Source organism: Somniosus microcephalus, chromosome 15 (assembly GCF_052327205.1).
Source record: "Somniosus microcephalus isolate GS21.2 chromosome 15, FLI_Smic_1.0, whole genome shotgun sequence".
In the NCBI taxonomy this organism is placed as follows: Eukaryota; Metazoa; Chordata; class Chondrichthyes; order Squaliformes; family Somniosidae; genus Somniosus; species Somniosus microcephalus.
Genome location: NC_141001.1, coordinates 927,683 through 999,503, shown reverse-complemented (window position 1 = coordinate 999,503; position 71,821 = coordinate 927,683). Strand labels below are relative to the sequence as shown.

The 71,821-nt window shown below is 51.2% G+C and overlaps 1 protein-coding gene across 1 annotated transcript; it reads left to right on the top strand.

The window, feature by feature from the left end:
* The first annotated feature begins 32,275 nt into the window (after window positions 1-32,275).
* On the top strand, window positions 32,276-67,370 carry LOC147106495 (F-box only protein 3-like). Its single transcript, XM_086007448.1, has 6 exons — window positions 32,276-32,331; window positions 32,852-32,936; window positions 36,369-36,491; window positions 45,851-45,966; window positions 48,150-48,340; window positions 63,796-67,370. Exons 1-6 carry the CDS (start codon window positions 32,292-32,294, stop codon window positions 63,916-63,918), a joined length of 678 nt encoding a protein of 225 aa, XP_085863574.1. The 5' UTR covers window positions 32,276-32,291; the 3' UTR covers window positions 63,919-67,370.
* The last annotated feature ends 4,451 nt before the right edge of the window (window positions 67,371-71,821 follow it).

The following is a 71,821-nucleotide window of genomic DNA, read 5'->3' as shown; positions in this document are numbered from 1 at the left end:
CCACTCTCTGAGTGAAGAAATTCCCCCTCATCTCTGTCCTAAATGGTTTAGCCCTTATCCTTAAATTATGTCCTCTAGTTCTGTTCTCACCCGCCAATGGAAACATTCCTTCTGCATCCAGTCTGTCTAGACCTGTCAGAGTTGTCGAGGTCAGAGCAACAAATGATTAGCCAAGCAGGCAACTGATTAACTGAAAACTTGTCATACACATTTGGGACGGAATTCTGGATGGGAATGTATTCGGCCACCTTACCGGGGCTTGGGGTGCTCCATTCCCGCTTGGGGATCCGAGTTGGTGTCGTCAAATGGCCTTTGTGCAGTTTCTGAAACACTGGTTAATGAGTTGTCGAGGTCAGAGCGACAAATGATTAACCAAGCAGGCAACTGAGTAACTGAATACTTGTCATTCACATTGGGGACGGAATTCTGGATGGGAATGTATTCGGCCGCTTTACCGGGGCTTGGGGTGCTCCATTCCCGCTTGGGGAACCGAGTTGTGGTCGTCAAATGGCCTTTGTGCAGTTTCTGAAACACTGGTTTGTGAGTTGTCGAGGTCAGAGCGACAAATGATAAACCAAGCAGGCAACTGATCAACTGAATACTTGTCATACACATTTGGGACGGAATTCTGGATGGGAATGTATTCGGCCGCCTGACCGGGGCTTTGGGTGCGCCATTCCCGCTTGGGGATCCGAGTTGGGGTCGTCAAATGGACTTTGTGCAGTTTCTGAAACACTGGTTAATGAGTTGTCGAGGTCAGAGCGACAAATGATGAACCAAGCAGGCAACTGATTAACTGAATACTTGTCATTCACATTGGGGACGGAATTCTGGATGGGAATGTATTCGGCCGCCTTACCGGGGCTTGGGGTGCTCCATTCCCGCTTGGGGAATCGACTTGGGGTCGTCAAATGGTCTTTGTGCAGTTTCTGAAACACTGGTTAATGAGTTGTCGAGGTCAGAGCGACAAATGATTAACCAAGCAGGCAACTGATTAACTGAATACTTGTCATTCACATTGGGGACGGAATTCTGGATGGGAATGTAATCGGCCGCCTTACCGGGGCTTGGGGTGCTGCATTCCCGCTTGGGGAACCGAGTTGTGGTCGTCAAATGGCCTTTGTGCAGTTTCTGAAACACTCGTTTGTGAGTTGTCAAGGTCAGAGCGACAAATGATAAACCAAGAAGGCAACTGATCAACTGAATACTTGTCATACACATTTGGGACGGAATTCTGGATGGGAATGTATTCGGCCGCCTTACCGGGGCTTGGGGTGCTCCATTCCCGCTTGGGGAACCGAGTTGTGGTCGTCAAATGGCATTTGTGCAGTTTCTGAAACACTGGTATGTGAGTTGTCGAGGTCAGAGCGACAAATGATAAACCAAGCAGGCAACTGATCAACTGAATACTTGTCATTCACATTGGGGATGGTATATTGGATGGGAATGTATTCGGCCGCCTTACCGGGGCTTGGGGTGCTCCATTCCCGCTTGGGGAATCGACTTGGGGTCGTCAAATGGCCTTTGTGCAGTTTCTGAAACACTGGTTAATGAGTTGTCGAGGTCAGAGCGACAAATGAGTAACCAAGCAGGCAACTGATTAACTGAAAACTTGTCATTCACATTTGGGACGGAATTCTGGATGGGAATGTATTCGGCCGCCTTACCGGGGCTTGGGGTGCTCCATTCCCGCTTGGGGAACCGAGTTGGGGTCGTCAAATGGCCTTTGTGCAGTTTCTGAAACACTGGTAAATGAGTTGTCGAGGTCAGAGCGACAAATGATTAACCAAGCAGGCAACTGTTTAACTGAAAACTTGTCATTCACATTGGGGACGGAATTCTGGATGGGAATGTATTCGGCCGCCTTACCAGGGCTTGGGGTGCTCCATTCCCGCTTGGGGAACCGAGTTGGGGTCGTCAAATGGCCTTTGTGCAGTTTCTGAAACACTGGTTAATGAGTTGTCGAGGTCAGAGCGACAAATGACTCACCAAGCAGGCAACTGAGTAACTGAATACTTGTCATTCACATTGGGGACGGAATTCTTGATGGGAATGTATTCGGCCTCTTTACCGGGGCTTGGGGTGCTCCATTCCCGCTTGGGGAACCGAGTTGTGGTCGTCAAATGGCCTTTGTGCAGTTTCTGAAACACTGGTTAATGAGTTGTCGAGGTCAGAGCGACAAATGATTAACCAAGCAGGCAACTGATTAACTGAAAACTTGTCATTCACATTTGGGACGGAATTCTGGATGGGAATGTATTCGGCCGCCTGACCGGGGCTTTGGGTGCGCCATTCCCGCTTGGGGATCCGAGTTGGGGTCGTCAAATGGCCTTTGTGCAGTTTCTGAAACACTGGTTAATGAGTTGTCGAGGTCAGAGCGACAAATGATGAACCAAGCAGGCAACTGATTAACTGAATACTTGTCATTCACATTGGGGACGGAATTCTGGATGGGAATGTATTCGGCCGCCTTACCGGGGCTTGGGGTGCTCCATTCCCGCTTGGGGAATCGACTTGGGGTCGTCAAATGGCCTTTGTGCAGTTTCTGAAACACTGGTTAATGAGTTGTCGAGGTCAGAGCGACAAATGATTAACCAAGCAGGCAACTGATTAACTGAATACTTGTCATTCACATTGGGGACGGAATTCTGGATGGGAATGTAATCGGCCGCCTTACCGGGGCTTGGGGTGCTGCATTCCCGCTTGGGGAACCGAGTTGTGGTCGTCAAATGGCCTTTGTGCAGTTTCTGAAACACTCGTTTGTGAGTTGTCAAAGTCAGAGCGACAAATGATAAACCAAGCAGGCAACTGATCAACTGAATACTTGTCCTACACATTTGGGACGGAATTCTGGATGGGAATGTATTCGGCCGCCTTACCGGGGCTTGGGGTGCTCCATTCCCGCTTGGGAAACCGAGTTGTGGTCGTCAAATGGCCTTTGTGCAGTTTCTGAAACACTGGTATGTGAGTTGTCGAGGTCAGAGCGACAAATGATAAACCAAGCAGGCAACTGATCAACTGAATACTTGTCATTCACATTGGGGACGGTATATTGGATGGGAATGTATTCGGCCGCCTTACCGGGGCTTGGGGTGCTCCATTCCCGCTTGGGGAATCGACTTGGGGTCGTCAAATGGCCTTTGTGCAGTTTCTGAAACACTGGTTAATGAGTTGTCGAGGTCAGAGCGACAAATGAGTAACCAAGCAGGCAACTGATTAACTGAAAACTTGTCATTCACATTTGGGACGGATTTCTGGATGGGAATGTATTCGGCCACCTTACCGGGGCTTGGGGTGCTCCATTCCCGCTTGGGGAACCGAGTTGGGGTCGTCAAATGGCCTTTGTGCAGTTTCTGAAACACTGGTAAATGAGTTGTCGAGGTCAGAGCGACAAATGATTAACCAAGCAGGCAACTGTTTAACTGAAAACTTGTCATTCACATTGGGGACGGAATTCTGGATGGGAATGTATTCGGCCGCCTTACCAGGGCTTGGGGTGCTCCATTCCCGCTTGGGGAACCGAGTTGGGGTCGTCAAATGGCCTTTGTGCAGTTTCTGAAACACTGGTTAATGAGTTGTCGAGGTCAGAGCGACAAATGACTCACCAAGCAGGCAACTGAGTAACTGAATACTTGTCATTCACATTGGGGACGGAATTCTTGATGGGAATGTATTCGGCCTCTTTACCGGGGCTTGGGGTGCTCCATTCCCGCTTGGGGAACCGAGTTGTGGTCGTCAAATGGCCTTTGTGCAGTTTCTGAAACACTGGTTAATGAGTTGTCGAGGTCAGAGCGACAAATGATTAACCAAGCAGGCAACTGATTAACTGAAAACTTGTCATTCACATTTGGGACGGAATTCTGGATGGGAATGTATTCGGCCGCCTTACCGGGGCTTGGGGTGCTCCATTCCCACTTGGGGAACCGAGTTGGGGTCGTCAAATGGCCTTTGTGCAGTTTCTGAAACACTGGTTAATGAGTTGTCGAGGTCAGAGCGACAAATGATGAACCAAGCAGGCAACTGACTAACTGAATACTTGTCATTCACATTGGGGACGGAATTCTGGATGGGAATGTATTCGGCCGCCTTACCGGGGCTTGGGGTGCTCCATTCCCGATTGGGGAACCGAGTTGTGGTCTTCAAATGGCCTTTGTGCAGTTTCTGAAACAGTGGTTAGTGAGTTGTCGAGGTCAGAGCGACAAATGATTAACCAAGGAGGCAACTGATTGACTGAATACTTGTCATTCACATTGGGACGGAATTCTGGATGGGAATGTATTCGGCCACCTTACCGGGGCTTGGGGTGCTCCATTACCGCTTGGGGAACCGAGTTGTGGTCGTCAAATGGCCTTTGTGCTGTTTCTGAAACACTGGTTATTGAGTTGTCGAGGTCAGAGTGACAAATGACTAACCAAGGAGGCAACTGATCAACTGAATATTTGTCATTCACGTTGGGGACGGAATTCTGGGTGGGAAAGTATTCGGACGCCTTACCGGGGCTTGGGGAGCTCCATTCCCGCTTGGGGAACCGAGTTGGGGTCGTCAAATGGCCTTTGTGCAGTTTCTCAAACACTGGTTAATGAGTTGTCGAGGTCAGAGCAACAAATGATTAGCCAAGCAGGCAACTGATTAACTGAAAACTTGTCATACACATTTGGGACGGAATTCTGGATGGGAATGTATTCGGCCGCCTTACCGGGGCTTGGGGTGCTCAATTACCGCTTGGGGATCCGAGTTGGTGTCGTCAAATGGCCTTTGTGCAGTTTCTGAAACACTGGTTAATGAGTTGTCGAGGTCAGAGCGACAAATGATTAACCAAGCATGCAACTGAGTAACTGAATACTTGTCATTCACATTGGGGACGGAATTCTGGATGGGAATGTATTCGGCCGCCTTACCGGGGCTTGGGGTGCTCCATTCCCGCTTGGGGAACCGAGTTGTGGTCGTCAAATGGCCTTTGTGCAGTTTCTGAAACATTGGTTTGTGAGTTGTGGAGGTCAGAGCGACAAATGATAAACCAAGCAGGCAACTGATCAACTGAATACTTGTCATACACATTTGGGACGGAATTCTGGATGGGAATGTATTCGGCCGCCTGACCGGGGCTTTGGGTGCTCCATTCCCGCGTGGGGATCCGAGTTGGGGTCGTCAAGTGGCCTTTGTGCAGTTTCTGAAACACTGGTTAATGAGTTGTCGAGGTCAGAGCGACAAATGATTAACAAAGCAGGCAACTGAATAACTGAATACTTGTCATTCACATTGGGGACGGAATTCTGGATGGGAATGTATTCGGCCGCCTTACCGGGGCTTGGGGTGCTGCATCCCCGCTTGGGGAACCGAGTTGTGGTCGTCAAATGGCCTTTGTGCAGTTTCTGAAACACTCGTTTGTGAGTTGTCGAGGTCAGAGCGACAAATGATAAACCAAGCAGGCAACTGATCAACTGAATAATTGTCATAAACATTTGGGACGGAATTCTGGATGGGAATGTATTCGGCCGCCTTACTGGGGCTTGGGGTGCTCCATTCCCGCTTGGGGAAACGAGTTGTGGTCGTCAAATGGCCTTTGTGCAGTTTCTGAAACACTGGTATGTGAGTTGTCGAGGTCAGAGCGACAAATGATAAACCAAGCAGGCAACTGATCAACTGAATACTTGTCATTCACATTGGGGACGGTATATTGGATGGGAATGTATTCGGCCGCCTTACCGGGGCTTGGGGTGCTCCATTCCCGCTTGGGGAATCGACTTGGGGTCGTCAAATGGCCTTTGTGCAGTTTCTGAAACACTGGTTAATGAGTTGTCGAGGTCAGAGCGACAAATGATGAACCAAGCAGGCAACTGATTAATTGAATACTTGTCATTCACATTGGGGACGGAATTCTGGATGGGAATGTATTCGGCCGCCTTACCGGGGCTTGGGGTGCTCCATTCCCGCTTGGGCAATCGAGTTGGGGTCGTCAAATGGCCTTTGTGCCTTTTCTGAAACACTGGTTTGTGAGTTGTCGAGGTCAGAGCGACAAATGATAAACCAAGCAGGCAACTGATCAACTGAATACTTGTCATTCACATTGGGGACGGTATACTGGATGGGAATGTATTCGGCCGCCTTACCGGGGCTTGGGGTGCTCCATTCCCGCTTAGGGAATCGACTTGGGGTCGTCAAATGGCCTTTGTGCAGTTTCTGAAACACTGGTTAATGAGTTGTCGAGGTCAGAGCGACAAATGAGTAACCAAGCAGGCAACTGAATAACTGAAAACTTGTCATTCACATTTGGGACGGTATTCTGGATGGGAATGTATTCGGCCGCCTTAACGGGGCTTGGGGTGCTCCATTCCCGCTTGGGGAACCGAGTTGGGGTCGTCAAATGGCCTTTGTGCAGTTTCTGAAACACTGGTTAATGAGTTGTCGAGGTCAGAACGACAAATGACTAACCAAGCAGGCAACTGAGTAACTGAATACTTGTCATTCACATTGGGGACGGAATTCTGGATGGGAATGTATTCGGCTGCCTTACCGGGGCTTGGGGTGCTCCATTCCCGCTTGGGGATCCGAGTTGGGGTCGTCAAATGGCCTTTGTGCAGTTTCTAAAACAGTGGTTAATGAGTTGTCGAGGTCAGAGCGACAAATGATTAACCAAGCAGGCAACTGAATAACTGAATACTTGTCATTCACATTGGGGACGGAATTCTGGATGGGAATGTATTCGGCCGCCTTACCGGGGCTTGGGGTGCTCCATTCCCGCTTGGGGATCCGAGTTGGGGTCGTCAAATGGCCTTTGTGCAGTTTCTAAAACAGTGGTTAATGAGTTGTCGAAGTCAGAGCGACAAATGATTAACCAAGCAGGCAACTGAATAACTGAATACTTGTCATTCACATTGGGGACGGAATTCTGGATGGGAATGTATTCGGCCGCCTTACCGGGGCTTGGGGTGCTCCATTCCCACTTGGGGAACCCAGTTGTGGTCGTCAAATGGCCTTTGTGCAGTTTCTGAAACACTCGTTTGTGATTTGTTGAGGTCAGAGCGACAAATGATAAACCAAGCAGGCAACTGATCAACTGAATACTTGTCATACACATTTGGGACGGAATTCTGGATGGGAATGTATTCGGCCGCCTTACCGGGGCTTGGGGTGCTCCATTCCCGCTTGGGGATCCGAGTTGGGGTCGTCAAATGGCCTTTGTGCAGTTTCTGAAACATTGGTTTATGAGTTGTCGAGGTCAGAGCGACAAATGAATAACCAAGCAGGCAACTGATCAACTGAATACTTGTCATTTACATTGGGGACGGTATTCTGGATGGGAATGTATTCGGCCGCCTTACCGGGGCTTGTGGTGCTCCATTGCCGCTTGGGGCACCGAGTTGGGGTCGTCAAATGGCCTTTGTGCAGTTTCTGAAACACTGGTAAATGAGTTGTCGAGGTCAGCGCGACAAATGACTAACCAAGCAGGCAACTGAGTAACTGAATACTTGTCAATCACATTGGGGACGGAATTCTGGATGGGAATGTATTCGGCCGCTTTACCGGGGCTTGGGGTGCTCCATTCCCGCTTGGGGAACCGAGTTCTGGTCGTCAAATGGCCTTTGTGCAGTTTCTGAAACAGTGGTTAATGAGTTGTCGAGGTCAGAGCGACAAATGATTAAACAAGCAGGCAACTGAGTAACTGAAAACTTGTCATTCACATTTGGGACGGAATTCTGGATGGGAATGTATTCGGCCGCCTTACCGGGGCTTGGGATGCTCCATTCCCGCTTGGGGAACCGAGTTGGGGTCGTTAAAAGGCCTTTGTGCAGTTTCTGAAACACTGGTTACTGAGTTGTCGAGGTCAGAGCCACAAATGATTAACCAAGCAGGCAACTGATTAACTGAATACTTGTCATTCACATTGGGGACGGAATTCTGGATGGGAATGTATTCGGCCACCTTACCGGGGCTTGGGGTGCTCCATTCCCGCTTGGGGAACCGAGTTGGGGTCGTCAAATGCCTTTGTGCAGTTTCTGAAACACTGGTTTGTGAGTTGTCGCGGTCAGAGCGACAAATGATAAACCAAGCAGGCAACTGATCAACTGAATACTTGTCATTCACATTGGGGACGGTATATTGGATGGGAATGTATTCGGCCACCTTACCGGGGCTTGGGGTGCTCCATTCCCGCTTGGGGAATCGACTTGGGGTCGTCAAATGGCCTTTGTGCAGTTTCTGAAACACTGGTTACTGAGTTGCCGAGGTCAGAGCCACAAATGATTAACCAAGCAGGCAACTGAATAACTGAATACTTGTCATTCACATTGGGGACGGAATTCTGGATGGGAATGTATTCGGCCACCTTACCGGGGCTTGGGGTGCTCCATTCCCGGTTGGGGAACCGAGTTGGTGTCGTCAAATGGCCTTTGTGCAGTTTCTGAATCACTGGTTAATGAGTTGTCGAGGTCAGAGCGACAAATGATGAACCAAGCAGGCAACTGACTAACTGAATACTTGTCATTCACATTGGGGACGGAATTCTGGATGGGAATGTATTCGGCCGCCTTACCGGGGCTTGGGGTGCTCCATTCCCGATTGGGGAACCGAGTTGTGGTCTTCAAATGGCCTTTGTGCAGTTTCTGAAACAGTGGTTAGTGAGTTGTCGAGGTCAGAGCGACAAATGATTAACCAAGGAGGCAACTGATTGACTGAATACTTGTCATTCACATTGGGACGGAATTCTGGATGGGAATGTATTCGGCCACCTTACCGGGGCTTGGGGTGCTCCATTACCGCTTGGGGAACCGAGTTGTGGTCGTCAAATGGCCTTTGTGCAGTTTCTGAAACACTGGTTATTGAGTTGTCGAGGTCAGAGTGACAAATGATTAACCAAGGAGGCAACTGATCAACTGAATATTTGTCATTCACTTTGGGGACGGAATTCTGGGTGGGAAAGTATTCGGACGCCTTACCGGGGCTTGGGGTGCTCCATTCCCGCTTGGGGAACCGAGTTGGGGTCGTCAAATGGCCTTTGTGCAGTTTCTGAAACACTGGTTAATGAGTTACATAGATACATAGATACATAGAAGATAGGAGCAGGAGTAGGCCATTCGGCCCTTCGTGCCTGCTCCGCCATTTAATGAGATCATGGCTGATCCTTTAATTCAGTATCCCGTCCCCGCCTTCTCTCCGTAACCCTTAACCCCTTTTGCCCGTAGAAATATATCTAATTCCCTCTTAAATATATTTAATGAGCTGGCGTACACTGCCCTCTGTGGCAATGAGTTCCACAGGTTCACCACTCTCTGAGTGAAGAAATTCCCCCTCATCTCTGTCCTAAATGGTTTAGCCCTTATCCTTAAATTATGTCCTCTAGTTCTGTTCTCACCCGCCAATGGAAACATTCCTTCTGCATCCAGTCTGTCTAGACCTGTCAGAGTTGTCGTGGTCAGAGCAACAAATGATTAGCCAAGCAGGCAACTGATTAACTGAAAACTTGTCATACACATTTGGGACGGAATTCTGGATGGGAATGTATTCGGCCACCTTACCGGGGCTTGGGGTGCTCCATTCCCGCTTGGGGATCCGAGTTGGTGTCGTCAAATGGCCTTTGTGCAGTTTCTGAAACACTGGTTAATGAGTTGTCGAGGTCAGAGCGACAAATGATTAACCAAGCAGGCAACTGAGTAACTGAATACTTGTCATTCACATTGGGGACGGAATTCTGGATGGGAATGTATTCGGCCGCTTTACCGGGGCTTGGGGTGCTCCATTCCCGCTTGGGGAACCGAGTTGTGGTCGTCAAATGGCCTTTGTGCAGTTTCTGAAACACTGGTTTGTGAGTTGTCGAGGTCAGAGCGACAAATGATAAACCAAGCAGGCAACTGATCAACTGAATACTTGTCATACACATTTGGGACGGAATTCTGGATGGGAATGTATTCGGCCGCCTGACCGGGGCTTTGGGTGCGCCATTCCCGCTTGGGGATCCGAGTTGGGGTCGTCAAATGGACTTTGTGCAGTTTCTGAAACACTGGTTAATGAGTTGTCGAGGTCAGAGCGACAAATGATGAACCAAGCAGGCAACTGATTAACTGAATACTTGTCATTCACATTGGGGACGGAATTCTGGATGGGAATGTATTCGGCCGCCTTACCGGGGCTTGGGGTGCTCCATTCCCGCTTGGGGAATCGACTTGGGGTCGTCAAATGGTCTTTGTGCAGTTTCTGAAACACTGGTTAATGAGTTGTCGAGGTCAGAGCGACAAATGATTAACCAAGCAGGCAACTGATTAACTGAATACTTGTCATTCACATTGGGGACGGAATTCTGGATGGGAATGTAATCGGCCGCCTTACCGGGGCTTGGGGTGCTGCATTCCCGCTTGGGGAACCGAGTTGTGGTCGTCAAATGGCCTTTGTGCAGTTTCTGAAACACTCGTTTGTGAGTTGTCAAGGTCAGAGCGACAAATGATAAACCAAGAAGGCAACTGATCAACTGAATACTTGTCATACACATTTGGGACGGAATTCTGGATGGGAATGTATTCGGCCGCCTTACCGGGGCTTGGGGTGCTCCATTCCCGCTTGGGGAACCGAGTTGTGGTCGTCAAATGGCATTTGTGCAGTTTCTGAAACACTGGTATGTGAGTTGTCGAGGTCAGAGCGACAAATGATAAACCAAGCAGGCAACTGATCAACTGAATACTTGTCATTCACATTGGGGATGGTATATTGGATGGGAATGTATTCGGCCGCCTTACCGGGGCTTGGGGTGCTCCATTCCCGCTTGGGGAATCGACTTGGGGTCGTCAAATGGCCTTTGTGCAGTTTCTGAAACACTGGTTAATGAGTTGTCGAGGTCAGAGCGACAAATGAGTAACCAAGCAGGCAACTGATTAACTGAAAACTTGTCATTCACATTTGGGACGGAATTCTGGATGGGAATGTATTCGGCCGCCTTACCGGGGCTTGGGGTGCTCCATTCCCGCTTGGGGAACCGAGTTGGGGTCGTCAAATGGCCTTTGTGCAGTTTCTGAAACACTGGTAAATGAGTTGTCGAGGTCAGAGCGACAAATGATTAACCAAGCAGGCAACTGTTTAACTGAAAACTTGTCATTCACATTGGGGACGGAATTCTGGATGGGAATGTATTCGGCCGCCTTACCAGGGCTTGGGGTGCTCCATTCCCGCTTGGGGAACCGAGTTGGGGTCGTCAAATGGCCTTTGTGCAGTTTCTGAAACACTGGTTAATGAGTTGTCGAGGTCAGAGCGACAAATGACTCACCAAGCAGGCAACTGAGTAACTGAATACTTGTCATTCACATTGGGGACGGAATTCTTGATGGGAATGTATTCGGCCTCTTTACCGGGGCTTGGGGTGCTCCATTCCCGCTTGGGGAACCGAGTTGTGGTCGTCAAATGGCCTTTGTGCAGTTTCTGAAACACTGGTTAATGAGTTGTCGAGGTCAGAGCGACAAATGATTAACCAAGCAGGCAACTGATTAACTGAAAACTTGTCATTCACATTTGGGACGGAATTCTGGATGGGAATGTATTCGGCCGCCTGACCGGGGCTTTGGGTGCGCCATTCCCGCTTGGGGATCCGAGTTGGGGTCGTCAAATGGCCTTTGTGCAGTTTCTGAAACACTGGTTAATGAGTTGTCGAGGTCAGAGCGACAAATGATGAACCAAGCAGGCAACTGATTAACTGAATACTTGTCATTCACATTGGGGACGGAATTCTGGATGGGAATGTATTCGGCCGCCTTACCGGGGCTTGGGGTGCTCCATTCCCGCTTGGGGAATCGACTTGGGGTCGTCAAATGGCCTTTGTGCAGTTTCTGAAACACTGGTTAATGAGTTGTCGAGGTCAGAGCGACAAATGATTAACCAAGCAGGCAACTGATTAACTGAATACTTGTCATTCACATTGGGGACGGAATTCTGGATGGGAATGTAATCGGCCGCCTTACCGGGGCTTGGGGTGCTGCATTCCCGCTTGGGGAACCGAGTTGTGGTCGTCAAATGGCCTTTGTGCAGTTTCTGAAACACTCGTTTGTGAGTTGTCAAAGTCAGAGCGACAAATGATAAACCAAGCAGGCAACTGATCAACTGAATACTTGTCCTACACATTTGGGACGGAATTCTGGATGGGAATGTATTCGGCCGCCTTACCGGGGCTTGGGGTGCTCCATTCCCGCTTGGGAAACCGAGTTGTGGTCGTCAAATGGCCTTTGTGCAGTTTCTGAAACACTGGTATGTGAGTTGTCGAGGTCAGAGCGACAAATGATAAACCAAGCAGGCAACTGATCAACTGAATACTTGTCATTCACATTGGGGACGGTATATTGGATGGGAATGTATTCGGCCGCCTTACCGGGGCTTGGGGTGCTCCATTCCCGCTTGGGGAATCGACTTGGGGTCGTCAAATGGCCTTTGTGCAGTTTCTGAAACACTGGTTAATGAGTTGTCGAGGTCAGAGCGACAAATGAGTAACCAAGCAGGCAACTGATTAACTGAAAACTTGTCATTCACATTTGGGACGGATTTCTGGATGGGAATGTATTCGGCCACCTTACCGGGGCTTGGGGTGCTCCATTCCCGCTTGGGGAACCGAGTTGGGGTCGTCAAATGGCCTTTGTGCAGTTTCTGAAACACTGGTAAATGAGTTGTCGAGGTCAGAGCGACAAATGATTAACCAAGCAGGCAACTGTTTAACTGAAAACTTGTCATTCACATTGGGGACGGAATTCTGGATGGGAATGTATTCGGCCGCCTTACCAGGGCTTGGGGTGCTCCATTCCCGCTTGGGGAACCGAGTTGGGGTCGTCAAATGGCCTTTGTGCAGTTTCTGAAACACTGGTTAATGAGTTGTCGAGGTCAGAGCGACAAATGACTCACCAAGCAGGCAACTGAGTAACTGAATACTTGTCATTCACATTGGGGACGGAATTCTTGATGGGAATGTATTCGGCCTCTTTACCGGGGCTTGGGGTGCTCCATTCCCGCTTGGGGAACCGAGTTGTGGTCGTCAAATGGCCTTTGTGCAGTTTCTGAAACACTGGTTAGTGAGTTGTCGAGGTCAGAGCGACAAATGATTAACCAAGCAGGCAACTGATTAACTGAAAACTTGTCATTCACATTTGGGACGGAATTCTGGATGGGAATGTATTCGGCCGCCTTACCGGGGCTTGGGGTGCTCCATTCCCACTTGGGGAACCGAGTTGGGGTCGTCAAATGGCCTTTGTGCAGTTTCTGAAACACTGGTTAATGAGTTGTCGAGGTCAGAGCGACAAATGATGAACCAAGCAGGCAACTGACTAACTGAATACTTGTCATTCACATTGGGGACGGAATTCTGGATGGGAATGTATTCGGCCGCCTTACCGGGGCTTGGGGTGCTCCATTCCCGATTGGGGAACCGAGTTGTGGTCTTCAAATGGCCTTTGTGCAGTTTCTGAAACAGTGGTTAGTGAGTTGTCGAGGTCAGAGCGACAAATGATTAACCAAGGAGGCAACTGATTGACTGAATACTTGTCATTCACATTGGGACGGAATTCTGGATGGGAATGTATTCGGCCACCTTACCGGGGCTTGGGGTGCTCCATTACCGCTTGGGGAACCGAGTTGTGGTCGTCAAATGGCCTTTGTGCTGTTTCTGAAACACTGGTTATTGAGTTGTCGAGGTCAGAGTGACAAATGACTAACCAAGGAGGCAACTGATCAACTGAATATTTGTCATTCACGTTGGGGACGGAATTCTGGGTGGGAAAGTATTCGGACGCCTTACCGGGGCTTGGGGAGCTCCATTCCCGCTTGGGGAACCGAGTTGGGGTCGTCAAATGGCCTTTGTGCAGTTTCTCAAACACTGGTTAATGAGTTGTCGAGGTCAGAGCAACAAATGATTAGCCAAGCAGGCAACTGATTAACTGAAAACTTGTCATACACATTTGGGACGGAATTCTGGATGGGAATGTATTCGGCCGCCTTACCGGGGCTTGGGGTGCTCAATTACCGCTTGGGGATCCGAGTTGGTGTCGTCAAATGGCCTTTGTGCAGTTTCTGAAACACTGGTTAATGAGTTGTCGAGGTCAGAGCGACAAATGATTAACCAAGCATGCAACTGAGTAACTGAATACTTGTCATTCACATTGGGGACGGAATTCTGGATGGGAATGTATTCGGCCGCCTTACCGGGGCTTGGGGTGCTCCATTCCCGCTTGGGGAACCGAGTTGTGGTCGTCAAATGGCCTTTGTGCAGTTTCTGAAACATTGGTTTGTGAGTTGTGGAGGTCAGAGCGACAAATGATAAACCAAGCAGGCAACTGATCAACTGAATACTTGTCATACACATTTGGGACGGAATTCTGGATGGGAATGTATTCGGCCGCCTGACCGGGGCTTTGGGTGCTCCATTCCCGCGTGGGGATCCGAGTTGGGGTCGTCAAGTGGCCTTTGTGCAGTTTCTGAAACACTGGTTAATGAGTTGTCGAGGTCAGAGCGACAAATGATTAACAAAGCAGGCAACTGAATAACTGAATACTTGTCATTCACATTGGGGACGGAATTCTGGATGGGAATGTATTCGGCCGCCTTACCGGGGCTTGGGGTGCTGCATCCCCGCTTGGGGAACCGAGTTGTGGTCGTCAAATGGCCTTTGTGCAGTTTCTGAAACACTCGTTTGTGAGTTGTCGAGGTCAGAGCGACAAATGATAAACCAAGCAGGCAACTGATCAACTGAATAATTGTCATAAACATTTGGGACGGAATTCTGGATGGGAATGTATTCGGCCGCCTTACTGGGGCTTGGGGTGCTCCATTCCCGCTTGGGGAAACGAGTTGTGGTCGTCAAATGGCCTTTGTGCAGTTTCTGAAACACTGGTATGTGAGTTGTCGAGGTCAGAGCGACAAATGATAAACCAAGCAGGCAACTGATCAACTGAATACTTGTCATTCACATTGGGGACGGTATATTGGATGGGAATGTATTCGGCCGCCTTACCGGGGCTTGGGGTGCTCCATTCCCGCTTGGGGAATCGACTTGGGGTCGTCAAATGGCCTTTGTGCAGTTTCTGAAACACTGGTTAATGAGTTGTCGAGGTCAGAGCGACAAATGAGTAACCAAGCAGGCAACTGATTAACTGAAAACTTGTCATTCACATTTGGGACGGAATTCTGGATGGGAATGTATTCGGCCACCTTACCGGGGCTTGGGGTGCTCCATTCCTGCTTGGGGAACCGAGTTGGGGTCGTCAAATGGCCTTTGTGCATTTTCTGAAACACTGGTTAATGAGTTGTCGAGGTCAGAGCGACAAATGATTAACCAAGCAGGCAACTGAGCAACTGAAAACTTGTCATTCACGTTTGGGACGGAATTCTGGATGGGAATGTATTCGGCCACCTTACCGGGGCTTGGGGTGCTCCATTCCCGCTTGGGGAACCGAGTTGGGGTCGTTAAAAGGCCTTTGTGCAGTTTCTGAAACAGTGGTTACTGAGTTGTCGAGGTCAGAGCCACAAATGATTAGCCAAGCAGGCAACTGATAAACTGAATACTTGTCATTCACATTGGGGACGGAATTCTGGATGGGAATGTATTCGGCCACCTTACCGGGGCTTGGGGTGCTCCATTCCCGCTTGGGGAACCGAGTTGGGGTCGTCAAATGCCTTTGTGCAGTTTCTGAAACACTGGTTTGTGAGTTGTCGAGGTCAGAGCAACAAATGATAAACCAAGCAGGCAACTGATCAACTGAATACTTGTCATTCACATTGGGGACGGTATACTGGATGGGAATGTATTCGGCCACCTTACCGGGGCTTGGGGTGCTCCATTCCCGCTTGGGCAATCGACTTGGGGTCGTCAAATGGCCTTTGTGCCGTTTCTGAAACACTGGTTAATGAGTTGTCGAGGTCAGAGCGACAAATGAGTAACCAAGCAGGCAACTGATTAACTGAAAACTTCTCATTCACATTTGGGACGGAATTCTGAATGGGAATGTATTCGGCCGCCTTACCGGGGCTTGGGGTGCTCCATTCCCGCTTGGGGAACCGAGTTGTGGTCGTCAAATGGCCTTTGTGCAGTTTCTGAAACACTGGTTTGTGAGTTGTCGAGGTCAGAACGACAAATGACTAACCAAGCAGGCAACTGAGTAACTGAATACTTGTCATTCACATTGGGGACGGAATTCTGGATGGGAATGTATTCGGCCGCTTTACCGGGGCTTGGGGTGCTCCATTCCCGCTGGGGGATCCGAGTTGGGGTCGTCAAATGGCTTTTGTGCAGTTTCTGAAACACTGGTTAATGAGTTGTCGAGGTCAGAGCGACAAATGATTAACCAAGCAGGCAACTGAATAACTGAATACTTGTCATTCACATTGGGGACGGAATTCTGGATGGGAATGTATTCGGCCGCCTTACCGGGGCTTGGGGTGCTCCATTCCCACTTGGGGAACCCAGTTGTGGTCGTCAAATGGCCTTTGTGCAGTTTCTGAAACACTCGTTTGTGATTTGTCGAGGTCAGAGCGACAAATGATAAACCAAGCAGGCAACTGATCAACTGAATACTTGTCATACACATTTGGGACGGAATTCTGGATGGGAATGTATTCGGCCGCCTTACCGGGGCTTGGGGTGCTCCATTCCCGCTTGGGGATCCGAGTTGGGGTCGTCAAATGGCCTTTTTGCAGTTTCTGAAACACTGGTTTATGAGTTGAGGTCAGAGCGACAAATGAATAACCAAGCAGGCAACTGATCAACTGAATACTTGTCATTTACATTGGGGACGGTATTCTGGATGGGAATGTATTCGGCCGCCTTACCGGGGCTTGTGGTGCTCCATTGCCGCTTGGGGCACCGAGTTGGGGTCGTCAAATGGCCTTTGTGCAGTTTCTGAAACACTGGTTAATGAGTTGTCGAGGTCAGAGCGACAAATGACTAACCAAGCAGGCAACTGAGTAACTGAATACTTGTCATTCACATTGGGGACGGAATTCTGGATGGGAATGTATTCGGCCGCTTTACCGGGGCTTGGGGTGCTCCATTCCCGCTTGGGGACCCGAGTTCTGGTCGTCAAATGGCCTTTGTGCAGTTTCTGAAACACTGGTTAATGAGTTGTCGAGGTCAGAGCGACAAATGATGAACCAAGCAGGCAACTGAGTAACTGAAAACTTGTCATTCACATTTGGGACGGAATTCTGGATGGGGATGTATTCGGCCGCCTTACCGGGGCTTGGGGTGCTCCATTCCCGCTTGGGGAACCGAGTTGGGGTCGTTAAAAGGCCTTTGTGCAGTTTCTGAAACACTGGTTACTGAGTTGTCGAGGTCAGAGCCACAAATGATTAACCAAGCAGGCAACTGATTAACTGAATACTTGTCATTCACATTGGGGACGGAATTCTGGATGGGAATGTATTCGGCCACCTTACCGGGGCTTGGGGTGCTCCATTCCCGCTTGGGGAACCGAGTTGGGGTCGTCAAATGCCTTTGTGCAGTTTCTGAAACACTGGTTTGTGAGTTGTCGAGGTCAGAGCGACAAATGATAAACCAAGCAGGCAACTGATCAACTGAATACTTGTCATTCACATTGGGGACGGTATACTGGATGGGAATGTATTCGGCCACCTTACCGGGGCTTGGGGTGCTCCATTCCCGCTTGGGGAATCGACTTGGGGTCGTCAAATGGCCTTTGTGCCGTTTCTGAAACACTGGTTAATGAGTTGTCGAGGTCAGAGCGACAAATGAGTAACCAAGCAGGCAGCTGATTAACTGAAAACTTCTCATTCACATTTGGGACAGAATTCTGGATGGGAATGTATTCGGCCGCCTTACCGGGGCTTGGGGTGCTCCATTCCCGCTTGGGGAACCGAGTTGTGGTCGTCAAATGGCCTTTGTGCAGTTTCTGAAACACTCGTTTGTGAGTTGTCGAGGTCAGAGCGACAAATGATAAACCAAGCAGGCAACTGATCAACTGAATACTTGTCATACACATTTGGGACGGAATTCTGGATGGGAATGTATTTGGCCGCCTTACCGGGGCTTGGGGTGCTCCATTCCCGCTTGGGGAACCGAGTTGTGGTCGTCAAATGGCCTTTGTGCAGTTTCTGAAACACTGGTATGTGAGTTGTCGAGGTCAGAGCGACAAATGATAAACCAAGCAGGCAACTGATCAACTGAATACTTGTCATTCACATTGGGGACGGTATATTGGATGGGAATGTATTCGGCCGCCTTACCGGGGCTTGGGCTGCTCCATTCCCGCTTGGGGAATCGACTTGGGGTCGTCAAATGGCCTTTGTGCAGTTTCTGAAACACTGGTTAATGAGTTGTCGAGGTCAGAGCGACAAATGAGTAACCAAGCAGGCAACTGATTAACTGAAAACTTGTCATTCACATTTGGGACGGAATTCTGGATGGGAATGTATTCGGCCGCCTTACCGGGGCTTGGGGTGCTCCATTCCCGCTTGGGGAACCGAGTTGGGGTCGTCAAATGGCCTTTGTGCAGTTTCTGAAACACTGGTAAATGACTTGTCGAGGTCAGAGCGACAAATGATTAACCAAGCAGGCAGCTGTTTAACTGAAAACTTGTCATTCACATTGGGGACGGAATTCTGGATGGGAATGTATTCGGCCGCCTTACCAGGGCTTGGGGTGCTCCATTCCCGCTTGGGGAACCGAGTTGGGGTCGTCAAATGGCCTTTGTGCAGTTTCTGAAACACTGGTTAATGAGTTGTCGAGGTCAGAGCGACAAATGACTCACCAAGCAGGCAACTGAGTAACTGAATACTTGTCATTCACATTGGGGACGGAGTTCTTGATGGGAATGTATTCGGCCTCTGTACCGGGGCTTGGGGTGCTCCACTCGCGCTTGGGGAACCGAGTTGTGGTCGTCAAATGGCCTTTTTGCAGTTTCTGAAACACTGGTTAATGAGTTGTCGAGGTCAGAGCGACAAATGATTAACCAAGCAGGCAACTGATTAACTGAAAACTTGTCATTCACATTTGGGACGGAATTCTGGATGGGAATGTATTCGGCCGCCTTACCGGGGCTTGGGGTGCTCCATTCCCGCTTGGGGAACCGAGTTGGGGTCGTCAAATGGCCTTTGTGCAGTTTCTGAAACACTGGTTACTGAGTTGCCGAGGTCAGAGCCACAAATGATTAACCAAGCAGGCAACTGAATAACTGAATACTTGTCATTCACATTGGGGATGGAATTCTGGATGGGAATGTATTCGGCCACCTTACCGGGGCTTGGGGTGCTCCATTCCCGCTTGGGGAACCGAGTTGGTGTCGTCAAATGGCCTTTGTACAGTTGCTGAATCACTGGTTAATGAGTTGTCGAGGTCAGAGCGACAAATGATGAACCAAGCAGGCAACTGACTAACTGAATACTTGTCATTCACATTGGGGACGGAATTCTGGATGGGAATGTATTCGGCCGCCTTACCGGGGCTTGGGGTGCTCCATTCCCGATTGGGGAACCGAGTTGTGGTCTTCAAATGGCCTTTGTGCAGTTTCTGAAACAGTGGTTAGTGAGTTGTCGAGGTCAGAGCGACAAATGATTAACCAAGGAGGCAACTGATTTACTGAATACTTGTCATTCACATTGGGACGGAATTCTGGATGGGAATGTATTCGGCCATCTTACCGGGGCTTGGGGTGCTCCATTACCGCTTGGGGAACCGAGTTGTGGTCGTCAAATGGCCTTTGTGCTGTTTCTGAAACACTGGTTATTGAGTTGTCGAGGTCAGAGTGACAAATGATTAACCAAGGAGGCAACTGATCAACTGAATATTTGTCATTCACGTTGGGGACGGAATTCTGGGTGGGAAAGTATTCGGACGCCTTAACGGGGCTTGGGGTGCTCCATTCCCGCTTGGGGAACCGAGTTGGGGTCGTCAAATGGCCTTTGTGCAGTTTCTGAAACACTGGTTAATGAGTTGTCGAGGTCAGAGCAACAAATGATTAGCCAAGCAGGCAACTGATTAACTGAAAACTTGTCATACACATTTGGGACGGAATTCTGGATGGGAATGTATTCGGCCGCCTTACCGAGGCTTGGGGTGCTCCATTCCCGCTTGGGGATCCGAGTTGGTGTCGTCAAATGGCCTTTGTGCAGTTTCTGAAACACTGGTTAATGAGTTGTCGAGGTCAGAGCGACAAATGATTAACCAAGCAGGCAACTGAGTAACTGAATACTTGTCATTCACATTGGGGACGGAATTCTGGATGGGAATGTATTCGGCCGCCTTACCGGGGCTTGGGGTGCTCCATTCCCGCTTGGGGAACCGAGTTCTGGTCGTCAAATGGCCTTTGTGCAGTTTCTGAAACAGTGGTTTGTGAGTTGTCGAGGTCAGAGCGACAAATGATAAACCAAGCAGGCAACTGATCAACTGAATACTTGTCATACACATTTGGGACGGAATTCTGGATGGGAATGTATTCAGCCGCCTGACCGGGGCTTTGGGTGCTCCATCCCGCTTGGGGATCCGAGTTGGGGTCGTCAAATGGCCTTTGTGCAGTTTCTGAAACACTGGTTAATGAGTTGTCGAGGTCAGAGCGACAAATGATTAACCAAGCAGGCAACTGAGTAACTGAATACTTGTCATTCACATTGGGGACGGAATTCTGGATGGGAATGTATTCGGCCGCCTTACCGGGGCTTGGGGTGCTCCATTCCCGCTTGGGGAACCGAGTAGTGGTCGTCAAATGGCCTTTGTGCAGTTTCTGAAACAGTGGTTTGTGAGTTGTCGAGGTCAGAGCGACAAATGATTAACCAAGCAGGCAACTGATTAACTGAATACTTGTCATTCACATTGGGGACGGAATTCTGGATGGGAATGTATTCGGCCGCCTTACCGGGGCTTGGGGTGCTCCATTCCCGCTTGGGGAATCGACTTGGGGTCGTCAAATGGCCTTTGTGCAGTTTCTGAAACACTGGTTAATGAGTTGTCGAGGTCAGAGCGACAAATGATTAACCAAGCAGGCAACTGATTAACTGAATACTTGCCATTCACATTGGGGACGGAATTCTGGATGGGAATGTATTCGGCCGCCTTACCGAGGCTTGGGGTGCTGCATTCCCGCTTGGGGAACCGAGTTGTGGTCGTCAAATGGCCTTTGTGCAGTTTCTGAAACACTCGTTTGTGAGTTGTCGAGGTCAGAGCGACAAATGATAAACCAAGCAGGCAACTGATCAACTGAATAATTGTCATACACATTTGGGACGGAATTCTGGATAGGAATGTATTCGGCCGCCTTACCGGGGCTTGGGGTGCTCCATTCCCGCTTGGGGAACCGAGTTGTGGTCGTCAAATGGCCTTTGTGCAGTTTCTGAAACACTGGTATGTGAGTTGTCGAGGTCAGAGCGACAAATGATAAACCAAGCAGGCAACTGATCAACTGAATACTTGTCATTCACATTGGGGACGGTATACTGGATGGGAATGTATTCGGCCGCCTTACCGGGGCTTGGGGTGCTCCATTCCCGCTTAGGGAATCGACTTGGGGTCGTCAAATGGCCTTTGTGCAGTTTCTGAAACACTGGTTAATGAGTTGTCGAGGTCAGAGCGACAAATGACTAACCAAGCAGGCAACTGAGTAACTGAATACTTGTCATTCACATTGGGGACGGAATTCTGGATGGGAATGTATTCGGCCGCTTTACCGGGGCTTGGGGTGCTCCATTCCCGCTTGGGGATCCGAGTTGGGGTCGTCAAATGGCCTTTGTGCAGTTTCTGAAACACTGGTTAATGAGTTGTCGAGGTCAGAGCGACAAATGATTAACAAAGCAGGCAACTGAATAACTGAATACTTGTCATTCACATTGGGGACGGAATTCTGGATGGGAATGTATTCGGCCGCCTTACCGGGGCTTGGGGTGCTCCATTCCCACATGGGGAACCCAGTTGTGGTCGTCAAATGGCCTTTGTGCAGTTTCTGAAACACTCATTTGTGATTTGTCGAGGTCAGAGCGACAAATGATAAACCAAGCAGGCAACTGATCAACTGAATACTTGTCATACACATTTGGGACGGAATTCTGGATGGGAATGTATTCGGCCGCCTTACCGGGGCTTGGGGTGCTCCATTCCCGCTTGGGGATCCGAGTTGGGGTCGTCAAATGTCCTTTGTGCAGTTTCTGAAACACTGGTTTATGAGTTGTCGAGGTCAGAGCGACAAATGAATAACCAAGCAGGCAACTGATCAACTGAATACTTGTCATTTACATTGGGGACGGTATTCTGGATGGGAATGTATTCGGCCGCCTTACCGGGGCTTGTGGTGCTGCATTGCCGCTTGGGGCACCGAGTTGGGGTCGTCAAATGGCCTTTGTGCAGTTTCTGAAACACTGGTTAATGAGTTGTCGAGGTCAGAGCGACAAATGACTAACCAAGCAGGCAACTGAGTAACTGAATACTTGTCATTCACATTGGGGACGGAATTGTGGATGGGAATGTATTTGGCCTCTTTACCGGGGCTTGGGGTGCTCCATTCCCGCTTGGGGAACCGAGTTCTGGTCGTCAAATGGCCTTTGTGCAGTTTCTGAAACACTGGTTAATGAGTTGTCGAGGTCAGAGCGACAAATGATTAACCAAGCAGGCAACTGAGTAACGGAAAACTTGTCATTCACATTTGGGACGGAATTCTGGATGGGAATGTATTCGGCCGCCTTACCGGGGCTTGGGGTGCTCCACTCCCGCTTGGGGAACCGAGTTGGGGTCGTTAAAAGGCCTTTGTGCAGTTTCTGAAACACTGGTTACTGAGTTGTCGAGGTCAGAGCCACAAATGATAAACCAAGCAGGCAACTGATCAACTGAATACTTGTCATTCACATTGGGGACGGTATACTGGATGGGAATGTATTTGGCCACCTTACCGGGGCTTGGGGTGCTCCATTCCCGCTTGGGGAATCGACTTGGGGTCGTCAAATGGCCTTTGTGCCGTTTCTGAAACACTGGTTAATGAGTTGTCGAGGTCAGAGCGACAAATGAGTAACCAAGCAGGCAACTGATTAACTGAAAACTTGTCATTCACATTTGGGACGGAATTCTGGATGGGAATGTATTTGGCCGCCTTACCGGGGCTTGGGGTGCTCCATTCCCGCTTGGGGAACCGAGTTGGGGTCGTCAAATGGCCTTTGTGCAGTTTCTGAAACACTGGTTAATGAGTTGTCGAGGTCAGAGCGACAAATGACTAACCAAGCAGGCAACTGAGTAACTGAATACTTGTCATTCACATTGGGGACGAAATTCTGGATGGGAATGTATTCGGCCGCTTTACCGGGGCTTGGGGTGCTCCATTCCCGCTTGGGGATCCGAGTTGGGGTCGTCAAATGGCCTTTGTGCAGTTTCTGAAACACTGGTTAATGAGTTGTCGAGGTCAGAGCAACAAATGATTAACCAAGCAGGCAACTGATTAACTGAATACTTGTCATTCACATTGGGGACGGAATTCTGGATGGGAATGTATTCGGCCGCCTTACCGGGGCTTGGGTTGCTCCATTCCCGCTTGGGGAACTGAGTTGTGGTCGTCAAATGGCCTTTGTGCAGTTTCTGAAACACTGGTTTGTGAGTTGTCGAGGTCTGAGCGACAAATGATAAACCAAGCAGGCAACTGATCAACTGAATACTTGTCATTCACATTGGGGACGGTATACTGGATGGGAATGTATTCGGCCGCCTTACCGGGGCTTGGGATGCTCCATTCCCGCTTGGGGAACCGACTTGGGGTCGTCAAATGGCCTTTGTGCAGTTTCTGAAACACTGGTTAAGGAGTTGTCGAGGTCAGAGCGACAAATGAGTAACCAAGCAGGCAACTGATTAACTGAAAACTTGTCATTCACATTTGGGACGGAATTCTGGATGGGAATGTATTCGGCCGCCTTACCGGGGCTTGGGGTGCTCCATTCCCGCTTGGGGAACCGAGATGGGGTCGTCAAATGGCTTTTGTGAAGTTTCTGAAACACTGGTTAATGAGTTGTCGAGGTCAGAGCGACAAATGACTAACCAAGCAGGCAACTGAGTAACTGAATACTTGTCATTCACATTGGGGACGGAATTCTGGATGGGAATGTATTCGGCCGCTTTACCGGGACTTGGGGTGCTCCATTCCCGCTTGGGGAACCGAGTTGTGGTCGTCAAATGGCCTTTGTGCAGTTTCTGAAACACTGGTTACTGAGTTGTCGAGGTCAGAGCCACAAATGATTAACCAAGCAGGCAACTGAATAACTGAATACTTGTCATTCACATTGGGGACGGAATTCTTGATGGGAATGTATTCGGCCACCTTACCGGTGCTTGGGGTGCTCCATTCCCGCTTGGGGAACCGAGTTGGGGTCGTCAAATGCCTTTGTGCAGTTTCTGAAACACTGGTTTGTGAGTTGTCGAGGTCAGAGCGACAAATGATAAACCAAGCAGGCAACTGATCAACTGAATACATGTCATTCACATTGGGGACGGTATACAGGATGGGAATGTATTCGACCACCTTACCGGGGCTTGGGGTGCTCCATTACCAGTTGGGGAACCGAGTTGTGGTCGTCAAATGGCCTTTGTGCTGTTTCTGAAACATTGGTTAATGAGTTGTCGAGGTCAGAGTGACAAATGATTATCCAAGGAGGCAACTGATTAACTGAATACTTGTCATTCACTTTGGGGATGGAATTCTGGGTGGGAATGTATTCGGCCGCCTTACCGGGGCTTGGGGTGCTCCATTCCCGCTTTGGGAACCGAGTTGTGGTCGTCAAATGGCCTTTGTGCAGTTTCTGAAACACTGGTTTATGAGTTGTCGAGGTCAGAGCGACAAATGAGTAACCAAGCAGGCAACTGATAAACTGAAAACTTGTCATTCACATTTGGGACGGAATTCTGGATGGGAATGTATTCGGCCGCCTTACCGGGGCTTGGGGTGCTCCATTCCCGCTTGGGGAAGCGAGTTGGGGTCGTCAAATGGCCTTTGTGCAGTTTCTGAAACACTGGTTAATGAGTTGTCGAGGTCAGAGCGACAAATGAGTGACCAAGCAGGCAACTGAGTAACTGAATACTTGTCATTCACATTGGGGACGGAATTCTGGATGGGAATGTATTCGGCCGCTTTACCAGGGCTTGGGGTGCTCCATTCCCGCTTGGGGATCCGAGTTGGGGTCGTCAAATGGCCTTTGTGCAGTTTCTGAAACACTGGTTAATGAGTTGTCGAAGTCAGAGCGACAAATGATTAACCAAGCAGCCAACTGATTAACTGAATACTTGTCATTCACATTGGGGACGGAATTCTGAATGGGAATGTATTCGGCCGCCTTACCGGGGCTTGGGGTGCTCCATTCCCGCTTGGGGAACCGAGTTGTGGTCATCAAATGGCCTTTGTGCAGTTTCTGAAACACTCGTTTGTGATTTGTCGAGGTCAGAGCGACAAATGATAAACCAAGCAGGCAACTGAGTAACTGAAAACTTGTCATTCACATTTGGGACGGAATTCTGGATGGGAATGTATTCGGCCGCCTTACCGGGGCTTGGGCTGCTCCATTCCCGCTTGGGGAACCGAGTTGGGGTCGTCAACAGGCCTTTGTGCAGTTTCTGAAACAGTGGTTACTGAGTTGTCGAGGTCAGAGCCACAAATGATTAACCAAGCAGGCAACTGAATAACTGAATACTTGTCATTCACATTTGGGACGGAATTCTGGATGGGAATGTATTCGGCCACCTTACCGGGGCTTGGGGTGCTCCATTCCCGCTTGGGGAAAAGAGTTGGGGTCTTCAAATGGCCTTTGTGCTGTTTCTGAAACACTGGTTAATGAGTTGTCGAGGTCAGAGTGACAAATGATTAACCAATCAGGCAACTGATTAACTGAAAACTTGTCATACACATTTGGGACGGAATTCTGGATGGGAATGTATTCGGCCTCCTTACCGGGGCTTGGGGTGCTCCATTCCCGCTTGGGGATCCGAGTTGGGGTCGTCAAATGGCCTTTGTGCCGTTTCTGAAACACTGGTTAATGAGTTGTCGAGGTCAGAGCGACAAATGATTAACCAAGCAGGCAACTGATCAACTGAATACTTGTCATTCACATTGGGGGCGGAATTCTGGATGGGAATGTATTCGACCACCTTACCGGGGCTTGGGGTGCTCCATTACCAGTTGGGGTACCGAGTTGTGGTCGTCAAATGGCCTTTGTGCTGTTTCTGAAACACTGGTTAGTGAGTTGTCGAGGCCGGAGTGATAAATGTTTAACCAAGGAGGCAACTGATAAACTGAACACTTGTCATTCACTTTGGGGACGGAATTCTGGGTGGGAATGTATTCGGCCGCCTTACCGGGGCTTGGGGTGCTTCATTCCCGCTTGGGGAACCGAGTTGGGGTCGTCAAATGGCTTTTGTGCAGTTTCTGAAACACTGGTTAATGAGTTGTCGAGGTCAGAGTGACAAATGATTAACCAAGCAGGGAACTGTTAAACTGAAAACTTGTCATACACATTTGGGACGGAATTCCGGATGGGAATGTATTCGGCCACCTTACCGGGGCTTGGGGTGCTCCATTCCCGCTTGGGGATCCGAGTTGGGGTCGTCAAATGGCCTTTGTGCAGTTTCTGAAACACTGGTTTATGAGTTGTCGAGGTCAGAGCGACAAAAGATTAAACAAGCAGGCAACCGATTAACTGAATACTTGTCATTCACATTGGGGACGGAATTCTGGATGGGAATGTATTCGGCCGCCTTACCGGGGCTTGGGGTGCTCCATTCCCGCTTGGGGAACCGAGTTGTGGTCGTCAAATGGCCTTTGTGCAGTTTCTGAATCACTGGTTTATGAGTTGTCGAGGTCAGAGCGACAAATGATTAACCAAGCAGGCAACTGATCATCTGAAGACTTGTCATTCACATTGGGGACGGTATTCTGGATGGGAATGTATTCGGCCGCCTTACCGGGGCTTGGGGTGCTCCATTCCCGCTTGGGGAACCGAGTTGGGGTCGTCAAATGGCCTTTGTGCAGTTTCTGAAACACTGGTTTATGAGTTGTCGAGGTCAGAGCGACAAATGACTAACCAAGCAGGCAACTGAGTAACTGAATACTTGTCATTCACATTGGGGACGGAATTCTGGATGGGAATGTATTCGGCCGCTTTACCGGGGCTTGGGGTGCTCCATTCCCGCTTGGGGAACCGAGTTGTGGTCGTCAAATGGCCTTTGTGCAGTTTCTGAAACAGTGGTTAATGAGTTGTCGAGGTCAGAGCGACAAATGATTAACCAAGCAGGCAACTGAGTAACTGAAAACTTGTCATTCACATTTGGGACGGAATTCTGGATGGGAATGTATTCGGCCGCCTTACCGGGGCTTGGGGTGCTCCATTCCCGCTTGGGGAACCGAGTTGGGGTCGTTAAAAGGCCTTTGTGCAGTTTCTGAAACACTGGTTACTGAGTTGTCGAGGTCAGAGCCACAAATGATTAACCAAGCAGGCAACTGATTAACTGAATACTTGTCATTCACATTGGGGACGGAATTCTGGATGGGAATGTACTCGGCCACCTTACCGGGGCTTGGGGTGCTCCATTCCCGCTTGGGGAACCGAGTTGGGGTCGTCAAATGCCTTTGTGCAGTTTCTGAAACACTGGTTTGTGAGTTGTCGAGGTCAGAGCGACAAATGATAAACCAAGCAGGCAACTGATCAACTGAATACTTGTCATTCACATTGGGGACGGGAAACTGGATGGGAATGTATTCGGCCACCTTACCGGGGCTTGGGGTGCTCCATTCCCGCTTGGGGAATCGACTTGGGGTCGTCAAATGGCCTTTGTGCCGTATCTGAAACACTGGTTAATGAGATGTCGAGGTCAGAGCGACAAATGAGTAACCAAGCAGGCAACTGATTAACTGAAAACTTCTCATTCACATTTGGGACGGAATTCTGGATGGGAATGTATGCGGCCGCCTTACCGGGGCTTGGGGTGCTCCATTCCCGCTTGGGGAACCGAGTTGTGGTCGTCAAATGGCCTTTGTGCAGTTTCTGAAACACTGGTTTGTGAGTTGTCGAGGTCAGAGCGACAAATGATAAACCAAGCAGGCAACTGATCAACTGAATACTTGTCATTCACATTGGGGACGGTATACTGGATGGGAATGTATTCGTCCGCCTTACCGGTGCTTGGGGTGCTCCATTCCCGCTTGGGGAATCGACTTGGGGTCGTCAAATGGCCTTTGAGCAGTTTCTGAAACACTGGTTAATGAGTTGTCGAGGTCAGAGCGACAAATGAGTAACCAAGCAGGCAACTGAGTAACTGAAAACTTGTCATTCACATTTGGGACGGAATTCTGGATGGGAATGTATTCGGACGCCTTATCGGGGCTTGGGGTGCTCCATTCCCGCTTGGGGAAGCGAGTTGGGGTCGTCAAATGGCCTTTGCGCAGTTTCTGAAACACTGGTTAATGAGTTGTCGAGGTGAGAGCGACAAATGAGTGACCAAGCAGGCAACTGAGTAACTGAATACTTGTCATTCACATTCGGGACGGAATTCTGGATGGGAATGTATTCGGCCGCTTTACCGGGGCTTGGGGTGCTCCATTCCCGCTTGGGGATCCGAGTTGGGGTCGTCAAATGGCCTTTGTGCAGTTTCTGAAACACTGGTTAATGAGTTGTCGAGGTCAGAGCGACAAATGATTAACCAAGCAGCCAACTGATTAACTGAATACTTGTCATTCACATTGGGGACGGAATTCTGGATGGGAATGTATTCGGCCGCCTTACCGGGGCTTGGGGTGCTCCATTCCCGCTTGGGGAACCGAGTTGTGGTCATCAAATGGCCTTTGTTCAGTTTCTGAAACACTCGTTTGTGATTTGTCGAGGTCAGAGCGACAAATGATAAACCAAGCAGGCAACTGAGTAACTGAAAACTTGTCATTCACATTTGGGACGGAATTCTGGATGGGAATGTATTCGGCCGCCTTACCGGGGCTTGGGCTGCTCCATTCCCGCTTGGGGAACCGAGTTGGGGTCGTCAACAGGCCTTTGTGCAGTTTCTGAAACACTGGTTACTGAGTTGTCGAGGTCTGAGCCACAAATGATTAACCAAGCAGGCAACTGAATAACTGAATACTTGTCATTCACATTTGGGACGGAATTCTGGATGGGAATGTATTCGGCCACCTTACCGGGGCTTGGGGTGCTCCATTACCAGTTGGGGTACCGAGTTGTGGTCGTCAAATGGCCTTTGTGCTGTTTCTGAAACATTGGTTAATGAGTTGTCGAGGTCAGAGTGACAAATGATTATCCAAGGAGGCAACTGATTAACTGAATACTTGTCATTCACTTTGGGGACGGAATTCTGGGTGGGAATGTATTCGGCCGCCTTACCGGGGCTTGGGGTGCTCCATTCCCGCTTGGGGAACCGAGTTCGGGTCGTCAAATGGCCTTTGTGCAGTTTCTGAAACACTGGTTTGTGAGTTGTCGATGTCAGAGCGACAAATGATAAACCAAGCAGGCAACTGATCAACTGAATACTTGTCATTCACATTGGGGACGGTATAATGGATGGGAATGTATTCGGCCGCCTTACCGGGGCTTGGGGTGCTCCATTCCCGCTTGGGGAATCGACTTGGGGTCGTCAAATGGCCTTTGAGCAGTTTCTGAAACACTGGTTAATGAGTTGTCGAGGTCAGAGCGACAAATGAGTAACCAAGCAGGCAACTCATCAACTGAAAACTTGTCATTCACATTGGGGACGGTATTCTGTACTGCCCTTCCGAAAGTGCAGCTTCCCCTCAGTACTGCACTGAAGTGTCCGCTTGGATTTTATGCTCAAGTCTCTGGAGTTGGGTTTGAACCCAAGACCTTCTGACTCAGAAAGGAGAGATCTACCACTGAGCCAAGTTGAGACTATAAGATGTTATGAGCCCCCTCCCTACCCCGCAGGACCTGGTGACGGTTCCTGGCCTACTCTGCTGTGTCCGATTCTCTCACTGTGTGTCCTTCCTCCCCTCATGGCTCTCCGTATTTCCTCCTTTCCCCTCTTGATTGCTCCTCTTCTGCAGAATATTCTGGGGCTATGGCTGAGCTGGTACCAGTTGCACCCCGCACCAATGGTCGTTAGCAATGCCTGAGTCTATACACTGTCAGCTGCCCGTTAGTGAGTGAAGTGTGTCTGCAGTATAACTGCTGTCTGTCCTCAGTGGAGTGGGTGGAGTGTGTCTCCAGTATAACTCCTGTCTGTCCTCAGTGGAGTGTGTCCTCAGTGCCTGGTCCGTGGGTGACCTGTGTCTGCAGTATAACTGCTGTCTGTCCTCAGTGCCTGGTCTGTGGGTGACCTGTGTCTGCAGAATAACTGCTGTCTGTCCTCACTGCATGGTCTGTGGGTGGAGTGTGTCTGCAGTATAACTGCTGTCTGTCCTCAGTGCCTGGTCTGTGGGTGACGTGTGTCTGCAGTATAACTGCTGTCTGTCCTCAGTGCCTGGTCTGTGGGTGACGTGTGTCTGCAGTATAACTGCTGTCTGTCCTCAGTGCCTGGTCTGTGGGTGACGTGTGTCTGCAGAATAACTGCTGTCTGTCCTCAGTGCCTGGTCTGTAGGTGACGTGTCTCTGCAGTATAACTGCTGTCTGTCCTCAGTGACTGGTCTGTGGGTGGAGTGTGTCTGCAGTATAACTGCTGTCTGTCCTCAGTGCCTGGTCTGTGGGTGGAGTGTGTCTGCAGTATAACTGATGTCTGTCCGCAGTGCCTGGTCTGTGGGTGACGTGTGTCTGCAGTATAACTGCTGTCTGTCCTCAGTGCCTTGTCTGTGGGTGACGTGTCTGCAGTATAACTGCTGTCTGTCCGCAGTGCCTGGTCTGTGGGTGACGTGTGTCTGCAGTATAACTGCTGTCTGTCCTCAGTGCCTGGTCTGTGGGTGACGTGTGTCTGCAGTATAACTGCTGTCTGTCCTCAGTGCCTGGTCTGTGGGTGATGTGTGTCTGCAGTATAACTGCTGTCTGTCCTCAGTGCCTGGTCTGTGGGTGGAGTGTGTCTGCAGTATAACTGCTGTCTGTCCTCAGTGCCTGGTCTGTGGGTGGAGTGTGTCTGCAGTATAACTGCTGTCTGTCCGCAGTGCCTGGTCTGTGGGTGGAGTGTGTCTGCAGTATAACTGCTGTCTGTCCTCAGTGCCTGGTCTGTGGGTGACGTGTGTCTGCAGTATAACTGCTGTCTGTCCGCAGTGCCTGATCTGTGGGTGGAGTGTGTCTGCAGTATAACTGCTGTCTGTCCTCAGTGCCTGGTCTGTGGGTGACGTGTGTCTGCAGTATAACTGCTGTCTGTCCTCAGGGCCTGGTCTGTGGGTGACGTGTGTCTGCAGAATAACTGCTGTCTGTCCTCAGTGCCTGGTCTGTGGGTGCCCTGTGTCTGCAGTATAACTGCTGTCTGTCCTCCGTGCCTGGTCTGTGGGTGGAGTGTGTCTGCAGTATAACTGCTGTCTGTCCTCAGTGCCTGGTCTGTAGGTGACGTGTGTCTGCAGTATAACTGCTGTCTGTCCTCAGTGCCTGGTCTGTGGGTGACGTGTGTCTGCAGTATAACTGCTGTCTGTCCTCAGTGCCTGGTCTGTGGGTGACGTGTGTCTGCAGTATAACTGCTGTCTGTCCTCAGTGCCTGGTCTGTGGGTGGAGTGTGTCTGCAGTATAACTGCTGTCTGTCCTCAGTGCCTGGTCTGTGGGTGACGTGTGTCTGCAGTATAACTGCTGTCTGTCCGCAGTGCCTGGTCTGTGGGTGACGTGTGTCTGCAGTATAACTGCTGTCTGTTCTCAGTGCCTGGTCTGTGGGTGACGTGTGTCTGCAGTATAACTGCTGTCTGTCCTCAGTGCCTGGTCTGTGGGTGACGTGTGTCTGCAGTATAACTGCTGTCTGTCCTCAGTGCCTGGTCTGTGGGTGACGTGTGTCTGCAGTATAACTGCTGTCTGTCCTCAGTGCCTGGTCTGTGGGTGACGTGTGTCTGCAGTATAACTGCTGTCTGTCCTCAGTGCCTGGTCTGTGGGTGACGTGTGTCTGCAGTATAACTGCTGTCTGTCCTCAGTGCCTGGTCTTTGGGTGTCGTGTGTCTGCAGTATAACTGCTGTCTGTCCTCAGTGCCTGGTCTGTGGGTGACGTGTGTCTGCAGTATAACTGCTGTCTGTCCTCAGTGCCTGGTCTGTGGGTAACGTGTGTCTGCAGTATAACTGCTGTCTGTCCTCAGTGCCTGGTCTGTGGGTGACGTGTGTCTGCAGTATAACTGCTGTCTGTCCTCAGTGCCTGGTCTGTGGGTGACGTGTGTCTGCAGTATAACTGCTGTCTGTCCTCAGTGCCTGGTCTGTGGGTGACGTGTGTCTGCTCTTTCTCACAGGACCAGATGGCATCAGACCCCTCTGCGGTCGATATGTTCATCACAGGTACGGAACTCCATCACGCACGCCTTGTACAAAAAACAGGTTCTGTATTTGGACTGGTTCCACGCTGGCCGTGATTCCCCTGTGAGGAATCGTGAGACAATCTCCTCGCGCTTGACCCCGAGCTCCTCTCAGAGGCTGTTGGAGGTGCCGTGCTTTTCCAGAATGTTCACTTTTGTCATTTCAGAGTTCAAGTATAATATTGTGATCACGACCGTTCTGTCTGCTCCTCTGTAACGTGCTTTAGGGATCAAAACTGAGCTGTGCACTCGTCATACCTGGTCATTGCGGAATGGGGTCCAGCGTCGGCGCTGAGCCCAGTGTTTGTTACCTTGCCAGCTTAATGTGACCAGCAGTATATCAGTCCCTGCGGGTCCTGCTCTTCTTTCAAACATTTAGCTTCCTGTTTTTTCCCCCACAATGACACTGTCAGTCCCCAGCTTCATTCTTCATTAATAGAACTGAATCTCTGTAGGATAAGGGCAGGCAATGAAAAGGTTAATGGTTCTTATCCTGTTCTCAGGCACCTCATTCACAGAATGGTTCACCTCGTATGTGCACAATGTAACGTCCGAAGGGTATCCCATCATTCGGGACCAGATCTTCCGGTGAGTGCGTCCCGTGTGCATCGCGTCCTGCGCGCAGTGTCTCGTCACGTCCTGCGCGCAGTGTCTCGTCACGTCCTGCGCGCAGTGTCTCGTCACGTCCTGCGCGCAGTGTCTCGTCACGTCCTGCGCGCTGTCTCTCGTCGCGTCCTGCGCGCTGTCTCTCGTCGCGTCCTGCGCTCTGTGTGTCTCGTCGCGTCCTGCGCGCTGTGTGTCTCGTCGCGTCCTGCGCGCTGTGTGTCTCGTTGCGTCCTGCGCGCTGTGTCTCGTCGCGTCCTGCGCTCTGTGTGTCTCGTCGCGTCCTGCGCGCTGTGTGTCTCGTCGCGTCCTGCGCGCTGTGTGTCTCGTCGCGTCCTGCGCGCTGTGTGTCTCGTCGCGTCCTGCGCGCTGTGTGTCTCGTCGCGTCCTGCGTGCTGTGTGTCTCGTCGCGTCCTGCGCGCTGTGTGTCTCGTCGCGTCCTGCGCGCTGTGTCTCGTCGCGTCCTGCGCGCTGTGTGTCTCGTCGCGTCCTGCGCGCTGTGTGTCTCGTCGCGTCCTGCGCGCTGTGTGTCTCGTCGCGTCCTGCGCGCTGTGTGTCTCGTCGCGTCCTGCGCGCTGTGTGTCTCGTCGCGTCCTGCGCGCTGTGTGTCTCGTCGCGTCCTGCGCGCTGTGTGTCTCGTCGCGTCCTGCGCGCTGTGTGTCTCGTCGCGTCCTGCGCGCTGTGTGTCTCGTCACGTCCTGCGCGCTGTGTGTCTCGTCGCGTCCTGCGCGCTGTGTGTCTCGTCGCGTCCTGCGCGCTGTGTGTCTCGTCGCGTCCTGCGCGCTGTGTGTCTCGTCGCGTCCTGCGCGCTGTGTGTCTCGTCGCGTCCTGCGCGCTGTGTCTCGTCGCGTCCTGCGAGCTGTGTCTCGTCGCGTCCTGCGCGCTGTGTCTCGTCGCGTCCTGCGCGCTGTGTCTCGTCGCGTCCTGCGCGCTGTGTCTCGTCGCGTCCTGCGCGCTGTGTGTCTCGTCGCGTCCTGCGCGCTGTGTGTCTCGTCGCGTCCTGCGCGCTGTGTCTCGTCGCGTCCTGCGCGCTGTGTGCCTCGTCGCGTCCTGCGCGCTGTGTGTCTCGTCGCGTCCTGCGCGCTGTGTGTCTCGTCGCGTCCTGCGCGCTGTGTGTCTCGTCGCGTCCTGCGCGCTGTGTGTCTCGTCGCATCCTGCGCGCTGTGTGTCTCGTCGCGTCCTGCGCGCTGTGTCTCGTCGCGTCCTGCGCGCTGTGTCTCTCGTCGCGTCCTGCGCGCTGTGTCTCTCGTCGCGTCCTGCGCGCTGTGTCTCTCGTAGCGTCCTGCGCGCTGTGTCTCTCGTCGCGTCCTGCGCGCTGTGTCTCTCGTCGCGTCCTGCGCGCTGTGTCTCTCGTCGCGTCCTGCGCGCTGTGTCTCTCGTCGCGTCCTGCGCGCTGTGTCTCTCGTCGCGTCCTGCGCGCTGTGTCTCTCGTCGCGTCCTGCGCGCTGTGTCTCTCGTCGCGTCCTGCGCGCTGTGACTCTCGTCGCGTCCTGCGCGCTGTGTCTCTCGTCGCGTCCTGCGCGCTGTGTCTCTCGTCGCGTCCTGCGCGCTGTGTCTCTCATCGCGTCCTGCACGCTGTGTCTCTCGTCGCGTCCTGCGCGCTGTGTCTCTCGTCGCGTCCTGCGCGCTGTGTCTCTCGTCGCGTCCTGCGCGCTGTGTCTCTCGTCGCGTCCTGCGCGCTGTGTCTCTCGTCGCGTCCTGCGCGCTGTGTCTCTCGTCGCGTCCTGCGCGCTGTGTCTCTCGTCGCGTCCTGCGCGCTGTGTCTCTCGTCGCGTCCTGCGCGCTGTGTCTCTCGTCGCGTCCTGCGCGCTGTGTCTCTCGTCGCGTCCTGCGCGCTGTGTGTCTCGTCGCGTCCTGCGCGCTGTGTGTCTCATCGCGTCCTGCGCGCTGTGTGTCTCGTCGCGTCCTGCGCGCTGTGTGTCTCGTCGCGTCCTGCGCGCTGTGTGTCTCGTCGCGTCCTGCGCGCTGTGTGTCTCGTCGCGTCCTGCGCGCTGTGTGTCTCGTCGCGTCCTGCGCGCTGTTTGTCTCGTCGCGTCCTGCGCCCTGTGTCTCGTCGTGTCTTGCGCGCTGTGTGTCTCGTCGCGTCCTGCGCGCTGTGTGTCTCGTCGCGTCCTGCGCGCTGTGTGTCTCGTCGCGTCCTGCGCGCTGTGTGTCTCGTCGCGTCCTGCGCGCTGTTCGTCGCCTCCTGCGCGCTGCCTCTCTCGTCGCCTCCTGCGCGCTGCCTCTCTCGTCGCCTCCTGCGCGCTGCCTCTCTCGTCGCCTCCTGCGCGCTGCCTCTCTCGTCGCCTCCTGCGCGCTGCCTCTCTCGTCGCCTCCTGCGCGCTGCCTCTCTCGTCGCCTCCTGCGCGCTGCCTCTCTCGTCGCCTCCTGCGCGCTGCCTCTCTCGTCGCCTCCTGCGCGCTGCCTCTCTCGTCGCCTCCTGCGCGCTGCCTCTCTCGTCGCCTCCTGCGCGCTGCCTCTCTCGTCGCCTCCTGCGCGCTGCCTCTCTCGTCGCCTCCTGCGCGCTGCCTCTCTCGTCGCCTCCTGCGCGCTGCCTCTCTCGTCGCCTCCTGCGCGCTGCCTCTCTCGTCGCCTCCTGCACGCTGCCTCTCTCGTCGCCTCCTGCGCGCTGCCTGTCTCGTCGCCTCCTGCGCGCTGCCTCTCTGGTCGCCTCCTGCGCGCTGCCTCTCTCGTCGCCTCCTGCGCGCTGCCTCTCTCGTCGCCTCCTGCGCGCTGCCTCTCTCGTCGCCTCCTGCGCGCTGCCTCTCTCGTCGCCTCCTGCGCGCTGCCTCTCTCGTCGCCTCCTGCGCGCTGCCTCTCTCGTCGCCTCCTGCGCGCTGCCTCTCTCGTCGCCTCCTGCGCGCTGCCTCTCGTCGCCTCCTGTGCGCTGCCTCTCTCGTCGCCTCCTGCGCGCTGCCTCTCTCGTCGCCTCCTGCGCGCTGCCTCTCTCGTCGCCTCCTGCGCGCTGCCTCTCTCGTCGCCTTCTGCTCGCTGCCTCTCTCGTCGCCTCCTGCGCGCTGCCTCTCTCGTCGTCTCCTGCGCGCTGCCTCTCTCGTCGCCTCCTGCGCGCGCCGCCCCTCGTCGCCTCCTGCGTGCGCCGCCCCTCGTCGCCTCCTGCGCGCGCCGCCCCTCGTCGCCTCCTGCACGCGCCGCCCCTCGTCGCCTCCTGCGCGCGCCGCCCCTCGTCGCCTCCTGCGCGCGCCGCCCCTCGTCGCCTCCTGCGCGCGCCGCCCCTCGTCGCCTCCTGCGCGCGCCGCCCCTCGTCGCCTCCTGCGCGCGCCGCCCCTCGTCGCCTCCTGCGCGCGCCGCCCCTCGTCGCCTCCTGCGCGCGCGCTGTGTTCTCACCAGAGTCTGGGTTTCTGTGCTGTGCGAGTCTGTGTGTCGTACAGTGGTTCACCCTGTCTGGTCATTCTGTTAACATGATTCCCTCTTTCTCAGGTATGTCCACGACGAAAGATGTGTGGCTCGAACAGGCGACATCATCATATCTGTGTCCACCTCCTTCCTACCGGAGCTGAGCTCAGTGCACCCACCCCATTACTTCTTCTCCTACAGGATCAGGTACGCTGGCCCTTCCCTGTCTGTTTAATTCCATGCTGGGTGTGTAGGACAGATCAGAGTGAGTGCAAGACTAATAGCACTTGTGAAACTGGGCAGAACCTGTTCACATGTTACACTGAATGTCAGAGGTTGCATCAGCGTAAATTCTGGGTGACAATACACACGTTCCAACACCGAGACAGGCCTTTTGACCCATCCAGTCCTTGTCAGCAAATAGTCCCAATCACATTTACCCACCCTCTTCCCTTTTCCTTTATCATGGAAACATAGAAACATAGAAGATAGGAGCAGGAGTAGGCCATTAGGCCCCTTGAGCCTGCTCTGCCATTCAATGAGATCATGGCTGATCATCCAAATTCAGTACACTGTCCCTGCCTTCTCTCCATATCCCTTGATCCCTTTAGCCTTACGAAATATATCTAACTGCTTGAATATATTTAATGAATTGGCCTCAATTGCCTTTTGTGGTAGAGAATCCACCTGAGCCATCTGATTGTGAATATTGACAGTTTCAACCGCAATCACTAACACTATAAGTGAATTCCACAGTCTCACCTCCCTGTGTGAATTCCACAGTCTCACCTCCCTGTGAATTCCACAGTCTCACCTCCCTGTGAATTCCACAGTCTCGCCTCTCAGTGAATTCCACAGTCTCACCTGTGAATTCCACAGTCTCGCCTCCGTGTGAATTCCACAGTCTCACCTCTCTGTGAATTCCACAGTCTCACCTCTCTGTGAATTCCACAGTCTCACCTCTCTGTGAATTCCACAGTCTCACCTCTCTGTGAATTTCACAGTCTCACCTCCCTGTGAATTCCACAGTCTCACCTGTGAATTCCACAGTCTCGCCTCCCTGTGCGAATTCCACAGTCTCACCTCTCTGTGAATTCCACAGTCTCGCCTCCGTGTGAATTCCACAGTCTCACCTCTCTGTGAATTGCACAGTCTCGGCTCTCTGTGAATTCCACAGTCTCACCTCTCCGAATTCCACAGTCTCACCTCTGTGTGAATTCCAGTCTCACCTCTGTGTGTGAATTCCACAGTCTCGCGTCTCTGTGAATTGCACAGTCTCACCTCTCTGAATTCCACAGTCTCGCCTCTATGAATTCCACAGTCTCGCCTCTGTGAATTCCACAGTCTCGCCTCTGTGTGAATTCCAGTCTCGCCTCTCTCTGTGAATTCCACAGTCTCGCCTCTCTCTGTGAATTCCACAGTCTCCCCTCCCTGTGAATTCCACAGTCTCACTTCCCTGTGAATTCCACAGTCTCGCCTCCCTGTGAATTCCAGTCTCACCTCCCTGTGAATTCCACAGTCTCACCTCCCTGTGAATTCCACAGTCTCGCCTCCGTGAATTCCACAGTCTCGCCTCTCTCTGTGAATTCCACAGTCTCCCCTCCCTGTGAATTCCACAGTCTCACTTCCCTGTGAATTCCACAGTCTCGCCTCCCTGTGAATTCCAGTCTCACCTCCCTGTGAATTCCACAGTCTCACCTCCCTGTGAATTCCACAGTCTCGCCTCCGTGAATTCCACAGTCTCGCCTCCCTGTGAATTCCACAGTCTCGCCTCCCTGTGAATTCCACAGTCTCGCCTCCCTGTGAATTCCACAGTCTCGCCTCCGTGAATTCCACAGTCTCGCCTCCCTGTGAATTCCACAGTCTCGCCTCCCTGTGAATTCCACAGTCTCGCCTCCCTGTGAATTCCACAGTCTCACCTCCCTGTGAATTCCACAGTCTCGCCTCCGTGAATTCCACAGTCTCGCCTCTCTCTGTGAATTCCACAGTCTCCCCTCCCTGTGAATTCCACAGTCTCGCTTCCCTGTGAATTCCACAGTCTCGCCTCCCTGTGAATTCCAGTCTCACCTCCCTGTGAATTCCACAGTCTCACCTCCCTGTGAATTCCACAGTCTCGCCTCCGTGAATTCCACAGTCTCGCCTCTCTCTGTGAATTCCACAGTCTCCCCTCCCTGTGAATTCCACAGTCTCACTTCCCTGTGAATTCCACAGTCTCGCCTCCCTGTGAATTCCAGTCTCACCTCCCTGTGAATTCCACAGTCTCACCTCCCTGTGAATTCCACAGTCTCGCCTCCGTGAATTCCACAGTCTCGCCTCCCTGTGAATTCCACAGTCTCGCCTCCCTGTGAATTCCGCAGTCTCGCCTCCCTGTGAATTCCACAGTCTCGCCTCCGTGAATTCCACAGTCTCGCCTCCCTGTGAATTCCACAGTCTCGCCTCCCTGTGAATTCCACAGTCTCGCCTCCCTGTGAATTCCGCAGTCTCGCCTCCCTGTGAATTCCGCAGTCTCGCCTCCCTGTGAATTCCGCAGTCTCGCCTCCCTGTGAATTCCGCAGTCTCGCCTCCCTGTGAATTCCGCAGTCTCGCCTCCCTGTGAATTCCGCAGTCTCGCCTCCCTGTGAATTCCGCAGTCTCGCCTCCCTGTGAATTCCGCAGTCTCGCCTCCCTGTGAATTCCGCAGTCGCGCCTCCCTGTGAATTCCGCAGTCGCGCCTCCCTGTGAATTCCGCAGTCGCGCCTCCCTGTGAATTCCGCAGTCGCGCCTCCCTGTGAATTCCGCAGTCGCGCCTCCCTGTGAATTCCGCAGTCGCGCCTCCCTGTGAATTCCGCAGTCGCGCCTCCCTGTGAATTCCGCAGTCGCGCCTCCCTGTGAATTCCGCAGTCGCGCCTCCCTGTGAATTCCGCAGTCGCGCCTCCCTGTGAATTCCGCAGTCGCGCCTCCCTGTGAATTCCGCAGTCGCGCCTCCCTGTGAATTCCGCAGTCGCGCCTCCCTGTGAATTCCGCAGTCGCGCCTCCCTGTGAATTCCGCAGTCGCGCCTCCCTGTGAATTCCGCAGTCGCGCCTCCCTGTGAATTCCGCAGTCGCGCCTCCCTGTGAATTCCGCAGTCGCGCCTCCCTGTGAATTCCGCAGTCGCGCCTACCTGTGAATTCCGCAGTCGCGCCTCCCTGTGAATTCCGCAGTCGCGCCTCCCTGTGAATTCCGCAGTCGCGCCTCCCTGTGAATTCCGCAGTCGCGCCTCCCTGTGAATTCCGCAGTCGCGCCTCCCTCTGAATTCCGCAGTCGCGCCTCCCTGTGAATTCCGCAGTCGCGCCTCCCTGTGAATTCCGCAGTCGCGCCTCCCTGTGAATTCCGCAGTCGCGCCTCCCATGTGAATTCCGCAGTCGCGCCTCCCTGTGAATTCCGCAGTCGCGCCTCCCTGTGAATTCCGCAGTCGCGCCTCCCTGTGAATTCCGCAGCCGCGCCTCCCTGTGAATTCCGCAGCCGCGCCTCCCTGTGAATTCCGCAGCCGTGCCTCCCTGTGAATTCCGCAGCCGCGCCTCCCTGTGAATTCCGCAGCCACGCCTCCCTGTGAATTCCGCAGCCGCGCCTCCCTGTGAATTCCGCAGCCGCGCCTCCCTGTGAATTCCGCAGCCGCGCCTCCCTGTGAATTCCGCAGCCGCGCCTCCCTGTGAATTCCGCAGCCGCGCCTCCCTGTGAATTCCGCAGCCGCGCCTCCCTGTGAATTCCGCAGCCGGGCCTCCCTGTGAATTCCGCAGCCGCGCCTCCCTGTGAATTCCGCAGTCGCGCCTCCCTGTGAATTCCGCAGTCGCGCCTCCCTGTGAATTCCGCAGTCGCGCCTCCCTGTGAATTCCGCAGTCGCGCCTCCCTGTGAATTCCGCAGTCGCGCCTCCCTGTGAATTCCGCAGTCGCGCCTCCCTGTGAATGCCGCAGTCGCGCCTCCCTGTGAATTCCGCAGTCGCGCCTCCCTGTGAATTCCGCAGTCGCGCCTCCCTGTGAATTCCGCAGCCGCGCCTCCCTGTGAATTCCGCAGCCGCGCCTCCCTGTGAATTCCGCAGCCGCGCCTCCCTGTGAATTCCGCAGCCGTGCCTCCCTGTGAATTCCGCAGCCGCGCCTCCCTGTGAATTCCGCAGCCGCGCCTCCCTGTGACTTCCGCAGCCGCGCCGCCCTGTCAATTCCGCAGCCGCGCCTCCGTGTATTCCGCACTCGCGCCTCCGTCAATTCCGCAGTCGCGCCTCCGTCAATTCCGCAGTCGTGCCTCCGTGACTTCCGCAGTCGCGCTGCCCTGTCAATTCCGCAGTCGCGCCTCCCTGCGAGCTCCGCACTCGCGCCTCCCTGCGAGCTCCGCACTCGCGCCTCCCTGCGAGCTCCGCAGTCCATTTCGGCCCATCGTGTCCGCGCCAGCCAACAAAGGGCTATCCAGCCTAATCCCACTTCCCAGCTCTTGGTCTGTAGCCCTGCAGGTTACAGTATCCCAAGTGCACATCCAAGTACTTTTTAAATGTGGTTTGGGTTCCTGCCTCTACCACCCTTTCAGGCAGTGAGTTCCAGACCCCCACAACCCTCTGGGTGAAGAAATTTCCCTTCAAATCCCCTCTAAACCTTCCACCAATTACTTTAAATCTGTGCCCTCTGGTTTTTGACCCCTCTGCTAAGGGAAATCGGTCCTTTCTATCCACTTTATCCAGGCCCCTCATAATTTTATACACCTCAATAAGGTCTCCCCTCAGCCTCCTCTGTTCCAAGGAAAACAGACCCAGCCTATCCAGTCTTTCCTCATAGCTAAGATTCCCTACCCCCGGCAACATCCTTGTAAATCTCCTCTGTACCCTCTCTAGTGCAATCACATCCTTCCTGTAATGTGGTGACCAGAACTGCACACAGTACTCTAGCTGAGGCCCAACTAGTGTTTTATACAGTTGAAGCATAACCCCACTGCTCTTGTATTCTATGCCACGGCTAATAAAGGCAAGTATCCCGTGTGCCTTAACCACCTTATCTACCTGGCCTGCTACCTTCAGGGATCTGTGGACATGCACTCCAACGTCCCTCTGTTCCTCTACACTACTCGGTGTCCTACCATTTAATGTGTATTCCCTTTCCTTGTTAGCCCTCCCCAAATGCATTACCTCACACTTCTCCGGATTGAATTCCATTTGCCACTGTTCTGCCCACCTGACCAATTTATTGATATCTTCCTGCAGTCTACAGCTTCCTTCTTCAGTATCAACCACACAGCCGATTTTAACATCGTCTGCAAACTTCTTAATCATACCCCCTATATTCAAGTCCAGATCATTGATATATACCACAAAAAGCAAGGGACCCAGTACTAAGCCCTGCGGAACCCCACTGGAAACAGCCTTCCAGTCACAAAAACACCCATCAACCATTACCCTCTGCTTCCTTCCCATGTGGCGTCAAATGAACACTATTCATCGTTCCTCGAACTACTGCTCTTGCCGCACCTTGAGATCCACGCTCAACGCCATGCGGCGCCACATGAACTTTCTCGACCTCTCTCTTCAGCAGCACCAACGCACTCTATCTCAAAGCTGTCCGGGTCCACAGTTCCATTTCATCCTTCGACTCATCCGACGCTTCAACAAAAAACTTTTTGTCTTCCTTTCCGATGTCAAGGATCGCAGGCTTCATCAACTCTTGGACACCAACGCCCCTCCGGAACCTTCTTCCCCTTCTGTCCTCTGACCCCCCCTTCTCCCAATCTCACCCCCTGCCGCGTTTTCACTATCCCCTCTGACCTTCCCCTCTCTGACCCCGAACGATCAGTCCTCAGCAAAGGCCTGAGCTTCATCCCCTTACGCCCCCACCTCAATGAATTTCGAGCTCGGCACGATGTTGAGCTCTTTTTCCGCCGCCTTCGTCTCCGTGCCCACTTCTTTGGCCAGGAGTCTTCCCCTCGCACGGCTGACCCTTTCTCTCGCTTTCAGAATTCCCGTTCTACCTGGACCCCTCCCCCTGGCCTCTTACCCTCTCTAGATCTTTTCATTGCTAACTGCCGGCGTGACATCGGCCGTCTCCATTTCTCTGCTCCCCTCACTCACTCCAACCTACCTCCCTCTGAACTCGCAGCACTCCATTCTCTTAGATCCAACCCTGACATTGTCATTAAACCTGCTGATAAGGTTGGTGCTGTTGTTGTTTGGCGAACCGACCTCTACCTAGCGGAAGCTGAACGCCAACTCTCCGACACCTCTTCCTACCTCCACCTGGACCATGACCCCACTACCGAACATCAAACCACCGTTTCCAAGACTCGCTGGCCTCATCTCCTCTGGAGATCTTCCCCCCGCGGCCACCAACCTCATAGTTCCCCAACCCTGCACAGCCCACTTCTACCTCCTTCCCAAGATCCACAAACAGGACTACCCTGGTAGACCCATCGTTTCAGCCTGTTCTTGCCCCACGGAACTTAACTCTTCCTATCGCGACTCTATCTTTTCTCCCCTTGTCCAGTCTCTTCCCACCTACACCCGTGACTCTTGGCGCCCTCCGCCACTTTAACAGTTTCCAGTTTCCTGGCCCCAACCGCCTCCTTTTTACTGACGTACAATCCCTCTGCACCTCCATCCCCCACCAGGATGGCCTGAGGGCGCTCCGCTTCTTCCTTGAACAGAGGCCCAACCAGTCCCCATCCACCACTACCCTCCTCCGCCTGGCTGAACTTGTTGTCACATTGAACAACTTCTCCTTTAACTCCACTCATTTCCTCCAAATTAAAGGTGTTGCTATGGGTACCCGCATGGGTCCTAGCTATGCCTGCCTTTTCGTGGGATATGTGGAACACTCTTTGTTCCAGTCCTACTCGGGTCCCCTCCCTCACCTTTTTCCGGTACATTGATGACTGTATCGGTGCCGTTTCCTACTCTCGCCCTGAACTAAACAATTTAATTTACTTTGCCTTCAATTTCCACCCTTTCTTCACCTTCACATGGTCCATCTCTGACTCTTCCCTTCCCTTCCTCAACTTCTCCGTCTCCATCTCTGGGGATAGGTTATTGACCAACATTCACTGCAAGCCCACTGACTCCCACAGCTACCTGGACTACACTTCCTCCCACCCCACCTCCTGTAAGGACTCTATTCCATTCTCCCAGTTTCTCCATCTCCGCCGCGTCTGCTCCGACGATGCCACCTTCCACACCAGTGCTTACGACATGTCTTCCTTTTTCCTCAACCGAGGATGCCCCTCTACTGTGGTTAACACGGTCCTCCGTTCTATCTCCCATACTCCTGCCCTCACCCCTGCCCCTCCCTCCCGGAACTGCGATAGGGTTCCCCTTGTCCTCACCATTCACCCCACCAGCCTCCACTTTCAACGGATCATCGTCCGCCATTTCCGCCACGTCCAACGTGATCCCACCACCAAACGCATCTTCCCCTCCCCTCCCCTTTCAGCATTCCGTATGGACCGCTCCCTCCAAGACACCTTTGTCCACTCCTGTATCACCCCCAGCACCCCTTCCCCTTCGCCCGGCACCTTCCCGTGCAAGCGCAAGGAGATGTAACACCTGCCCCTATACCTCCCCCCTTCCCACTGTCCAGGGCCCCAAACACCCCTTCCAGGTGAAACAGCGATTTACTTGTACTTCTTGCAACCTAGTATACTGTATTTGCTGCTCACGATGTGGTCTCCTCTACATTGGGGAGACCAAATGCAGATTGGGTGACCGCTTTGCGGAACACCTCCATTCAGTCCGTAAGGGTGACCCTGAGCTTCCGGTCGCCTGTCACTTTAATTCACCGCCCCATTCCCACTCGAACCTCACCGTGCTCGGTCTCTTGCATTGTTCCACGGAAGCTCAGTGTAAGCTTGAGGAACAGCACCCCGTCTTCCGATTAGGCACTTTACAGCCTTCCGGACTCGATATCGAGTTCAACAATTTCAGATCATAACCTCGGCCCCTATTACATTTTTATATATTTTTTATCCACACTTTTGGTTTGTGCCTTTTCCTTTTATTTTCTCTCCCACATGGCAGCTGTCTCTCATTCTGCCAGCGTATTTCACACTTCATCTAGAGCCATCCTTTGTCTCTTTACCTGTCCTATTACCATCTCGTCTCGCCTTGAATATCTCTTCATGTCTCTTCACCTCTCAGACCTTCCTTTTTGTTCTTTCATCCGCTCCCCCATTTCCCAGCCCCATTTCCTGCTTTTTTTTTCTCAGTTCTGTAGAAGGGTTTCGACCTGAACCGTTGACTCTGTTTCTCTCTCCACGGATGTTGCCTGGCCTGCTGAGTGTTTCCAGCGTTTTCTGTTATTTCGGATTTCCAGCATCTGCAGTATTTTGCTACCCTCTGCTTCCTGTCTCTGAGCCAATTTTGAATCTAACTTGACACTTTGTCCTGGATCCCATGGGCTTTTAACTTCGTGACCAGTCTGCCACGTGGAACCTTATCAAAAACCTTGCTGAAGTCCGTATACACTACATCAAACGCACTACCCTCATCTACCCTCCTTGTTACCTCCTCAAAAAATTCAATCAAGTTTGTCGGACACGACCTTCCCTTAACAAATCCATGCTGACTATCTTTGATTAATCCGTGTCTTTCTAAATGAAGATTTATCCTGTCCTTCAGAATTCGTTCCAATAATTTTCCCACCACCGAGGTTAGGCTGACTGGCCTGTAATTTCTCGGTATTCCACAGTCTCACACCTCTCTGTGACAATTCCACAGTCTCACACCTCTGTGAATTCCACAGTCTCGCCTCTCTGTGTGAATTCCACAGTCTCACCTCTCTGTGTGAATTCCACAGTCTCACCTCTCTCTGAATTCCACAGCCTCACACCTCTGTGAATTCCACATAGAATTAAGCGTAGATCTAGGCTGACACTCCAGGGCAGTACTGAGGGAGCGCTGCACTGTCGGAGGGGCAGTACTGATGGAGTGCTGCGCTGTCGGAGGGGCAGTACCTGTACTGATGGAATGCTGCACTGTCAGAGGGGAAGTACTGAGGGAGCGCTGCACTGTTGGGGGGGGGGGAGTCAGCACTGAGGGAACGCTGCACTGTCAGCGGGGCAGTACTGCGGAAGTGCTGCACTGTTGGGAGGGGCAGTACTGAGGGAGTCATCCTCGGTTCCATGGGACTGCCTATGAAGAGTACTGAGGGAACGTTGCACAGTCGGAGGGGCAGTACTGAGGGAGTGCTGCACAGTTGGAGGAGTCGCCTTTTGGATGAGACGTTAAACTGAGGTCCTTTCTGTCCTCTCGGATCCCATGGCACTGTTTTCAAGAAGAGCAGGGGAGTTCTCCCCGGTGTCCTGACCAATATTTATCCCTCAACCAACATCACCAAAACAGATGATCTGGTTGATGTCATAGCTTTTGGTCCCCTGTACGGATGGTGATCTGTGTCTGTTTAATTGAAATGTTCGTGGTTGTAACTGATCTGAGGACAATTCTTTCTAAAATGCTGCTAATGCAAAATGCAGTTACTGAAACAGTGGTTTTGATTCTGAGCCTGTGTGAATCCCTGCAGTGGTTTGCAGTACAAACTAAAGGCAATGAAAGAGTTAATGGGTGCTCCGTCTTTCCCCATACAGGATAGAGATGGTAAAGGACGCCTCACCAGACAACGTCTGTCAGCTTGACAGTCGCTACTGGAAGATAACCAACGAGAATGGAGACGTCGAGGAGGTCCAGGGACCTGGAGTAGTGGGTACGGAGTGGTAGGACCTGGGGGCAGTGGCAGGACTGTGGGCAGTGGGTACGGAGTGGCAGGACCCGGGGGCAGTGGGTACGGAGTGACAGGACTGTGGGCAGTGGGTACGGAGTGGCAGGACCCGCGGGCAGTGGGTACGGAGTGGCAGGACTGTGGGCAGTGGGTACGGAGTGGCAGGACCCGAGGGCAGTGGGTACGGAGTGGGAGGACCCGGGGGCAGTGGGTACGGAGTGGGAGGACCCGGGGGCAGTGACGGGACTGTGGGCAGTGGGTACGGAGTGGCAGGACCCGGGGGCAGTGGGTACGGAGTGGGAGGACCCGGGGGCAGTGACGGGACTGTGGGCAGTGGGTTCGGAGTGGCAGGACCCGGGGGCATTGGGTACGGAGTGACAGGACTGTGGGCAGTGGGTTCGGAGTGGCAGGACCCAGGGGCAGTGACGGGACTGTGGGCAGTGGGTTCGGAGTGGCAGGACCCGGGGGCAGTGACAGGACATAAGAATAAGAGCAGGAGTCAGCCATACGGCCCCTCCAGCCTGCTCCGACATTCAATAAGATCGTGGCTAATCATCGACCTCAACTCCGCTTTCCCGTCTGATCCCCATATCCCTCGATTCCCCTAGAGTCCAAAAATCTATCTCAGCCTTGAATATCCTCAAAGACTCAGCATCCACAGCCCTCTGGTGCAGAGAATACCAAAGATTCACAACCCTCCGAGTGCAGAAATTCCTCCTCATCTCAGTCTTAAATGGCAGGCCCCTTATCCTGAGACTGTGTCCCCTTTGTTCTAGACTCTCCAGCCAAGGGAAACAACCTCTTAATCCCCTTCAGAATCTTGTATGTTTCAATGAGATCACCTCTCATTCTTCTAAACTCCAGAGAGTATCGGTCCATTCTACACAATCTCTCCTCATAGGACAGCCCTCTCATCCCAGGAATCAATCTAGTGAACCTTCGTTGCACCACCTCCAAGGCAAGTGTATCCTTCCTTAGATAAGGAGATCAAAACTGTGCACAGTACTCCGGGTGTGGTCTTACCAAGGCCCTGTACAATTGTAACAAGACTTCCTTACTCTTATACTCCAACCCCCTTGCAATAAAGGCCTTCCTTATTGCTTGCTGTACCTGTATGCTAGCTTTCTGTGTTCCTTGCACGAGGACACCCAAATCTCTCTGAACACCAACATTTGAAAGTTTCTCATCATTTAAAAATATTCTGTTTTTCTATTCTTCCTACCAAAGTGAATAACCTCACATTTCCCTCCATTATACTCCATCTGCTACTTTACTGCCCACTCACTTAGTCTATCTATATCCCTTTGCAGACTCTTTAGTTTCTCCTCACAGCTTACTGTCCCACCTAGCTTTGTATCATCAGCAAACTTGTATACATTACATTTGGTCCCTTCATCTAGGTCATTAATATAGATTGTGGCCCCAACACTGATCCTTGCGGCACCCCACTAGTTACACTAGGATTGTGGGCAGTGGGTACGGAATGCCAGGACCCGGGGGCAGTGACGGGACTGTGGGCAGTGAGTACGGAATGCCAGGACCCGGGGGCAGTGACAGGACTATGGGCAGTGAGTACGGAATGCCAGGACCCGGGGTCAGTGACAGGACTGTGGGCAGTGGGTACGGGGTGGCAGGACCCGGGGGCAGTGACAGGACTGTGGGCAGTGAGTACGGAATGCCAGGACCCGGGGTCAGTGACAGGACTGTGGGCAGTGGGTACGGGGTGGCAGGACCCGGGGGCAGTGACAGGACTGTGGGCAGTGAGTACGGAATGCCAGGACCCGGGGGCAGTGACAGGACTGTGGGCAGTGAGTATGGAATGCCAGGACCCGGGGGCAGTGACAGGACTGTGGGCAGTGAGTACTGAGTGGCACGACCCGGGGGCGGGGCCCGGTGGCGGTGTCTGGGGTCAGTGACAGGACTGTGGGCAGGAATTTAATGGCTGCTGAGGCAGCTGATCCCAGCCAGTGACACCTGCTTTGCTCCAACATGAGTGAGATTTCCCAGCTGCAAGGGAGCTGGGACCGGAGTCACCTGGCAGCAACCGGACCAAACAGACTGCAGCGGGCAGCGACCAGACTTTCAAAACTGCTTAAGGATATCTATTTACCACTTTGATCTGTAGAGATATTTCTTTCCCTTTCTCTCTCTCTCACTCCGTGCCGTAGGTGAGTTCCCAGTGCTGCGCCCTGGCAGTGTGCATGAGTACACCAGCTGCACTACCTTCACCACCCCCTCAGGCTACATGGAAGGCTACTACACTTTCCAACAACTCTCCAAGAAGAAGCTCACCTTCAACGCTACTATTCCGAGATTCTACATGGTGTGCCCGCCATTCCGAGGGTCGCTCGCTCGCCAGGTGGGTGCAGCGCTAGAGCCAGGCCAGCGCAGTCAACTGTTCGTCTAGTCCAGAGTACTAGAGAGCACAGCGTCGAAGGGTTAGAGTACGAGAGAGTTTGGAATATGACTGATCTCAGTGTGGAATATGACTGGTGATCTCAGTGTGGAATATGACTGGTGATCGAAGTGTGGCTTATGGCTGGTGATCTCAGTGTGGAATATGACTGCTCGCAGTGTGGCTTATGGCTGGTGATCGCAGTGTGGAATATGACTGGTGATTGCAGTGTGGAATACGACTGGTGATCTCAGTGTGGAATATGACTGGTGATCTGAGTGTGGAATATGACTGGTGATTGCAGTGTGGAATATGACTGATCTCAGTGTGGAATATGACTCCGGATCTCCGTGTGGAATATGACTGGTGATCTGAGTGGAATATGTCTGGTGATCTCAGTTTCCAATATGACTGGTGATCTTAGTGTGGAATATAATTGGTGATCGCAGTGTGGAATATGACTGGTGATGTCCGTGTGGAATATGACTCCGAATCTCCGTGTGGAATATGACTGGTGATCTCAGTGTGGAATATGACTGGCGATCTCAGTGGAATATGACTGGTGATTTCAGTGTGGAATTTGACTGGTGATCTCAGTGTGGAATATGACTGGTGATCTCCGTGTGGAATATGACTGGTGATCGCAATGAGGAATATGACTGGCGATCGCAGTGTGGAATATGAGTGGTGATCTCAGTGTGGAATATGAATGGTGATCTCAGTGTGGAATATGACTGGCGATCGCAGTGTGGAATATGACTGGTGTTCGCAGTGTGGAATATGAATGGTGATCTCAGTGTGGAATATGACTGGCGATCGCAGTGTGGAATATGACTGGTGTTCGCAGTGTGGAATATGAATGGTGATCTCTGTGTGGAATATGACTGGTGTTCGCAGTGTGGAATATGAATGGTGATCTCTGTGTGGAATATGACTGGCGGTCGCAGTGTGGAATATGACTGGTGATCGCAGAGCGGAATATGACTGGTGAAATCTGTGTGGAATATGGCTGGTGATCGCAGTGTGGAATATGTCTGGTGATCGCTGTGTGTAATATGACTGGTGATCGCAGTGTGGAATATGACTGGTGATCTTTTGGAATATGACTGGTGATTTCAGTGGAATATGATTGGTGATCTCAGTGTGGAATATGACAGGTGATCGCAGTGTGGAATATGACTGGTGATCGCAGTGTGGAATATGACTGGTGATCGCAGTGTGGAATATGACTGGTGATCGCAGTGTGGAATATGACTGGTGATCGCAGTGTGGAATATGACTGATCGCTGTTTTTAATATCACTAGTGGTCTATGTGGAATATGACTGGTGATCGCAGTGTGGAATATGACTGGTGATCTCAGTGTGGAATATGACTGGTGATCTCAGTGTGGAATATGACTGATCGCTGTTTTTAATATCACTAGTGGTCTCAGTGGAATATGACTGGTGATCTCATAGAGTCATAGAGTTATACAGCATGGCTAGAGGCCCTTCGGCCCATCGTGTCCGCGCCGGCCATCAAGCCCTGTCTGATCTAATCCCATATTCCAGCATTTGGTCCGTAGCCTTGTATGCTATGGCATTTCAAGTGCTCATCCAAATGCTTCTTAAATGTTGTGAGGATGCCTGCCTCCACAACCCTTTCAGGCAGTGAGTTCCAGACTCCAACCACCCTCTGGGTGAAAAAGTTCTTCCTCAAATCCCCTCTAAACCTCCCGCCCTTTACCTTGAATCTATGCCCCCTAGTTATTGACCCCTCTACTAAGGGAAAAAGCTCCTCAGCATCCATCCTATCTATGCCCCTCATAATTTTGTACACCTCAATCAGCCTCCTCTGCTCCAAGGAAAACAAACCCAATCTGCCCAGTCTCTCTTCATAGCTGAAGCGCTCCAGCCCCGGTAACATCCTGGTGAACCTCCTCTGCACCCTCTCCAACGCGATCACATCCTTCCTGTAGTGTGGCGACCAGAACTGCACACCGTATTCCAGCTGTGGCCTAACCAGTGTTTTATACAGTTCCATCATAACCTCCTTGCTCTTATATTCAATGCCTCGGCTAATGAAGGCAAGTATCCCATATGCCTTTTTTACCACCTTATCCACCTGTTCTGCCGCCTTCAGGGATCTGTGTACTTGCACACCCAGATCCCTCTGACCCTCCGTCTTGCCTAGGGTCTTACCATTCATTGTGTATTCCCTTGCCTTGTTAGTCCCCCCAAAGTGCATCACCTCGCACTTTTCCGGGTTAAATTCCATTTGCCACTGTGCCGCCCATCTGACCAACCCATCTCTGTGGAATATGACTGGTGATCTCAGTGTGGAATATGACTGGTGATCTCAGTGCGGAATATGACTGGTGATCGCAGTGTGGAAGATGACTGGTGATCGCAGTGTGGAATATGACTGGTGATCTCAGTGTGGAATATGGTTGGTGATCTCAGTGTGGAATATGACTGGTTATCGCAGTGTGGAATATGACTGGTGATCTCAGTGTGGAATATGACTGGTGATCTCAGTGGGGAATATGACTGGTGATCTCAGTGTGGAATATGACTGGTGATCTCTGTGGAATATGACTGATCGCTGTTTTTAATATCACTAGTGGTCTATGTGGAATTTGACTGGTGATCTCAGTGGAATATGACTGGTGATCGCTGTGTTTATTATGTCTGGTGATCGCAGTGTGGAATATGACTGGTGATCTCTGTGGAATATGACTGGTGATTTCAGTGGAATATGATTGGTGATCTCAGTGTGGAATATGACTGGTGATCTCAGTGTGGAATATGACTGGTGATCGCAGTGTGGAATATGACTGATCGCTGTTTTTAATATCACTAGTGGTCTATGTGGAATATGACTGGTGATCTCAGTGGAATATGACTGGTGATCGCTGTGTTTATTATGTCTGGTGATCGCAGTGTGGAATATGACTGATGATCTCTGTGGAATATGACTGGTGATTTCAGTGGAATATGATTGGTGATTGTTGTGTATGTAATATGTGTGCTACTTTGAACCTATGGACAGGACTGCACTACTTGTTGGGCGTAGTGATACGCAGTACCACTCCTGGCCATAGGGGTATAAATAGTACTGTGGGTACTGATCTCCCCTCAGTTCCCGCCTGTGGGCATGAAGTAAAGACCTACGTATAGTCCCTACCTCCAACCAGTAAAGACCTGTTTTATTGTTACTGATTAAGTCTGAGTATTAATTACTTGAACAACTCACAGATTTAACACTGGTGACGAGTCTGATTCGGACCCTGCGGCAGTCACTCCACGGCAGCTTCGTCCACAGCCAGGACGTTGCAGAGAGGTTTCCACCCTCTCCACCCCACTGGAAGACATCCTGACCTCGGAGCCTCCATCGGCGACCGTCAGCTTCTTCTCCAGCTTGGTGGTGGGTAAGCCGTTGTCTGAGCCGGGCAGCGACGCGACAGGCAGTCGACCGCGTTGGCCGCACGAACGGGGCTGGGGGAGCTGGAGGAATAGGGCGCGAGAGCCGCTTCGAGCGGGAGGCGTTTCAACAGAGCGATCGCATCTCCTGATAAGAGCCGAGAGCCGCTTCGCGATCCAGCGATCGCATCCGCTGATAAGGGCCGCACTCGGGCGATCGCGGCGAAGATAAGGGCCGCACTCGGGGGCTGAAGGGAGACGGCGTTGGGGGACGGGTGAAGACCGCCAAGCGCGGGAAAACCGCCATTTTGTGGGCGGAGGACGACGGCAAGAGCGGGAAGCCGCCATCTTTGATAACAAGTAAACAAAATAAAATCTGAGAAATTGCAAATCTACAATGCCTAAACACGGGAATATTAGCACCTTTGATAGTGACCTCGAAGATTGGGCCATATATGTTGAAAGAGTAAAAAATTATTGTAAGGCCAATAAAATTCGTGACCAAGATAAAGCTCTAACATTATTAAATTCAATGGGTGCGAAGACATACGGGCAATTGAAACACCTGTTATCACCAGATGAACCGGCGGATAAGACGTTCGATGAGATTGTTACTGTCCTGAAAGATCATCTAAACCCCACGCCGCTGATGCTAGCGGAACGATTTAAATTTTACGACAGAAGGCAGCTACAGCATGAAAGCAATGCTGAATATTTGCTGGAATTGCGTAAATTAGCGAAATATTGCCAGTTTGGAACGGGACTGACAGAGGCACTTCGAGACAAATTTGTGTGTGGTTTATTTAAACAGGATACACAAAAGCGACTGCTCGAGGAGAATGAGCTGACGCTTGAGAAGGCAGTCACTATGGCAGCAGCACACGAAGCCGCAGCGAGAGGCACGGCAGTAATGCAACTACGGTCACCGGAGCTCAGTGCACACAAATTGGGTGAGAGTTCTGGCAAATGTTATCGTTGTGGAAAGACAACGCATGATCAGAACCAGTGTTGGTTTAAAAACCAAGAATGTAGAACTTGTGGTAGGCTTGGACATATAGCTAGAGTATGCAGGTCAGCGAAGAAGACCAGCAACAAGAAGTCACCGCAAGGAAAATACGCAAAGGTACACAAGGTGACCGAACAGGAGTCCGATTCAGATGCTAGCAGTAATGAACTGGCTAGCTTAAGAGTACTCAACGCTGGTAAGGGTGCAGACCTCCAGACAATTTGGGTCACTCTTCAGATAGAAGGAGTCCAAGTAAAACTGGAATTGGACACTGGATCGGCATTGACGGTCATAAATAAGAAAGATTACGGAAAGTTATTCCAACATATTCCCCTACAGGATACGGGGATTATATTGGAAACATACACGGGGCAAAGAGTGTACCCCATCGGGAAAATAGAGGTTGCAGTGGTCCACAAGGGCGAAGACAGTCAAATAATGGACTTATATGTGATATCTGAAGGAGGTCCTCCACTACTAGAACGGGAGTGGATTAGGAAAATGAATATGGACTGGCATTTCCTGCAAACAATAACGAGTGAGAACTCGGTGAAGATAGTCGGCCCAGACTCTGGAACGGATGATGGTAAGCCCAACTCAGGTGCAAAAGACAAAGTTTCAGCACAGAATTCCACTGAGCAACAACAACATAGTTTAACTGTGGATTCTGAGTCTGGCAAGTCTACTGATGTGCCCATTTCTGAGGGACACCGGGCTCGAACTCAACTCCATTTCAAACTACAACAGCAATTAGAACAAATGCTTCGCCGTTTTGAGCAAGAGTTGAATGCAACGAAAGAGTTCTTTGATATAGAGTTGGAGAATCTGGAAAGACAACAGAAGCAGCTGATGGAGAAAATGGAGCAGGAGCACACAAAACGTCTGATGTCAGAGGAGTTAACGGTCAGCCAACTCCTGCATATGCTGAAGGACAGGACTCTGAAATGGGAAAAACTTGAACACGAACTTCAATATTCAAACGAAAGGGGTTCGGAGCTCTCAAAGGTTATTGGAAGAGCTGAGGTGGCAACACAGACTGAGATGACTGCAACAGAGCAGCCCTTGGATGCCAAAAGTACGCTGACTCACGTCAACGTAGAACAACAGACCGCTGAAACAGCTGCTCCGGTAGAGGGATTGAATAGTCCGATCAATCAATCTCCAAAAGAAGTTGAAGTAGTAAAATCTCAAATGAGGTCATTAGTAAACGACTTGCTGAAAGCCCAGAAAAAGCTGGATGAAGAGGTACGCATGAAGAAGTCTCTTCAGGAAAGATGTCTGGACTTGGAACAAAAGCTGGCTAACGCCCAGCTGGGTATGGAGGAAATAGAAGACCCTCTCGCTGGCCTAGATCAGGACGACACCGAATATTACTATGTCTTGTCCTGCCCAACTTGTAACTTCGACTCCCACCATACAGAAATCATGGAGGAGCACCGAAAGTCTACAGAACATCGGGAGAAGGTGGCTCTACTACGGAAAAAGGAGGAAGAGAAGGAGGAACTGCGCATGCAGCTGGCAGCTGATGGAGCCCAGAGAGTCTCCAAGAAGCAGAAAAGGAAAAGTCGAAACAGAAGATGACCCATCTGAACCATTATTACCTCTACCAGATCTCACACGTGGTCCCTCCGAACGGAGCCAATTCAGTTCGGAAGTTCAAACTGTTAAATCCATGGAAGGACTATTGAATGAGTCACTCCAGCAACGTGAACCGACTCCACCACAGAGATTGAATCTGTGAACTGTTTTCCGCAGAGACTGAATCTGTGATCTGTTTTAACATGAAGTTATCTATGTATCTATGTTATTCTGTTATGTAAACCTGAAGTTATATATGTATATATGTTATTACGTTATGTTAAATGGGGAGATGACTGTAAAGCTAGGAAGGGAGGAATGTTGTGTATGTAATATGTGTGCTACTTTGAACCTATGGACAGGACTGCACTACTTGTTGGGCGTAGTGATACGCAGTACCACTCCTGGCCATAGGGGTATAAATAGTACTGTGGGTACTGATCTCCCCTCAGTTCCCGCCTGTGGGCATGAAGTAAAGACCTACGTATAGTCCCTACCTCCAACCAGTAAAGACCTGTTTTATTGTTACTGATTAAGTCTGAGTATTAATTACTTGAACAACTCACAGATTTAACAGTGATCTCAGTGTGGAATATGACTGGTGATCGCAGTGTGGAATATGACTGGTGATCGCAGTGTGGAATATGACTGGTGATCGCAGTGTGGAATATGACTGGTGATCGCAGTGTGGAACATGACTGGTGATCTCAGTGTGGAATATGACAGGTGATCGCAGTGTGGAGTATGACTGGTGATCGCAGTGTGGAATATGACTGGAGATCTCAGTGTGGAACATGACTGGTGATCGCAGTGTGGAATATGACTGGTGATCGCAGTGTGGAATATGACTGATCGCTGTTTTTAATATCACTAGTGGTCTCTGTGGAATATGACTGGTGATCTCTGGAATATGACTGGTGATCGCAGTGTGGAATATGACTGGTGATCTCAGTGTGGAATATGACTGGTGATCTCAGTGTGGAATATGACTGATCGCTGTTTTTAATATCACTAGTGGTCTCAGTGGAATATGACTGGTGATCTCATAGAGTCATAGAGTTATACAGCACGGCTAGAGGCCCTTCGGCCCATCGTGTCCGCGCCGGCCATCAAGCCCTGTCTGATCTAATCCCATATTACAGCATTTGGTCCGTAGCCTTGTATGCTATGGCATTTCAAGTACTCATCCAAATGCTTCTTAAATGTTGTGAGGATGCCTGCCTCCACAACCCTTTCAGGCAGTGAGTTCCAGACTCCAACCACCCTCTGGGTGAAAAAGTTCTTCCTCAAATCCCCTCTAAACCTCCCGCCCTTTACCTTGAATCTATGCCCCCTAGTTATTGACCCCTCTACTAAGGGAAAAAGCTCCTCAGCATCCATCCTATCTATGCCCCTCATAATTTTGTACACCTCAATCAGCCTCCTCTGCTCCAAGGAAAACAAACCCAATCTGCCCAGTCTCTCTTCATAGCTGAAGCGCTCCAGCCCCGGTAACATCCTGGTGAACCTCCTCTGCACCCTCTCCAACGCGATCACATCCTTCCTGTAGTGTGGCGACCAGAACTGCACACCGTATTCCAGCTGTGGCCTAACCAGTGTTTTATACAGTTCCATCATAACCTCCTTGCTCTTATATTCAATGCCTCGGCTAATGAAGGCAAGTATCCCATATGCCTTTTTTACCACCTTATCCACCTGTTCTGCCGCCTTCAGGGATCTGTGTACTTGCACACCCAGATCCCTCTGACCCTCCATCTTGCCTAGGGTCTTACCATTCATTGTGTATTCCCTTGCCTTGTTAGTCCCCCCAAAGTGCATCACCTCGCACTTTTCCGGGTTAAATTCCATTTGCCACTGTTCCGCCCATCTGACCAACCCATCTCTGTGGAATATGACTGGTGATCTCAGTGTGGAATATGACTGGTGATGTCAGTGCGGAATATGACTGGTGATGTCAGTGTGGAATATGACTGGTGATCGCAGTGTGGAAGATGACTGGTGATCGCAGTGTGGAATATGACTGGTGATCTCAGTGTGGAATATGACTGGTGATCTCAGTGTGGAATATGGTTGGTGATCTCAGTGTGGAATATGACTGGTTATCGCAGTGTGGAATATGACTGGTGATCTCAGTGTGGAATATGACTGGTGATCTCAGTGGGGAATATCACTGGTGATCTCAGTGTGGAATATGACTGGTGATCTCTGTGGAATATGACTGATCGCTGTTTTTAATATCACTAGTGGTCTATGTGGAATTTGACTGGTGATCTCAGTGGAATATGACTGGTGATCGCTGTGTTTATTATGTCTGGTGATCGCAGTGTGGAATATGACTGGTGAAATCTGTGTGTAATATGACTGGCGATCGCAGTGTGGAATATGACTGGTGATCTCTGTGGAATATGACTGGTGATTTCAGTGGAATATGATTGGTGATCTCAGTGTGGAATATGACTGGTGATCGCAGTGTGGAATATGACTGGAGATCTCAGTGTGGAACATGACTGGTGATCGCAGTGTGGAATATGACTGGTGATCGCAGTGTGGAATATGACTGATCGCTGTTTTTAATATCACTAGTGGTCTATGTGGAATATGACTGGTGATCTCTGGACTATGACTGGTGATCGCAGTGTGGAATATGACTGGTGATCTCAGTGTGGGATATGACTGGTGATCTCAGTGGGGAATATGACTGGCGATCTCAGTGTGGAGTATGACTGGTGATCGCAGTGTGGAATATGACTGGAGATCTCAGTGTGGAATATGACTGGTGATCGCAGTGGAATATGACTGCCGATCGCAGTGTGGAATATGACTGGTGATCTCAGTGGAATATGACTGGTGATCTCAGTGTGGAATATGGCTGGTGATCTCAGTGTGGAATATGACTGGTGATCGCAGTGGAATATGACTGCCGATCGCAGTGTGGAATATGACTGGTGATCTCTGTGGAATATGACTGGTGATCTCAGTGGAATATGACTGGTGATCTCGGGGTGGAATATGACTGGTGATCGCAGTGTGGAATATGACTGGTGATCTCGGGGTGGAGTATGACTGGTGATCTCAGTGTGGAATGTGACTGGTGATCTCAGTGTGGAATATGACTGGTGAAATCTGTGTGGAATGTGGCTGGTGATCTCAGTGTGGAATATGACTGGTGATCTCAGTGGGGAATATGACTGGTGATCGCAGCGTGGAATATGACTGGTGATATCAGTGTGGAATATGACTGGTGAGTCATAGAGTCATCGAGTTATACAGCACAGAAAGAGGCCATTCGGCCCATCGTGTCTGCGCCGTCCATCAATCCCTGTCCAGTCTAATCCCATTTTCCAGCATTTGGCCCATAGCCTTGTATGCAGTGGCATTTCAAGTGCTCATCCAAATGCTTCTTGAATGTTGTGAGGGTTCCTGCCTCTACCACCCTTTCAGGCAGTGAGTTCCAGATTCCAACCACCCTCTGGGTGAAAAAGTTCCTCCTCAAATCCCCTCTAAACCTCCTGCCCCTTACCTTGAATCTATGCCCCCTTGTTATTGACCCCCCTACTAAGGGGAAAAGTTCCTCTTTATCTACCCTATCTATGCCCCTCATCATTTTGTACACCTCATTCAGGTCCCCCCTCAGCCTTCTTTGCTCCAAGGAAAACAACCCCAGCCTGTTTAGTCTTTCTTCATAGCTGAGGCGCTCCATCCCAGGTGAATCTTCTCTGCACCTTCTCCAAAGCAATCACATCCTTCCTATAGTGAGGCGACCAGAACTGCACACAGTACTCCAGCTGTGGCCTCACCAGCGTTTTGTACAGCTCCATCATAACCTCCCTGCTCTTATATTCTATGCCTCGGCTAATGAAGGCAAGTATCCCATATGCCTTTTTAACCACCTTATCTACCTGTTCCGCTGCCTTCAGGGATCTATGTACATGTACACCAAGGTCCCTCTGACCATCTGTACTTCCTAGGGTCCTACCACTCATTGTGTATTCCCTTGCCTTATTTGTCCGTCCAAAATGCATCACCTCGCACTTTTCAGGGTTAAATTCCATTTGCCACTTTTCCGCCCATCTGACCAACCCGTTTATATCGTCCTGTAGCCTCAGGCTTTCCTCCTCGCAATTTACCACCCCACCAATTTTCGTGTCATCTGCGAACTTACTGATCATACCTTTTACATTCTCATCCAAATCATTTATGTAGATCACAAACAGCAAGGGACCCAGCACCGATCCCTGAGGTACCCCACTGGACACAGGCTTCCAGTCACAAAAGCAACCTTCGACCATCACCCTCTGCCTCCTGCCACTCAGCCAGTTTAGGATCCAACGCGCCAAGGCACCCTGGATCCCATGGGCTCTTACCTTCTTGACCAGTCTCCTATGCGGGACTTTGTCAAAAGCTTTACTGAAGTCCATGTAAACCACATCCACAGCATTTCCCTCATCCACCCCCCTAGTCACCCCCTCGAAAAATTCAATCAGATTGGTCAGACATGATTTACCCTTGACAAAGCCATGCTGACTATCCCCGATTAATCCTTGCCTCTCCAAGTGGAGACTAATTTTGTCCCTCAGAGTTTTTTCCAATAATTTCCCCACCACAGATGTTAGGCTCACTGGCCTGTAATTCCCTGGTTTATCCCTGCTACCCTTCTTTAATAATGGTACTACGTTAGCTGTTCTCCAGTCCTCTGGTAAATCCCCTGTGGCCAGAGAGGTTCTGAAAATTTGTGTCAGAGCCCCTGCAATCTCCTCCTTTGCCTCACACAACAGCCTGGGATACATCTCGTCCGGGCCTGGGGATTTATCCACTTTTTGGCCTGCTAAAACCGCTAGTACCTCCTCCCTCTCGATGCTAATATGTTCAAGTATGTCACAGTCCCCTTGCCCGATTTCTATGTCTACATCGTCTTTCTCCATAGTGAACACAGATGCAAAGAATTCATTTAAAACCCTGCCTACATCATCTGGCTCTACACACAGATTGCCACTTTGGTCCCTAATGGGCCCTACCCTTTCCCTGTTTATCCTCTTGCCCTTAATATACTTAAAAAACATCTTAGGATTTTCCTTTATTTTGCTCGCCAGTGTTATTTCATGGCCCCTCCTCGCCCTCCTAATTTCTTTTTTAAGTATGCCCCTGCACTTTTTATACTCCTCTAGGGCTTCCTCTGTCTTTAGTCTTTTGTAACTGCCAAAGCCCCCCTTTTTTTCCTAATGCATTTTTGTATATCCCTTGTCATCCAAGGTTCCCTTTGCTTGTTGGTCCCACCCTTGACCTTTACAGGAACATGTTGGCGTTGTACTCTCTATTTCCCTTCTGAAAGTCTCCCACTGCTTTGATGTGGATTTTCCTATAAGTAGCTGCTCCCAGCCCACTTTGGCCAGATCCTGCCTTATCATATTAAAATCGGCCTTCCCCCAATTTAGAACCCTTATTTCCGGGCCGTCTTTGTCTTTTTCCATGACCACCTTAAATCTCACCGAATTATGGTCACTGTCGCCAAAATGCTTTCCTACTGACACTTCCACCACTTGCCCGGCTACATTCCCTAGAATTAGGTCCAGTACCGCCCCCTCTCTTGTAGGACTTTCTACATGTTGGCTCAAAAAGCTCTCCTGGATGCACTTTAAGAATTCTGCACCCTCTAAGCCTTTCACACTCTGACTATCCCAATTTATATTGGGGAAGTTGAAATCCCCCACTATTACCCCCCTATTATTTTCGCACTTTTCTGAGATTTGCCTACATATCTGTTCCTCTATCTCCCCCTGACTGTTTGGGGGCCTATAGTACACTCCCAGCAAAGTGCTTGCCCCCTTTTTGTTTTTAAGTTCTACCCATATGGCCTCATTAGTGGAACCCGCTAATATATCATCCCTCCTTACAGCAGTAATTGACTCCTTAATTAATATTGCAACACCCCCTCCCCTTTTACACCCCCCTCTGTCTCGCCTGAAGATTCTATACCCCGGAATATTGAGCTGCCAGTCCTGACCCTCCCTCAACCATGTCTCCGTGATAGCAACAATATCGTACTCCCATGTGTTCAACAACAACTTCAGTTCATCCACCTTATTTGCAAGACTCCTTGCATTAAAATAAATGCCTTCCAGCCTTGCCATATTCCCTTTTGCCTTCACATATTTGCTCTGCCTTCCCAGCTGACTTGTTTTTTCCTCTGTATTTGGCTGTAAATCACCCCCTACTATAGCTCCACTCTGTATCCCATCCCCCTGCCAAGTTAGTTTAAACCCCCCCCCAGCAGTGCTAGCAAACCTCCCCGCAAGGATATTGGTCCCCCTCTGGTTCAGGTGTAAACCGTCCGACTTGTACAAGTCCCACCTTTCCCAGAAGCAGACCCAGTGATCCAGGAAACTAAAGCCCTCCCTCCTGCACCATCCCTTTAGCCACGCATTCATCTGTTCTATCTTCCTATTCCTATACTCACTAGCACGTGGCACCGGGAGTAATCCAGAGATTACAACCTTTTAGGTCCTGCTCTTTAATCTTCCACCTAGCTCCCTAAATTCTTGCTGCAGGACCTCATCCCTCTTTTTACCTAAGTCGTTGGTACCAATGTGGACCACGACCTCTGGCTGTTCACCCTCCCCCTCCAGAATGCCCTGCAGCCGCTCAGTGACATCCTTGACCCTGGCACCAGGGAGGCAACAAACCATCCTGGATTCACGTCTACGGCCACAGAAACGCCTATCTGTTCCCCTTACTATAGAATCCCCTACCACTATTGCTCTCCCACTCTTTTTCCTCCCTTCCTGGGCAGCAGGAGCACCCCCAGTGCCAGGAAGTTGGCTGCTGCTGCCTTCCCCTGGTGAGTCATCCCCCTCAACAGTATCCAAATCGGTATACCTGTTTGAGAGGGGAATGGTCACAGGGGTCTCCTGCACTACCTGCCTGCTTCTATTGCTCCGCCTGGTGGTCACCCATTTCCTTTCTTCCTGTGCAGCCCTTACCTGCGGTGTGACCAACTCACTAAACGTGTTATCCACGACCCTCTCAGCATCGTGAATGCTCCACAACCCATCCACCCGCAGCTCCAGCGCCTCAATGCGGTCTGCTAGTAGCCGCAGCTGGATGCATTTCCGGCACACGTGGTCATCAGGGGCACCGGCAGTGTCCCTGAATTCCCACATAGAGCAAGAGGAGCATAACACGGGTCTGGGCTCTCCTGGCATGACTTACCCTTTAATTAATTTAAATTAATTCACTATCACCAATTAAAGATATCTCTAAGGCGCTTGTATATTCTACCAACAGTCCCTGCTACACCAGAAAAGACCCTAGTAACTATAAACTACAGAGTTAAAGTTTAAAAAAAGAGAAATACTCACCAACCAATCACTTACCTGCTCCCTGGTGACATCACACTCTGATTACTTTTTACACCTCTCCCCGCTGCTGAGTTGGCGTGCCTCGCTGCTCCCTGCTCCGAACTGGTCTGGCCTCGGTACTCACGCCGGTTTTTATACCGGGCTCACCTCGCTGCTCCCTGCTCCGAACTGGTCGGGCCTCGGTACTCGCGCCGGTTTTTATACCGGGCTCGCCTCGCTGCTCCCTGCTCCGAACTGATTGGGCCTCGGTACTCGCGCCGGTTTTTATACCGGGCTCGCCTCGCTGCTCCCTGCTCCGAACTAATCAGGCTTCGGTTCTCGCGCCGGTTTTTATACCGGGCTCACCTCGCTGCTCCCTGCTCCGAACTGGTCGGGCCTCGGTACTCGCGCCGGTTTTTATACCGGGCTCGCCTCGCTGCTCCCTGCTCCGAACTGATTGGGCCTCGGTACTCGCGCCGGTTTTTATACCGGGCTCGCCTCGCTGCTCCCTGCTCCGAACTAATCGGGCTTCGGTCCTCGCGCCGGTTTTTATACCGGGCTCACCTCGCTGCTCCCTGCTCCGAACTGGTTGGGCCTCGGTACTCGCGCCGGTTTTTATACCGGGCTCGCCTCGCTGCTCCCTGCCCCGAACTGATTGGGCCTCGGTACTTGCGCCGGTTTTTATACCGGGCTCGCCTCGCTGCTCCCTGCTCCGAACTAATCGGGCTTCGGTTCTCGCGCCGGTTTTTATACCGGGCTCACCTCGCTGCTGCCTGCTCCAAACTGGTCGGGCCTCGGTACTCGCGCCGGTTTTTATACCGGGCTCGCCTCGCTGCTCCCTGCTCCGAACTAATCGGGCTTCGGTCCTCGCGCCGGTTTTTATACCGGGCTCACCTCGCTGCTCCCTGCTCCGAACTGGTTGGGCCTCGGTACTCGCGCCGGTTTTTATACCGGGCTCACCTCGCTGCTCCCTGCTCCGAACTGGTGATCTCGGGGTGGAATATGACTGGTGAGCTCAGTGTGGAATATGACTGGTGATCGCAGTGTGGAATATGACTGGTGATGACAGTGTGGAAAATGACTGGGGATCTCAGTGTGGGATATGACTGGTGATCGCAGTGTGGAATATGTCTAGTGAACACATTGTGGAATATGACTGGTGATCTCAGTGGAATATGACTGGTGATCGCAGTGTGGAATGTGATTGGTGATCTCAGTGTGGAATATGATTGGTGATCTCAGTGTGGAATGTGATTGGTGATCTCAGTGTGGAATATGACTGGTGATCGCCGTGTGGAATATGATTGGTGATCTCAGTGTGGAATGTGATTGGTGATCTCAGTGTGGAATATGATTGGTGATCTCAGTGTGGAATGTGATTGGTGATCTCAGTGTGGAATGTGATTGGTGATCTCAGTGTGGAATATGATTGGTGATCTCAGTGTGGAATGTGATTGGTGATCTCAGTGTGGAATATGACTGGTGATCGCAGTGTGGAATATGACTGATCGCTGTTTATAATATCACTAGTGGTCTCTGTGGAATATGACTGGTGATCTCCGTGTGGAATTTCACTGGTGATCTCAGTGTGGAATATGACTGGTGATCTCAGTGGAATATGACTGGTGATCGCCGAGTGGAATATGACTGGTGATCTCAGTGTGGAATATGACTGGTGATTGCAGTGTGGAATATGACTGGTGATCTCAGTGTGGAAAATGACTGGTGATCTCAATGTGGAATATGACTGGTGATCTCAGTGTGGAATATGATTGGTGATCGCAGCGTGGAATATGACTGGTGATCTCAGCGTGGAATATGACTGGTGATCTCAGTGTGGAATATGACTGGTGATCTCAGTGTGGAATATGATTGGTGATCGCAGCGTGGAATATGACTGGTGATCTCAGCGTGGAATATGACGACTGGTGATCGCAGCGTTGAGTATGACAGGTGATCTCAGTGTGAAATATGACTGGTGATTGGTAATTTGGTCCCTCCATTTCACCTCTCCTGTATTAGTCATTCATGCTGCTTACTGGACACTGATGGATCCAATTATTAACACTGTTCTCTTTTTTACTATTGCATTCTACAGAAAGGGACCAATCTGGATCCATCCAACCCGGATGAGGAGCCTCCGGCAGACAGGAGTAACCTTCGAAATCCCAATATGTTTGTGAATCTCCCTCCTTTAGGCCGTTGCCCACATCACACCTGAAGTGAACTTTCCATCTGCAGTTTTAAAGCAGATTTTTCTACATGCTGTTGCTGCAGACTATTGCCCAGGGCTGTCAGGATTCTACATATTATGTTTTAGCAATTTAATCTGCACCTGTCCAACAAGTCATGATTGATTTGATTCAGCATGTCTCTCATTTGTCAATAATAAGATCTCAGACGGATTCTATGCACTTACACATTTGGTGTTTGCAGCAGTAAACCAGCACTTTCCACTCCTTTGATTGTTGAGGTTTCATCGTAAAGCTGCTTTGGATGAGTAGAGCAAGTCCACGGGTTAATTCCTGAGGTTGTCTTTTATGTCTTTGACTATCTTATTTGCATTGCATAGGGAATGGAGTCAGCCAGCGATGAGGAGGATAACGGCAGTGCCTCACCTTAAAGATGGTTTGCAGCTAATGTCCCTGTGCCCAACTGCGGGAGGGATGGGGGTAGGGGGGCTGTTGTAAGAGAAATTTTAGATGGGGTGATGGCCATTCTGGGAAGAAGAATGCTGGATAATCACTCCAAGGGCAGTCGTGATTGGGGAATGGTGACTAGAGGAATACTGATTGGGGAATGGTAACTAGGGGAATACTGATTGGGGAATGGTAACTAGGGGAATAATGATTGGGGAATGGTAACTCGGGGAATACTGATTGGGGGATGGTAACTAGGGGAATACTGATTGGGGAATGGTAACTAGGGGAATACTGATTGGGGTATGGTAACTAGGGGAATACTGATTGGGGAATGGTAACTAGGGGAATACTGATTGGGGGATGGTAACTAGGGGAATACTGATTGGGGAATGGTAACTAGGGGAATACTGATTGGGGGATGGTAACTAGGGGAATACTGATTGGGGAATGGTAACTAGGGGAATACTGATTGGGGAATGGTAACTAGGGGAATACTGATTGGGGGATGGTAACTAGGGGAATACTGATTGGGGAATGGTAACTAGAATACTGATTGGGGAATGGTAACTAGAATACTGATTGGGGAATGGTAACTAGAATACTGATTGGGGAATGGTAACTAGGGGAATACTGATTGGGGAATGGTAACTAGGGGAATAATGATTGGAGAATGGTAATTAGAATACTGATTGGGGAATGGTAACTAGGGGAATAATGATTGGAGAATGGTGACTAGAGGAATACTGATTGGGGAATGGTGACTAGAATACTGATTGGGGGGATGGTAACTAGAATACTGATTGGGGAATGGTGACTAGAGGAATACTGATTGGGGAATGGTAACTAGAATACTGATTGGGGAATGGTGACTAGAGGAATACTGATTGGGGAATGGTGACTAGAATACTGATTGGGGGATGGTAACTAGAATACTGATTGGGGAATGGTGACTAGAGGAATACTGATTGGGGAATGGTAACTAGAATACTGATTGGGGAATGGTAACTAGGGGAATACTGTTTGGGGAATGGTAATTAGAATACTGATTGGGGAATGGTAACTAGGGGAATAATGATTGGGGAATGGTGACTAGAGGAATACTGATTGGGGGATGGTGACTAGAATACTGATTGGGGAATGGTAACTAGGGGAATAATGATTGGAGAATGGTAATTAGAATACTGATTGGGGAATGGTAACTAGGGGAATACTGATTGGGGAATGGTGACTAGAAGACTGATTGGGGAATGGTGACTAGAATACTGATTGGGGAATGGTGACTAGAGGAATACTGATTGGGGAATGGTAACTAGGGGAATACTGATTGGGGAATGGTAACTATAATAATGATTGGGGAATGGTAACTAGAGGAATACTGATTGGGGAATGGTAACTATAATAATGATTGGGGAATGGTAACTAGAGGAATACTGATTGGGGAATGGTGACTAGAATACTGATTGGGGAATGGTAACTAGAGGAATACTGATTGGGGAATGGTAACTAGAATACTGATTGGGGAATGGTAACTAGGGGAATACTGATTGGGGAATGTGACTAGAATACTGATTGGGGAATGGTAACTAGAATACTGATTGGGGAATGGTAGCTAGAATACTGATTGGGGAATGGTAACTAGGGGAATACTGATTGGAGAATGGTGACTAGAATACTGATTGGGGAATGGTAACTAGAATACTGATTGGGGAATGGTAACTAGAATACTGATTGGGGAATGGTAACTGGAATACTGATTGGGGAATGGTAACTAGGGGAATAATGATTGGAGAATGGTAATTAGAATACTGATTGGGGAATGGTAACTAGAGGAATACTGATTGGGGAATGGTAATTAGGGGAATACTGATTGGAGAATGGTAATTAGAATACTGATTGGGGAATGGTGACTAGAATACTGATTGGGGAATGGTAACTAGGGGAATACTGATTGGGGAATGGTAACTAGGGGAATAATGTTTGGGGAATGGTAACTAGGGGAATAATGATTGGAGAATGGTAATTAGAATACTGATTGGGGAATGGTAACTAGGGGAATACTGATTGGGGAATGGTGACTAGAATACTGATTGGGGAATGGTAACTGGAATACTGATTGGGGAATGGTAGCTAGAATACTGATTGGGGAATGGTAACTAGGGGAATACTGATTGGAGAATGGTGACTAGAATGCTGATTGGGGAATGGTAACTAGAATACTGATTGGGGAATGGTAACTAGAATACTGATTGGGGAATGGTAACTAGAATACTGATTGGGGAATGGTAACTAGAATACTGATTGGGGAATGGTAACTAGAATACTGATTGGGGAATGGTAACTAGGGGAATAATGATTGGAGAATGGTAATTAGAATACTGATTGGGGAATGGTAACTAGAATACTGATTGGGGAATGGTGACTAGAATACTGATTGGGGAATGGTAACTAGGGGAATACTGATTGGGGAATGGTAACGAATACTGATTGGGGAATGGTAACTAGGGGAATACTGATTGGGGAATGGTAACTAGGGGAATACTGATTGGGGAATGGTAACTAGGGGAATACTGATTGGGGGATGGTATCTAAGGACAGTGCTGATTGGGGAATTGTCCATTGATGTACTACCCGTGGAGGGACGTAGCTTGCAGAAGCGGTAAGGCCCCAGGTTTAATCCTTGAGGATTGTCACCTAGCACAAGGAAATCAAATAATTTCAACCAGCAATTCAGTCACAGCCCACCCTAACCCCCTTCCCTCTCGCACCCTGGTGGAAAGTGCGGCCGTGTACACAGAATTGGGTTCAATGGCACCTGCTCAATGGGATCCCTGTGTGAGTCAGCAAGGCATGCGGGATGGGGGCGATGGGATAGGCTGCCCTTTGAGCCGCAGTTTCTCAGTGATATGCGTGTTTCCCAGGGAGGCATGCACACCAAAGTTTGTGTGAGGTCTCTTTTTTAATTCACTTGTTTCAAGTTTGTTGTACTGAATCTGCTTTATTGAATTAAATGGATTTGCAGTCTGAAATGAAACCTGAGCTTCCTTGCTTTCCCTGGGTCTGATCAAAGGGTGTAAACTCCAGGACTCGCTGTGCTCTTCTACATACATGTCTCAACGTCAAGACATTTCTGAAACCACTGAACAAGATGGAAGAGGAGGGCTATTGCCTGATATGTGGTGACTCTTTTGCACCAAATCCTAGTCCTAATTCATTTCCCAGTTCTTCCCTTGACCTCCCTCAGCCTCCCCTTTCTCCTACAATGGGAGTGTGGGAGGCGTATCCTACAGGTGATCGATGGGAAACTGATTATCCCGTACTATTTTTTAAAACTCGTTCTTGGGATCTGGGCGTTGCTGGCAAGGCCAGTATTTATTGCCCATCCCTAATTTCCCTTGAGAAGGTGATGGTGAGCCGCCTTCTCGAACCGCTGCAGTCCCACAGTGCTGTTAGGGAGAGAGTTCCAGAATTTTGGTCCAGTGACAATGAAGGATTGGCAATATATTTCCAAGTCAAGATGCTGTGTGACTTGGAGGGGAACTTGGAGGTGATGATGTTCCCGTGTGCCTGCTGCCCTTGTCATTCTGGGTGGTAGAGGTCATGGGTTTGGGAGGTGCTGTCGAAGAAACCTTGGCAAGTTGCTGCACTCTATCTTGTAAAGGGTACACTGCAGCCATGGTACACCAGTGGTGGAGGGACCTCCAGCCCTACAACTCTGATATCTGCACTCCTCCAATTCTGGCATCTTCAGCATCCCCAATTTTAATCACTCCACTATTGGCAGCCGTACCTTCTGCTACCTAGGCCCGAAGCTCTGGAATTCCCTCCCTAAACCTCACCACTTCTCTACTCTTTCCTCATTTAAGACGCTCCCTAAAACCTACCTCTTTGACCAAGCTTTTGGTCATATGCCCTAATATCTCCATATGTGGCGCGGTGTCAAATTTGTTTGATAATGCTCCTGTGAAGCACCTTGGGATGTTTTACTGTGTTAAAGGCGCTATATAAATACAAGTTGTTGGTGGATGGAGTGCCATTCAAGTGGGCTGCTGGAAAGACTGGGCTCGGATCACCCTGCTGGAGAGACTGGGCCCGGATCACCCTGCTGGAGAGACTGGGCTCGGATCACCCTGCTGGAGAGACTGGGCCCGGATCACCCTGCTGGAGAGACTGGGCCAGGATCACCCTGCTGGAGAGACTGGGCTCGGATCACCCTGCTGGAGAGACTGGGCTCGGATCACCCTGCTGGAGAGACTGGGCTAGGATCACCCTGCTGGAGAGACTGGGCTCGGATCACCCTGCTGGAGAGACTGGGCCCGGATCACCCTGCTGGAGAGGCTGGGCTCGGATCACCCTGCTGGAGAGACTGGGCTAGGATCACCCTGCTGGAGAGACTGGGCCAGGATCACCCTGCTGGAGAGACTGGGCTCGGATCACCCTGCTGGAGAGACTGGGCTCGGATCACCCTGCTGGAGAGACTGGGCTCGGATCACCCTGCTGGAGAGACTGGGCTCGGATCACCCTGCTGGAGAGACTGGGCTCGGATCACCCTGCTGGAGAGACTGGGCCCGGATCACCCTGCTGGAGAGACTGGGCCCGGATCACCCTGCTGGAGAGACTGGGCTCGGATCACCCTGCTGGAGAGACTGGGCCCGGATCACCCTGCTGGAGAGACTGGGCTCGGATCACCCTGCTGGTGTGGCTGGGCTCGAATCACCCTGCTGGACTAGCATCAGCCTGCTGGAGAGATTGGGCGACGATCACGCTGCTGGTGAGACTGGGCTAGGATAACCCTGCTGGTGTGGCTGGGCTAGGAGCGTGCTGCTGGAGTGGCTGGGCCAGGATCTACTTGCTGGAGTGGCTGGGCTAGGATATACTTGCTGGAGTGGCCTGGCTAGGATTCACCCTGCTGGGGAGACTGGGCTAGGATCACCCTGCTGGGGAGCCTGGGCTAGGATCACCCTGCTGGAGAGACTGGGCTAGGATCACCCTGCTGGGGAGACAGGGCTAGGATCACCCTGCTGGGGAGACTGGGCTAGGATCACCCTGCTGGGGAGACTGGGCTAGGATCACCCTGCTGGAGAGACTGGGCTAGGATCACCCTGCTGGAGAGACTGGGCTAGGATCACCCTGCTGGAGAGACTGGGCTAGGATCACCCTGCTGGAGAGACTGGGCTAGAATCACCCTGCTGGAGAGACTGGGCTCGGATCATCCTGCTGGAGAGACTGGGCTAGGATCACCTTGCTGGAGCGGCTGGGCTAGGATCACCCTGCTGGACTGGCTGGGCTAGGATCACCCTGCTGGAGAGACTGGGCTATGGTCAACCTCCTGGAGCGGCTCAGCTGGGCTAGGATCACCCTGCTGGAGCGACTGGGCGAGGATCACCCTGCTGGTGTGGCTGGGCTCGAATCACCCTGCAGGACTGGCTGGACTAGCATCAGCCTGCTGGAGAGATTGGGCGACAATCACGCTGCTGGTGAGACTGGGCTAGGATAACCCTGCTGGTGTGGCTGGGCTAGGAGCGTGCTGCTGGAGTGGCTGGGCCAGGATCTACTTGCTGGAGTGGCTGGGCTAGGATCTACTTGCTGGAGTGGCCTGGCTAGGATTCACCCTGCTGGGGAGACTGGGCTAGGATCACCCTGCTGGGGAGACTGGGCTAGGATCTACTTGCTGGAGTGGCCTGGCTAGGATTCACCCTGCTGGGGAGACTGGGCTTGGTTCACCCTGCTGGGGAGACTGGGCTAGGATCACCCTGCTGGGGAGACTGGGCTAGGATCACCCTGCTGGAGAGACTGGGCCAGGATCACCCTGCTGGGGAGACTGGGCTAGGATCACCCTGCTGGAGAGACTGGGCCAGGATCACCCTGCTGGGGAGACTGGGCTAGGATCACCCTGCTGGGGAGACTGGGCTAGGATCACCCTGCTGGGGAGACTGGGCCAGGATCACCCTGCTGGAGAGACTGGGCCAGGATCACCCTGCTGGAGAGACTGGGCTAGGATCACCCTGCTGGAGAGACTGGGCCAGGATCACCCTGCTGGAGAGACTGTGCCCAGATCACCCTGCTGGAGAGACTGGGCCAGGATCACCCTGCTGGAGAGACTGGGCCAGGATCACCCTGCTGGAGAGACTGGGCCAGGATCACCCTGCTGGAGAGACTGGGCCAGGATCACCCTGCTGGAGAGACTGGGCCAGGATCACCCTGCTGGAGAGACTGGGCCAGGATCACCCTGCTGGAGAGACTGGGCCAGGATCACCCTGCTGGAGAGACTGGGCCAGGATCACCCTGCTGGAGAGACTGGGCCAGGATCACCCTGCTGGAGAGACTGGGCCAGGATCACCCTGCTGGAGAGACTGGGCCAGGATCACCCTGCTGGAGAGACTGGGCCAGGATCACCCTGCTGGAGAGACTGGGCCAGGATCACCCTGCTGGAGAGACTGGGCCAGGATCACCCTGCTGGAGAGACTGGGCCAGGATCACCCTGCTGGAGAGACTGGGCCAGGATCACCCTGCTGGAGAGACTGGGCCAGGATCACCCTGCTGGAGAGACTGGGCCAGGATCACCCTGCTGGAGAGACTGGGCCAGGATCACCCTGCTGGAGAGACTGGGCCAGGATCACCCTGCTGGAGAGACTGGGCCAGGATCACCCTGCTGGAGAGACTGGGCCAGGATCACCCTGCTGGAGAGACTGGGCCAGGATCACGCTGCTGGAGAGATTGGGCCAGGATCACCCTGCTGATTTCAGAGAGCAGTGACGAGCACACCCAGACTCCCCATCCTCCCTGTCCTTGATCTGCGCTGAGAACCGTTAGTGAAAGAACTCTGTGAAACAACCTCTTACACGCCGACTTCTTACACCACTCACCGGAGTTGCACGAGGAATCTGCTGGGTGCCCCTGTGTTCAGCACCATTTACTTTTTTCAGTGATATTCTGGATCACCCTGAATTAACCTTGAATTTCTTTATCTCTCTTTACTACTATCCTGTTATTTCTCACTTTTTGTGTGCTGAAACTTTGTTCATGTTCCACCTTCCACTGGGCAATTAAATGGATTGAGGCTCGGTATCTCATGGTGAAGCTACAACACAGGACCACATGCATCTCGTGATTTATCAGACTGATATGTATAGCTTTTGTTTCACAATTCTCATGTCCAAAAAAGAGCTTTTACAGTAATTGTGACCATAAAGCTATCGGATTGTTGAAAAACCCAACTGGTTCAGTGATGTCCTTTAGGACAGGAAACCGGCCTATATGTGACTCCAGACCCACAGCAATGTGGTTGATTCTCAAATGCCCTATGAAATGGCCGAGCAAGCCACTCAGTATATCAAACAGCTACAAAAAATTGTAATAAGAATAACTCCATAATGACCACCCAGCAATGACCTAGGCATCAGTTTCGGACACGATATAAGCACACCAAACCCAACTGATCCTGCAACTCCCTCCTCACTAACATCGGGACTTGTGCCAAATTTA

Coding starts and splice junctions, on each gene's coding strand:
- LOC147106495 (XM_086007448.1), top strand. CDS start 32,292: ATGGCATCAGACCCCTCTGCGGTCGATATGTTCATCACAG. Junction 32,937..36,368: donor ATTCGGGACCAGATCTTCCG/GTGAGTGCGTCC, acceptor CCTCTTTCTCAG/GTATGTCCACGACGAAAGAT. Junction 48,341..63,795: donor GAGGGTCGCTCGCTCGCCAG/GTGGGTGCAGCG, acceptor TGCATTCTACAG/AAAGGGACCAATCTGGATCC.